General features: G+C 42.1%; 1 protein-coding gene across 1 annotated transcript; it reads left to right on the top strand.

The window, feature by feature from the left end:
* The first annotated feature begins 30,548 nt into the window (after positions 1–30,548).
* Positions 30,549–66,266, top strand: LOC147458254 (translocase of chloroplast 34, chloroplastic-like). Its single transcript, XM_086512936.1, has 7 exons — positions 30,549–30,709; positions 30,813–30,920; positions 31,285–31,409; positions 31,505–31,769; positions 65,569–65,628; positions 65,713–65,874; positions 65,961–66,266. Exons 1-7 carry the CDS (start codon positions 30,611–30,613, stop codon positions 66,078–66,080), a joined length of 939 nt encoding a protein of 312 aa, XP_086369062.1. The 5' UTR covers positions 30,549–30,610; the 3' UTR covers positions 66,081–66,266.
* Positions 66,267–72,089: the final 5,823 nt, after the last annotated feature.

Below are 72,089 nucleotides of genomic sequence, written 5' to 3'. Positions count from 1 at the left end.
GCATGATTCTATAAGACTGTAAACTGAAAATCACATTTAAATTTTTGGGGCACCAAGCACCCAAGAGCTTGTCTAGTTCAATCTAAGAGGGAGTGCTTCTGGGACCCTTAGTGCCCAGGAGTGGTCTCATGGAGCACCTAGTGCCTAAGAGCAAGAAATTACCCCTCCTAACGTGTGAGGTGAGTGGGAGCGTGCGTGGGAGCGTGCGTGAGTGCGAGTGCAGGAGTGGGAGTGATGTAGTGTGGGTGGACCTCAAAGTGGATAAAACATCCACGACTCCTTATTCTATTTTGTATTATGCAAAGAATAAGATAGTTAGTAATGGGCGACACCCAACGCCCGGTCAGTATAGCTTGCACCCTTACAATCTCCCTCTTGAAGGACATAGTGGACCAAGTGGCCTATGTTAGTACAAACCTGTAAAAATGTGAAGCACCATGAGGGTTCACCCTACGCCCATCATCTCAATGCAATGTGCGAACTTCTCCGAGGCTAAGCTCTTTGTAAGAGCATCTGCAAGGTTGTCAACCGTGTGAACTTTGGCTAGCTCAATGCGTTTGCTAGCCAAAATATCCCGTATCACATGATACCTGACGTGTTTTGACTTGGAATGAAACACGGGGTTCTTTGCTAACGTAATCGCACTCTGGCTATCAAAATGTAGCATTGGAAACTAGCGTATACCAAGGTCTCCCACCAGACGAGATAACCATACAACTTCCTTGTTGGCACTGAAAACTGTAACATACTCAACCTCAGTGGTGGAAGACAAAGTACAGTTTTGGAGATATGATCTCGAAGAGACTGTCTCTCTTGCAAACAAGAAAATGTAGCCAGATGTGGATCTCCTAGTGTTCACAAAACCCACATAATCCAAATCATTGTATCCGACTATGGATGCATCACTGTTTCCAAAGTGTAAGCCGTTGTTGGTTGAACCCTTCATGTATCTCAAGATATGCTTCACTGCTTCCCAATGCTTTCTGCCCAGATTTGCCATATACTTGCTGACCACTCCCACTGCAAATGCAATACCTGGTTGCATGCTAACCATGGTGAACATGAGACTACCAACTGCCAAAGAATATGCACCTTTTCCATCTCTGCCTTTTCAGCATCAGATTTGGGGCAACCATTCTTGCTAAGTTTTACATATGCATCCATTGGGGTACTCAATGTTTTCCCCCATTGCATGTTTAAAAATTGCAAGACCTTGTGAATATACTCTTCCTGTGATAGTTCAAGTATTCCATGTTTACGATCTCTCTCGATACATATCAAGAAAATGATGTGCATCACCCAAATCTTTCATGGAAAACTTCTTGCTTAAGGCAACCTTGAGAAGTGCAATCTCATCTTTGGACTTCCTGGCTATAAGTATATCATCCATGTACCATATGAGAATTATGAGGGAACCATCATTCAACCTCCTTGTGCATAATCAGTGATAATATTAGCTCCTTACATAACCTTGGGATTGAATGTACTTATCAAACTTGATGCACCACTACCTTGAACCTTGCTTTAGTCCATACAAAGCTTTCATGAGTCTACACACCAGTTCTACCCATGTTGGCTTCTCAGGCTTGATCTCAAAACCTTTTGGCTGCTTCATGTAGACATCTTCTTCAACATCCCTGTGAAGAAACACCGTTTTCACACCATTTGGACCAAATCCATGTCCTCAATGGCTACTAAACCATGCACAAGACGTAGTGTAGTCATCTTGACTATTGGAGAAAAAATATCGTCAAAATCTATGCCTTTCTTTTGCTTCAAGCCTTTAGTAACCAATCTAGCCTTATACTTAGGCTCGGGATCTTTTGCTATGTACTTCTTCCTGTACACCCATTTGCAAGGCAATGCTTGTTTACCCTCTCGTAACTCTGGCATTCTCTTGGCAGCAAAATCAGAGCAAGAGCCTCAGGCTGTTGTACTAAGTTCAAGCAATATAAAGAAATACCAAAAGGGGTACCAAGATTTGGTTCTCTTGGGGTGGAACTTCGCCACTTGTTGTCTCATGTTGTGTCATGCATCTCTTTCAGTTCAGTTGTTATTTGATCTGTCAATCCCCAAGTCTCATTGGCTAAAGTCGAATTAAACTCAGATTGCATAGCTTGCTCCCACTTCGTGCTATCTTCCATTTGACTAGCTTCTTTGTAACAAGTGGGTTCATCGCAGTCAGTGACTAACACATAGTTCAATCTTGGCTCAAAATGCTTAGGTGCACGAGATACATGCATAGATATCCTCACTTCCTACATGCTGGATTTCGTTCTCTTTGGAGCACTACTAGTGGTAGGAACTTCACCAGTAGATTGAGTTGGTTTTTCCAAATTTGTTGAGGCTACATCCTCAAATCTAACTTTCTGATATTCAGCCTCTTTAACAAGTTGTCTATGCATTTAAGACTCATTGAATATCATTTGTGACCTGCGAATAAGCTTTCTAGATTTCAAGTGCTAGAGACGATATCCCATCTCTCCATTTGCACCATAACCATTAAAGATGCGCTTGTGTGACTTGGGATCCAGCTTTTGCCTAACCTCTTTGGGCACATGTGAGCATGCCTCACACCCAAATACACGTAATCTATCATAATTGGGTTGTTTGACCGTCCACATCTCCTATGAATCTTTTAACTCAACAAAGTACTAGGCGATCTATTGATCATGTGTACAGCTATCATAATAGCCTCTCCCCAAAATTCAGTAGGTAAATTCGCCATAGATAACATGGTTGTGACTCTTTCTTGAATTGTGTGATTCATATGCTTAGATATGCCATTCTGAGTAGGTATGGTGTAGCAAACTGTCAGTGAATTCCCCACTTGGCTACAAAAAATTGTGAACTCTGTGGAGACATACTCTCCACCATTGTCAATTTGAAAAGCTTTTACCTTTCTACCACATTGTGGGTTCTCTCAATCATGGCTACGAATTTCTAGAATGTAGCAAACACTTCGTCTTTCCTCTTCTAGAGATAGACCCACACCTACTGAGTAGAGTCATCTATGAATGTCAGGAAATATAGTGCTCCACCTAGAGATTTGTGTGGCATAGGTTGACATAAATCACTATGAACCAAATCTATAGGGTTTCCCAACTCTCAATATAATGGCGAGGAAGTTTGTTTAGTTTTCTTGCCATAGATGCAATGATCACATAAATTGAAATTTAAAAAAATTAACACAAGTAAGTAGCCCAAATGTTAAAGGATTTTCATTCCTTTCCAGCTCATATGGCCTAGCCGGCTATGCCACAACTCAGTAGAAGGCTGCTCGGCTACATAGATAGAACTCTCTTTGACTAAAGAGACATATAAAGAGTACAATAAACCAAATTTTTGACCTTGTATGACCACCAAATTTTCCTTATGCACCACCCAGGAACCATTGCCAAAAGCAATAGCATAGCCTAGAGCATCAAGTTGACCAATTGACATAGAACTCTAAGTCCGTTTGGAAACATGTCTCACTCCACGAAGCATAAATTCAGTGCCATTTATCATGCATAACTTGACATCTCCCATATCGCATATATCAAGTTGATAGGAATCTCCAAGCTTGATTGAACCATGCATAGCAGTATATGTGGAGAATTATTTCCTATGGGGAGTAACATGGAAATTGGCACCTGAATCAATGATTCAAGTTTGCGCATAACACTCATCAAGGTCAAATAACGCATCTGGACTCAAATCGAAAGTGAAAACAAGCACATTTGATGGTTGTTGCACGTCAAGAACAACTTCTAGAGGTGGAGATTCAACCACATTGATCTCCTCTATCTTTACACTACTCTTTGGAGTGTCATACTTCATAATAGCTTTGCCTTTTTCATGTTATAAAATACAAAAATCTTTCTTTAAATGAACTTTCTTAGCCCAATGATAGCATTCTACATTTCTCAAGTCACGAACTCGAATCTTGCTACAATTCTGATGATCCTATGTTCACCTCTTTGCCTATGGTGATTATGGCCACTTGCCATCTATGCATCTCCATGTCCACCGCTATTGAGACATTGACGTCTAATCTCCTCAGTGGACAATGCACTAGTAACATCACTGAATTTCAATTTATCGCCTGGTGCAGAGTTACTAATTGCAGTATTGAATGCATCCCAAGAAGAAGGCAAAGAGCATAGGAAGAAAATGGCCTTCATTCCATCATCAAAATTCAGTCCTTTTGATGTCAACTGAGAAAATATACTATTGAACTCATTCAAGTGTGCATTGACACTTCTACCTTCTTTCATATTCAAGCACATAAGTTCCTTCATCAAGAAACTTTGTTAGAAGCACTTTTTCCATGCCAAGGTGCACAACAGAGACTCCCAAAGATCTTGTGTGGTAGTCTTGTCCATAATCGTGAAGAATATGCTCTTGTCAAAATGTAATCTAATCGTGACCATAACACGAGCATCCAACTCTTCTCACTAATCATCAGTGTAAGCATTCTCTCCACGCTCTTTCAATGGCACTGTCTGGACCTTGTTGACCAAGATTTTAAGCAAACATTGCTTTCAAATCGAAAAGTTTGTGCCATCAAACTCCTTTATGTAGTAGTCTTCCCTTTTTGAAGCACTACTAGTAGCCATAACTCAAGAGAATGTGACTAAAGATTTATGGAAAAATTTCTGAGAGAATTTCAACAAAGTTTTCCCTAAAACATGAGGCAAAACTCAAGACAAAATACAACAAAATCACTAGATGTAAGTTGTCAAGTGCACCAAGAACAAATATGGTCGACTCACAGGAGAAATCTGATAGAGTCTTCTCTGTACGGGGAGCAGCATCTCAAAACTGACAATACAAAAAAAAACGCATAAACTGACAAAAGAAACCATTGGGCATAAGACTGTTGTGTGACTGCCAACTCGGCGTCAAAAGCAAAAATGTTCGACCAAATACATAGCGTATGGCAAGGATATGAAAGAGGGGTACTCCAGCAACCTGTCTCACCAAAAGTGTCTCAACATTTGAGAACACCCCAACTCAAGAAAACCTCATGCAAATGACCCTGATGCATGTAGTAAAGAAGGTCCTTGTGGGGATACGCTCTCAAAAGAGCTCATAGTGGTACTCATGTGCTATCAAAAATGCATAAATTTGATATGCAAAACTCCCACTAAAACTGAGTAGTACTGCAACCTGCACTTGTAAACCTGTGAGACCTGTAAAAGACTCCACCTGTGATGTCATGTAGAAAGCTACGCCTTGATCGGAAAACAATCTACGGTTGGATCTCCAATGCTAACTCCACATGTAGTGTTCATGCCGAATTTATGCCTCCGAGCAGTGTGATCAAGAAATCGCATCTCTCGAGAGACCGCTAGCACAAAGAGTAGCTCCTCTCCATGTCCCACTAATCAAGCAAAAGTCTGTGTTGTAGTGGAAATCATGCCTCATGTTGTATCCATAGGTGTATGCATCAACAATCCACAAAGAACATACATCCCATCCCTTTCTATATATGAGAGTGACGTCGATGTTGAAAAGGCAATGTCAAAGATGTCCAAGATGTCCAAGCTGAAGAGGATAATGTCAGAGATGTTCAAGCTGATGTCAGACGTTGAAGCCAATGTCGATGAGAGTCGATGCCAAAATCGAGAGTACTCAAGATGGAGTCGATGTCAAGAAAAACCAAATGTGAACACACACATTGTATGTATCGATGTCAAAGTCAAAGAAGTTGGAGTCGAAATTGGAGAGCTCGATGTCGGAGAGTCTGGAGTTGGAGAGTGGGATGACGATGTCAAAGAAGTCCACACACATACAATCGCTCTCTCTCTCTCTCTCTCTCTCTCTCTCTCTCTCTCTCTCTCTCTCTCTCTCTCTCTCTCTCTCTCTCTCTCTCTCATAGCATTGTTCAACAACGCTGCCAGCGTTACCTTTTGATAAGTTTTAATGCTATGTCATTTTGCTCCATTATCGTTGTCTTCAGTAGCCTACAATGCCGACGTTCAAATTAATTCACCAATTCCATCTGAAGGGCTCAAATCCAAATTTCAAGTAGGCAAAAGCAAGTTTACAAGGAGAAAGGGGTTCAAAGCAAGGATCCCAAGACTCCTCCCAAGCAGAGGGAGCACACAAGGGTGTTTCTCAAATTTTGGCACGATTGAAGTATTGGCGCATGGGTTTGGATTTATTTTTTCCTATATGTATTTTCTATTATGTTTTTTCTTATAAACATTATGTTGCCTCTATAGATGAATAACCCGCTACTATACTCAACAAGATACATGCATCATGAATATACCAAATATTTAGACATACATGGTGATTCATGTTGAGGATAAGGGTTTGTGGACATCATAATAATTCAAGCTTCGGACAAAAGATTACAAGCTGATAATGCATGTGGGCAAGGATCATGCGGTTTTTGACTCCAAGTTTTTATATGAATGGAGGTTTCTGTATTTATGAAAAAGACAAGCATAGCTATAAAAGGTAGCAATAAAGAAAACACTTTTATGTTTCTAGAATAATGAAAGCAAGATACAAAGATTTCATGAATACAAGGGTAGAGATCTTTTCTATGACACTTGTTATCCATCACACAGGGGGATATTATGGTTTAGGATCTCATGGATTTTGGTCTATACACACAAACTCCTTTTTGCGAGGGAGATCAACGGATACTCGATGGATCGACATCAATATGTGAAACATATTCCACATGTGGAGAGTATGAGTTATCGTGGACTATGACATTGGGACCATTTTTTCATGTGTGTCACGATGGGTCCTAAGGTGATGATCATTCTTATCCTTTGAGGATCATTATAGCACTCTTGTTTTAGACAATTACCATTCCTTTTAATAGGTGCATCAAGAAATTTCACTTATAAAGTGCTATGAGCATATTCCTTGTTTCATCTCCTTCATCACCATGACTATTTATAAAGAATGTGCTTTTATGGTTTTATGAAATAAATTCCAAGAGAAAGGTTGGACTTGATGAAGGATTCACTTGCGAGAGCAGAAGTGTAATCAAGAAATGATATCTCACTTTTATTTTTTGCACGAATGCCACTATAAGATTGGATGGTTGGGAGGTTAGTGGCATGTTAGTCCCCTATATGGTCTTACATAATTCATATATAACGTTCTATTATGAAGAGTAAGCTATACATGACCGTTTTATAAAGAAGATTACCATCTTGCAATATAAATGGTTTCTCTTTCTATGTTAGAACTATGACAAACATATCATTTTTGAGACTAAAATATGCGGCATACTTATCTATCATAGTGGTAAGATCATTGAGGTATGCTACCAAGAAAACATTAAACCATGGCATGTGAGAGAGTGCAACAACTACAGAATAATGTTTGCCAACTATATAAAAATTAATTGGAGAAAAAAATTATCCTACCTCACTTGCTTATCAAGTAAGCTCAATTGAGTCATATGGTCCTTGGGACTCTTATGATCCATTTAAATTCTAAGAGTGTTCCAAGTGAATTCTTCTAGCTTTCATATTTGTAAGGCACAAACAACTAGTTAGAAGTGTTGGGTTTCAAGCCGTGTGGCCTGGTTGTGGTCGGGTGCTTGCCCACTTACTCTCTTCTTTGGTTATAATGGAAATAAGGAGAGAGAGAGAGAGAGAGAGTTTCCACACTCTAGAACTCCACCCACCTACTGTGTCATCTCCATCTCCTTCCCCTTCTCTCCATCCCTCTCTTGCTCTCTCCGCATCCTGCAACCTACAAGTGGTATCAGAGCCCAGGAGGCGGCCCCGGCTACACCCCACGTGTGCAGCAACCCCAAAAGCATGGAGTCTTGAGAGCTTGGCAAGCTCTGCAGGATCGAACAGAGTCGGGAACAAGATTGAAGGCAAGGAAAATCGAGCACCAAGCTAAAATCAAGCAGGAGAGTAGCGAGGCAAGTGAGTAGGCTCATGTGCAAGCTTGTGAAATTGGAGAAATTGCAGGACTCGTGAGCAGATCAAGCATCTGCAGGTCATGGGGCCGTGAATAGAGCACCGAGATTAGGCAAGCTTTGCAAATGAACTAGATTGAAGCAGGAAGCGGGCTAAGCAGCACTATCAAATTGGCCAAGCAACACTGAGCAAAGCATGCATGAAAGACGAGCAGAGGCAGCTGAAGCTAGTGAGCTTGGCATAGCAAGGGGGGCAATTGTGCAATCAACCATAGCTTGAGAAGGCATGGAGCACCATCGAATAGCAGATCTCAGAAGCGAGTGACTTGAGAGCTTGAGAGCGAGTTGGCAGTAGAACCGAGTAGCAGTTGCCTGGAAGCCAAGCTGTAGCAGCAAATTGAAGCCGAGCCACGTGCACACACACACACTCCCACTCGGTGTCGATTTCGACAGAGCCAGTTTTTTTTCTGCTTTTTTATAGTTTGTAGAGGATTGAATTGAATTTTTTTTAAGACTTTGACTTACACACTTAATGTGTGCAAGCCATTGATCCCACCAACCCCGACCCCGCTCTCATACACACCCAGGCAATAGTGAGAGAGCTGCGAGAGAGAGTAGGCTTCACCGACATTGGTGAGACTCCCATTCGGTGGTGGAGGCAGACTCAACATTGACGATTAGAGTTGTTTTGACACCGACGTAAGAGTTTTGCGTCGATTTGACTCGGTTCGGCATTAACAATCCTTTCTCGTGGATGACTCCCTCAGCAACCATGACACCGTTTCTTGCGCATTACACGATGGATTTCTGACATTCCACGCCGACACTAGCGTTCCCCCTAGCGACCATTTTCCGTGGACGGCTATGCTTGCCACATGCACAGATGAGGTGCCTCTAGCACAGAGGAGTGACACCCGGCATCGGCACTGAGTGCACCGATCACACTTTACCACACGATATTCAACTACGACTCTCTTAGTGGCTACTCGATAAGTGCATTTTTGCTCGACAACAAAAATTGGCACATATTGACACTAACATGCAAGTTATAGGGGGCTTCTAAACCCATTTAAACACAGATTCTCCAGGTTTTCAAACACTAACCGGCACAACGCTTTCACAAGCAATTTTGACAGTCATTTTGACAGCAGTTTCTCTACGAACAGATGCATGTTTTCTTTAGCATACCATAGTGCCATTGAGATCTTTTGAGAGCAGATATCCCCGTAGGGATTGCTTTTACTACATACATCAATTTTTGGTGGATGTTTGAGCGCGGTCACTCATGTGCGTTGAGTTGCGAACACTACCTATTGTACTACATGTGGAGCCATTTTTTGGCTATTTTGGTAGTTTTCTCGACAGTTTCTAAGACTTGGACCGAAAGAGCCCTTTTTTATATTGTGGCTAGTCCTTTTGTGTTTGCTTTAGCCTTTGGAGGGTCGTTGCATGAGGTTTTCTTTGAGTTGGGGTATTCTCAAATGTTGAGAGACCTTTGGTGATACAAGTAGTTGGAGTTTCCCACTTATGGTATCCTCGCCATAGGATATGTATTTGGACGGTTTTTTGTGCTTTTGACGCCAAGTTGACGGGCACACAGTAATGATTCTGAGCACTTTATGCCAAGTGGTTGTTTTGAGCAGTTTATGTGTTTACTTTTGGCCTGTCGGGTTTGAGAGTTTCTCCCCATACAGAGGAGACTTTGTCGGATTTTTCTTGCGGGTCTATTTTATGTGTTCTTGGCACATTCTAGCTGTTCTTACATAGTGGTTTACTACTTTTGGTTTGAGTTTTTTCTCTTGTTCTAGGGGAACTCTGCTAAAATTATCCCTAGCAATTCCTCATGAAGATTTTGGCTACATTTGAGTCATGGCTGTGAGTAGTGCTTCCAAAAGAGAAGAGTACTACATCAAAAAGTTTGATGGCACAAACTTTGCTATCTGGCAACAGCGTATGCAAGATGTTTTGATCAACAAAGGCTTGATAGCACCCTTGCGTGAAAGAAGAGAGAATGCGTACATTGATGAATAGTGGGAAGACTTGAATGAGTGTGCTATGGTGACCATTCACCTACACCTTGGCGAATCCATTTACTTTACCATAATGGATAAGACCAATGCCAAAGATTTGTGGGATGCTCTATGTGCAGCATGGGATGGCAACAATGCCTCGAACAAGGTTCTCTTGATGAAGAAGCTTATGCGCATGAACATGAAAGAGGGCACTAATGTTAGTTCTCACTTGAACGAGTTCAACAACATCTTTTTGTAGATTACTTCAAAAGGCCTCAATTTTGTTAATGAAATGAAAGCTATTTTCTTTCTATGTTCGCTACCATTGTCATGGGATACCTTCAACACAGTCATAAGCAATTTTGTGCCTTATGGCAAGTTAGTTTTTGGTGATGTTGCTAGTGTGTTGCTCACTGAGGATATTCGACATCAATCTCTTGATGCGAGTGGGCATGGTGATGTGTATGTGGCTAGTGGCAATCCTGACCAGCAAAGGCAGTGTGGTTGTAGCCACGGTTGTTCTCAGGATCGCAGACAAGGTCATAGCATGAGTCGCGGCAAAGACATGCAAAGTGTTGAGTGTTACTACTGCCATAAAAAGGGACACTTGAAGAAAGACTGCCGCACAATGCAGCATAATAAGGGCAAGGAAAAAGCGAAGTATGACAAACCTAAAAGCAACATAGAAATTTGAAGAAATTAATATGGTTGAGTCTCCAGTCATTAAGACAAATTGTGGCATACCAAATGATGTGTTGACTTTAACATCGGATTTGAGTCATGATGTAGTGTTAGCTCTTGACGAGTGTTATGCGCATAATTGGATTGTGGACTCGGGTGCTAGCTTTCATGTGACTCCTCACAAGGAGTCGTTTTCTACATACACTACCACACATGACACTGTGAAGCTTTGAAATTCTTATGAGCTTGATATATGCGGTGTGGGCAACATCAAGTTTTCTATGCGTAATGACACTGAGTTTATGTTGCATAATGTCAAACATGTACCCAAATTGACAAAGAGTTTGATGTCAATTGGGCAGCTGGGTGATTTGGGTTACACTACCATATTTGCTCATGGTTCTTGGATTATCAAGCTGAAGGAAAATCAGGTCATGCTTAAAGGCCAGAAGTCTGACTCATTGTACTCACTTTATGTCTCTTCCATGAAAGAGAATTCTATCTGTGAGCCGAGTTGCCGTCTACAGAGTTGTGGCATAGCCAACTAGGACATATGAGTCAAAAGGAAATGAAAGTCTTCTAGTGTTCTGGTTATATCCCCGTGTTATATTACTCTAACTTCTCTTTATGTGAGCATTGTATCTATGGAAAACATACTAGGTTGACATCAACGCCTTCGAACAAGGAATTAGGGACTCCTCTAGATCTTGTTCATAGCAACTTGTGCGGACCTATATCAGTCAAGTCTCTAGGGGGAGCGTTATATTTCCTGACATTTACAAATGACTATACTAGAAAGGTGTGGGTTTATCTCTTGAAGCAGAAGAGAGACGTCTTTAGTGTCTTTCAAAAGTCCTTAGCGTTGGTAGAGAACCAATCGGGTAGAAAACTTAAATCTTTGTGCAGTGACAATGGAGGCGAGTACATTTCCTCCGAGTTCAAGTACGTTTGCAGTAAACGAGGCATTAGAAGACAATTTACCACACCTTACACACCCTCCCAAAATGGTGTGGCTCAGAGAATGAATAGAACCATTCAAGAATGGGTCACTTCTATGTTGTGTACGACCAACTTACTTCAAGAATTTTGGGGAGAAGATGTTACGATGGCTGCTTACTTGATCAATTGGTCGCCTAGTACACCACTCAAGTCAAGTTTTCGCAAGAGATGTGGAGGGGCAAAGAGCCAAATTATGACAGATTATGTGTATTTGGGTGTGAGGCATTCTCACATGTGCCAAAAGAGCTTAGACAAAAGTTGGACCCCAAATCACACAAGTGCATCTTCATTGGATATGGTGTAGACGGAGAGATGGGATATTGTCTCTGGCACACGGAATCTAAGAAGGTTATATGCAGTCCACATGTGATATTCAATGAGTCTAAGATGCATAGAAATGTAGTGAAAGACATTTAGTATCACAGAGTACGGTTTGAGGATGTTTCCTCACCACCAGTTACACAGAATATTGGACATGCTAGTGATGCACCTTCTACTAGTACACATACACATGTTGCTCCAGAGAGAGCAAAGTCTAGTAGTCAGACACTTTGGAGATCTATTCGTACATCTCATGCACCTGAGCGTTTTGAGACGGGATTGGACTATATGCTAGTCAATGATTGCGGTGAACCCACTTGCTACAAAGCGGCCATTCAATTGGGAATTGACAGAGTTACCAACAAGTAAACAGGAATTTCCATGTAAATGGGTGTACAAGAAGAAGTATATCACAGATGATCTCGAGCCTAAGTATAAGGCAAGATTGGTTGCAAAAGGGTTCAAGAAAATGAAAGGCGTGGATTGCGACGAAATCTTTTCTCCATTGGTCAAGATGACTACATTGCGTCTTGTGTTTGGTCTAGTAGCCATCGAGGACATGGAATTGGTCCAAATGGATGTGAAGGCAACGTTTCTTCATGGGGATCTTGAAGAGGATGTCTACATGAAACAGCTAGAAGGTTTTGCGATAAAGCCTGAGAAGCCTACACAGACAGAACTGGTGTGTAGACTCAAGAAAGCATTGTATGGATTAAAACAAGGCTCACAGCAATGGTACATCAAGTTTGATAAGTACATTCAATCCCAGGGTTATGTATGGAGCCAAGAGGATCATTGCTTACACACAAGGAGGTTGAACGATGGTTCTCTCATCATTCTGATTTTGTATGTGGATAATATGCTCATAGCCGGGAAGTCCAAAGATGCAATTGCACTTCTCAGGGATGCCTTAAGCAAGCAGCTTGCTATGAAAGAATTGGGTGATTGATACACATCACTTTCTTAGTATGTGTATCAAGAGAGATCGCAAACGTGGTATACTTGAACTTTTGCAGGAAGAGTATATTCACAAGGTCTTGAAACGTTTCAATATGCAAGGGAGAAAAGCATTGAGTACCCCAATGGCTGCATACAAAAAACTTAGCAAGCATGATTGTCCCAAATCGGATGCTGAAACACACAAATGACAAAGGTGCCGTATTCTTTGGTAGTTGCCAGTCTTATGTTCACCATGGTTACCACACGGCCAAACATTGCATATACAGTGGGAGTGGTCAACAGGTTTATGGCAAATCCAACTAGAAAGCATTTGGAAGCATTGAAGCACATCTTGAGATACATCAAGGGCTCAGCTAGAGTGCTTATGCTTTGGGAATAGTGATGTATCCATAGTTGGATACACTGATTTGGATTATGCAGGTTGTGTGAACACTAGGCGATCCACATTTGGCTACGTTTTCTTGTTCGTTGGAGCGGTAATTTCTTGGAGATCATGTATCCAGAATTGCACTTCGTCTTCCACCATTGAGGCAGAGTATTTTGTAGCTTCTAGTTCCAGTAAGGAAGTTGTGTGCCCGCTGTGTGGTTATCTCATGTAGTGGGAGACCTTGGTATACATTAGACTACAATGCTACATTGTGATAGTCAAAGTGCGATTGCACTAGCAAAGAACCCCGTGTTTCACTCCAAGTCAAAACACATAGAGGTCAAGTATCGTGTGGTATGGGATATTTGGCTAGCAAACGCATTGAGTTAGTCAAAGTTCACATGGATAAAAACCCAATGGATGCTCTAACGAAGAGCTTAGCATCAGAGCGGTTTGCACATTGCATAGAGATGATGGGCGTAGCGTGAAGCTACACTCATGCTTCAAATTTGTACATTTGTACAATAGCCCCTACATTATTAAACCACTTGGGCCACGTTGGCCTTCAAGTGGAAGATTGTTAGGTTTCGAGCCCCATGGCCAGTTTGTGGCCAGGCGCCCACCCACTTACTCTATTCTTTGGTTATAATGGAAATGGGAGAGAGAGAGAGAGAGAGAGAGAGAGAGAGAGAGAGAGAGAGAGAGAGAGACCTTATCAAACTCAGGATGATGGAAGACATTGTGGCACTTAAAAGGCAGGACCTCAAACAGAGGTGTCTCATGATACTACACAAAATGTAAATATGTAACAAAAGGATTTCACCGAGAGAGAGAGAGAGAGTTTCCACCCTCTAGAGCTCCACCCACCTACTACGTAGTGTTTCCATCTCCTTCCCCTTCTCTCCATCCCTTTCTTGCTCTCTGCGCATCCTGCAACCTACAAGAAGGTATTTTTTTATAGATGCTTAAAATCATCTATTCTAGTATAGGCATTGACTTTCATATGCAACGGTATGCTGCTGGTGGAGTAAAATTGTAATGGTATTTAATTTTGATGCTTATTTGTTATGTACATGTGGCAAGCAGGCTGTCAAGTGGCAAGCACGTTTAATTTATGGCTTATGGAGTTGTAATTATTTTGAGCATTGATTGAAATCTATACATAAATACGTGCAAGAGGGAAAAACTCACTTGTACACACAGAGAGATTGTAACCAATGCTCCATGTTTCTCTCCTCTCTTCTCTTCTCTCCCATAGTATGTGTAGCACTCCAATCTAGGAGGTGTGCATGCACATGCTCCCTTTCTCTCTTCCCTCTCTATCTGTGTGCTATGACAATTACCATGTGTATATGGATTTTAGCATGTTTTACACATGATCACGGTTACTTGTATGCATGTGCAATTTTGCTCTTGTATGCTTGCTATTTTATGCATTTTGCAGCCCCATCACATCTTCGTCTGTTGTAATGGTATCAAAGCCATAGGCTACATCCAGCAACTAAAGATCTTGATAATCAAAAGCTAGGTATTTTGTTTCTTATGTTTGAAAATGGTCTTAGTTGATTATACTTGTAGAAATTAGTGTTGATTGTGCAAGATACAAGCCGCTTTTGGGAATCGATTAGAGTCCCCTTCTTCTCATAATGGTATGGAAATTAGTGTGATTATTCTCATAAAACATTACAAGTGTCCACTATTTATTATCAAAATTATGCCATGATTATTTGGGATTATACAATAGATTAAACTAATCATGTGGAGATACTCGAAGAAGAGAACAAAGTAGCATGTCAGACTTAGAGGGTGTATTAAGAGAATAGAGTTGCAACAAGTTATATCTCTTCCCAAGAAGGCGTAGAACGTGCATAATCAGAGAAATAAAGATACCAAGAAAAAGAAGAAGAGTTAAGAAAGTTATTATTATTTTTTTCTTTCCATCATAGAAACAATCCCGATATACCTCATGATCCATTCAACCACTCTTGAGTTCAAGACTAGTTACCCAAGGGGGAGAGAGATAACAAATCTACCAGTTTTAATGTTGTAGAAATAACCCCAAGAGGCCTCAATGGTTTCTCAATAAGTCTTGAGCTCAAGACTAGATTCTCCAGAGGGAATCAAGAGGATGATCGATTTTCCACACGGGGCAAATATCCCCAAGAGATTTTAAAGGTCTCATAATTTCAAAAGGTGAATTATCTATCAACCGACATAAGCGTGCCTGGCTTGCCAACAAAAGTGGCAAGGATGACAAGAATCAGCAACTTGTGGAACCTATGAACACTCACTACCGATAGCACTTGCTAGTGATGTAGGTCATTGGGTTGTCCCAACCAATTATGATTGGCAAGGGAGCAACACACACGATCAAATAGTAGCAAACAGTAGTTGTACAATGACCTGCATCAGTCTTCAATGGCGTTGGCCATTGAAGATTGATGGCAAGTAGTGATGTCAGGCTTTGCTTGCCAACACGGCCAGGAATGGTGCTTACTATTGCATGATTTTCGCAGCCATAAACTCTCTTTACCCACTTGGGTTGCCATCGCAAGCATGGCCTACTCCAAATTTCCTTGATATGCACAATCCTAGTTGGTAAATATAGGTTTTTCTTGGTAAATAATCTTTTTCTTTAAGGTACATTGTACCTGCCCCAACTCATAAAAAGGAGGCTGATTGCTTAACACATAAACCATTCAAAGTTGTGAAATTTTATAATCTTTTGGTCATTTTAAAGTATTTTTGAAAGGATAGCTCACATTTTTACCCATTACTAATGTGGCAAGTAGTGAGGTTCTCGCCAAGAATTATTTGAGGAATCAAAATTTCTTCATCATCCTCACTAAGGAGGGCATAGGGATAACCAAGTAGAATATCATATTCATCAAGGGATGGGTGTTTTGTATCTTTATTGTTGCATGGTCTGGTACAAGGGATTTACTAGCTCAATTACTACCAAAATGAAAGACATGATGACATTCAATTTGGTCGGTGTCCCCAATTCATTTTAATTGGAGATTTCTTTGAAAGTGAATGAAAAAGGTTAGAATCCTCAGTAGTAAATATGAGATCTCATATGAAAAAAGAATGGACTCAAGGATGTAGAAAGCAAAGTGTGAAATGTGAAAAGTTGTTCAAGGATATGAAAAGTCAAACTATGTAGAGGAAAAGAAATAAGGAGTTTCATTTGCCTATAAATGAGAAAACGTGCACATAATATCCGAGTCTCTCTCTCTTTTCTGTCTCCCCCCCCCCCCCCCCCCTCTCTCTCTCTCTCTCTCTCTCTCTCTCTCTCTCTCTCTCTCTCTCTCTCTCTCTCTCTCTCTCACACACACACACACACACACACACACACACACACACACACAAAAACACAAATAGTCACATTCTTTACGTCTTGAGTGTAATATCCTTAGCCACTGCCTAGAGGAATCATCGAGCAAATTAATTTATTTTCAAATACTAAATTCCTCCAAAAACACGTCATCAAAGGTGTATAAATTGGATACATAGTTGCCATTGTGTTATCTCTAGAAGTTTCTAGGTGACTTGTGAAATAAAAGAAAATTAAAAGTAGAGGAGGCCTTATAGTTTTTCCTTGCTTTACTTGCAAAGAGAATAACTCAACAACAAAATAGTTATGGTAAACATTACTCTATTAAATTCAAGGGAAAATAACCAAAATAGCCTGAAATATGTGGATGCCCTTGCATCATTTTCGGATGGATTTGCCTCAACTTTTGCACATGCTAATCTTTATGACAATGAAAACCTATCTTTTAGTGTCTAAAACACAAAAAGCATGGATATTTGTGATAGTGGGCCATTTGATGACAAAAGCATGGGCAAAAGGTCGGTCAATATATATTCCAAGTGTGGTGTTGTCGTGTTTCTCCACTTCCATGAGTGAAAATAGTGTTAAAAGATGCATATTAAACTTAATTGAAGTGTATATGTTAATTGTGCAGTGTAAAGATTTGATTCTTAAAAATAAAGGATTGATATGGGAAAGCCTCTTAGTACATGTAAGGCAAGTTGGGTAGATGAAGGCCATGTGGTCAGTGATAGAAAGGAAGGTGGGCAAGAGACTAGCTATACTGCATGAGGGAGGTTGAAAAGTTATACTCTATAATTTTTTTTACAAAAGTCTTTAATGGGTCACCTAGGACAAGAAAAACACCGTTTTGAACATTTTTGCGCCTCATGCACATAGGCCAATTCCACATTGATTGAGAGATATTTAAGTTTTCGTACTTTGTTGTTTGTGGGATTGCATGAATAGATGGGAGAAGAGGAATAAAGAAGGAAAAACAAACGAATCTTCATATGCCTAAGCTTCCATGGCTTTAATCTCTATCCCTCTCTAACCATATTTTCTTAAGCTTTCATAGCTCTCGAACTCCCATTATCCTAAGCTCTCTCTCTCTCTCTCTCTCTCTCTCTCTCTCTCTCTCTCTCTCTCTCTCTCTCTCTCTCTCTCTCGTAAAGCCTAAACGGTCATAGCCATGCTAATCGAGCCATATCTCTCTCATAATCAAGCTTCACGAGCTCTAACTATGATGTCTCCCTCAATTTCACATATTCAAGGGTATTGATTTCCTCATGATTGGAATTGAAAGCAAACAAGAGGTTTTAATTCATTAATAAGCTTTGAGGAAAGGAAAGACGAGCTCAACACTAGATGAACAACTGATGTTTGAAGTACGGGTGCCAATCTATGTTCATTGAGGGGCTCAAGTGCATGTGGCTATAAGAGCTTGGACACGCATCGAAATGACTCCAATATCATGATAAATTGGGAGCAATTGGGAGCCAAGCAATAGTTCTAATTATTTGTAAATACTCAATCTATTGATTAAAATTTACCCTTTTTTTAAAACCACCGTGGTAATTGTTAAAGGTCGATTAGACAATACCTTGTACAATTTATTCCAGTGTTAATGATATAGTGCTCATTTTGGGGTTCTCGGTAGCATCTATCTATTTGTGTCTACTCTTTTCTCTCTCTAACATATCTCATATATAGCTAGCAGCCTGATAATGTCCTGGCTCCCCTCTCAAATCCATATCCCCTGAGTATTTGCAAAAGGACATGTCATTTTGATGAGCTTCTCATGCAAGAACTTGTCACTTGGGATATGCTTATGGCATGTATAGGGCAAAGAACCAGTGTCTTCTATACAAGACAAACATGGAGAATAATATCATGATATGGACTTGAAAGTAGTAAGTCTTTTTTCTAGTGAGCTCACAAAAAACCTATGCTAATAGGAAGGATTTGTACCAAGATAGGAGGATAGAGGTTGCTAATTTTTTGTAGTGAGTTAGCTAAGGACACAAACTGAGGCAATGCATTGGTCGGCGGTGAATATGCCAAGTGTAGGGTAATACCATTCAAATTTGTTACATATCGGCTAGAATCCAAGCTTGCTATGAAGCAAAATTGGATAATACAAGTGGCACTTTCCAACTTGGAAAGCAGAAGTATTTTGTTCACTAATTAAGAAAAACATAAGAATTGTGATGTAAAAGCACAGTCTAATTGTATCATTTTTTACAACAAAGGATCTTGTATGATGCATAAGATTGAGAAAAAGTGAGAGCAGTAAAAGTCAAGGAGTGTTTCAAATGTTCAAAATTTTAACCTTAAAATCAAGAGTGTTTTACTGTGCCTCTTTTTCAGCATGGTTGTGACAAAGAGCCACTATTTTGGTTAAACACAAATACAAAAAATTGGTGCATGTTGTTACAAAGCAACATTATTTTGATCAATGGAGAATGATGATGTGCACGAGCTTGATAGTGATGTTCATTTCTTTTGTCCCAATGTTATGATAGGAATTGTTAACCACTATGAAGAGCTGTGGGACTTATTGTATTGGATTGTGTTGTTTTCTAGACGGAAGTTGTCACGGCTACCATTTGAGGATGATCTGTCGCCTGGCTCACCAGCTATCTATTGAGAATCCCTCGTTGGTGGACAACATGGATCTAATGAGAGAGAGAGAGAGAGAGAGAGAGAGAGAGAGAGAGAGATTTGTGGTCTCTTGGGTTTGTTTCTCACTAAGAAAACAAAAACTTCGATACACTGTGAAGGTCTCTTAAGTGTTATACGGCATTAAAGCCCATGGGATGAATCTTGAAGGTTCTTTTATTTTTTAGGGGGTGGTTCCCTATGACATTAGAATCCTCTTCTCCTCATCTTCTCTTACATGGTCTTTGGGGCCGCTTCCTATGTTGAGGGAAAAAAAATCACTTCTTCTTCTCCTTTATTTTTCCATATGCACATTTAAAAGCACTCGATGAACTTGATACCTAGATTATCATGCCTTGGTCATCTTGCACTCATGCACAGCCATATTCTCTTCGCACCAACAAGAAAATTATCATGATACTACATATTAAAGCATTGAATAAACACCATGCTTTGCTCTCAAACATGTAATTTTTCTTAATTCTTCTTCTTCTTCTTTTTCTCTTAGCCCTATTTAAGCACTCTAACAAAGAAATAAGAGAAGATAAATTCAAAACTATATGAAGAGAAATGATAACTTAGCTCTCTCTATATGTCTTCTAAATCACCTATCTTTGTGCCTTCAAGAGCTTTACCCATGCTCTAATACTACAATTGTTATGATTTTGTCCACCCTCTCAAGTGATTGACTTGGGATGCTTAGAAAGTCACTATGTTGGTGTGGTTTAACATAGTCATGTAAATTAAGGATAGGTGGACTTTTTATACTTGCTTGTTGTCCTTGTGGTTAGTGATTTAACTAACGTGTGGATGGATGAATTGTAGATTGGAGCTGGAGGAGGTTTGTGGAGTAGTCTTAATTATTTTTTTACAGTTGCCGTCATGGTTGCCACCCAATAAATTAGTTTGTACAACTTAACCTCAAATACGTTAGTTTAGAAATAATGCTCATGGGAGGCAAGTCTTGTAAACATGTAAATGACAATGACATACTTATAAAGAGAAGCTTAAACTTGGCACAAGTTACTTTAATAAAAATATCAATCCCAGAGACCCCTGTGCCTTGTGCCATGTACTTTGGGGGACTAAGATTAGGCAAATGTTGTGTAGATTCTCTCTTCTCATCTTTACTCTATGTCGTTTATGCTATTGCTTTTGTGTACATCATTCTTATTGTTCTTATCTTAGTATGTTGTCATAATTGGTTGATTGTGTGTGTAAGTTTGTGTCCAGTCCGTCTACATTTGAAAAGCATGAAAGGAATGCTTGGTTGTGTGTGTAGATTTTTCATTATCTAGTCTAGTAGTGTTTCCTCCCCTTCTATCTGTATGGTGCGCAGGGTGTTACGTGAGTTGAGGTTTTGAGCGAGCTTTTTGAGTGAGTGTTGGGGTGAGCTTTTTTCACATATTTTTCAACTAAGCAATTAAAAAAAAAAACCTCGGTTTGCTCCAAAAAGATTTTTTAAAGCGAGCTTTTCAGAGAGATTTTTTTAAATCCCTCGCTCTCTCTCTCTCTCTCTACCTACCTATCTCTCCCTCCCCCTCTCTCTCTCTATCTATCTCTTTCTCTCTTTTCCATTTCTCTCTCTCTATACACACATACACACACACACATGTTTCAAGCCAAGAGCGGCACAAGGGGTGTATTGGCGAGCTCTCTCTCTCTCTCTCTCTCTCTCTCTCTCTCTCTCTCTCTCAAGAGAGAGAGAGAGAGAGAGAGAGAGAGAGAGAGAGACATAATTAAAGGCTAGAAAAATATATTTTCCCTAAGAGGTGAAAATAAGGGCCCCAAATTTGAAGCTTTTGTCCGTAAGAACACAAACTTGTGTAAATTTTTTGGTTATAGCTATAGCCAGGGAATTGTATCGGTTAGTTATATGTCCTCCAGAGGTTGGAGCTCTTGAGATAACTGCTTGCTTGTCTCTTTGGATTTACAAAGCTGTAGAAGCCTTCTAGGGAGCAGGGTGCCTCTAAAGAATGGTTCTAGTTACTGCCATCACTCGACGGAAGTACATGCGTTTCTAAGTTCTCTGAAATCTTTCTGCCCTCCTTCCTCCCATCAGACGCTTTGATAGCAAAAAGTGTTCGGGTTAATTGTGTATCATCAATGGTCTAATTATCTGGTTTGAAATCACTATCTCCAATCTTTTTAAATTTGTGTGCACTTGAGAGTAGGGCTAACCCACAAAATGAATGTGGCTTCTCCTTTATTAGTGGTGTGTTTCTTATATCATTCAAATTGTTTCCCACATGCTTGATTCTATCGGTTGATTTCTCTACAGGCAGAGAAAAATTGCTCTCTAAACCTAGTGACGATGGAGCAACACCTTGCTCTGCAAATGTGCATAGTCGTGGGTTGTCATCATAGATGCCATCCTCACAACCATTTTTCTCATCCTTCTCATGGAGACTAATGTTGGACATTTCTTCTTCAGGTGTGGATGCTTCATAGTCGCAATCTCTTGGCTTGGTTGAAAATGGTGTTTTGCTTGCTGTTGTGTCCTCAAAACTAGCATCCATATTTAGTTTTTCTATAGAGCTATTTAATCTCTGTTGAACGTTGGTCATTGGCACTTCCCTTTGGATACTCAAAAAGTTGTGGAAAATTGTGTTTGTTCTAGTATCCAATTGTTTCAAGAACAAAGTTTTGAGGGAGAGCATTGGTGATGAAGCCACTTGAACATAGCCCGAGGCATCAATCTATACAATTTCTTGGCTACAACTATAGCTATAGCGCATGGTGTATGGAGCCGAGAGCGACAGAAGGGGGGTATTGGCGAGCAGAGAGTGGCCGCTCCCTAAGCTCTCTCTCTCTCTCTCTCTCTCTCTCTCTCTCTCTCTCTCTCTCTCTCTCTCTCTCTCTCTCTCTCTCAAGTGGGGCGAGAGAGAGAGAGAGGGAGCATTTTGTTTATATAAACATAGCGTCTAGCTGAGCTTGAGAGAGAGAGAGAGAGAGAGAGAGAGAGAGAGAGAGAGAGAGAGAGAGCAAGAGAGAATTAAAGGCTAGAAAATTATATTTTCTCTAAGCGGTGAAAATAAGGGGCCAATATTTGAAGCTTTTGCCCATAATTGCACAAACTTGTGTAAATTTTTCAGTGTCCATGAAGGCAAGCTCAAAATCTAACTAGGATTTTAAAATTTCAACCAGTTAAATACACTAGACCCCACTTTTTTCCTAATTGGGGATATATATATATATATATATATATATATATATATATATATATATATACATATATATATATATATATATATATATATATAACCCAAATAAGAGAGATAGATAGATAGATTTTATTATCGTCCTCGGAGGTCAAATATGACCTATGGGACCAAAGTTACATGTGATGTATTATGTGTATGGCTAACGAGTGACTCTTGATGCTCCAAAATTGTGGTGATGAGAGTCGCAATGGAGAGCCCACGCTGTGGCTAGGAGAGGAAATTGTGTAGGTCTAAGTCGTGGCTAAAAATGTGAGAGAAGCAAGTTCGAATGTGACCAAAAGCCGAGTACTCCAATAGTGTGTGGTACTCAGACTCTCAAACTTGTAGCAGTGAGCATAATGTGCACAATCAGTTTGACTCTTCTCCATTGCCCCAACGCCCTGTCTCGCATCGAAGGGAATGGAAGCTAAGTTGAATGGCTGTGATAGTGCATATAGCCGATAAGGGGATAGACTCAAGCATGTAGCTGTGAGTACGATTTCCTCTTTCAGCGAAGAACATGGTTTTGTAGTTGAGGGCAATATGGGTGGTGTAATGCATGAAGCGTGACCCACCGGATTTCTCCCGAGCCGTAAAACATTGGCGTCGTAGAAAATCTTCCTTCACTTGGGAGTCAATTGAAGCATCATGTAGCAAGTGTAATGCATCCCATCTCCCAAACCACTTCTTTATGTCTTGCATCCATCCCGTGCTCAAGATCTTGCCTTTATGCGTCTTTTGAACTTTTTAGAGAGAGAGAGAGAGAGAGAGAGAGAGAGAGAGAGAGAGAGAGAGAGAGAGAGAGAGAGAAAGAAGGCTAGAAACATATATTTCTCCTAAGCGGTGAAAATAAGGGGCCAAAAGTTGAAGCTTTTGTCGGTAATTACACAAACTTGTGTAAATTTTTTGGTTTTCTTAAAGGCAAGCTCAAAATCTAACCGAGATTTTACAATTTCAACTGATTGAATACACTAGACCCCTGTTTTTTTCTAACAGGGAAGAGACATATATATATTTATATTTATTTAATTATCTAGTTTTGTAGCACCCAACTGAGCTTGAGAGAGAAGAGAGAGAGAGAGAGAAGAGAGAGAGAGGGAGAGAGAGAGAGAGAGATAGATACATAGAGAGAGAGAGAGAGAGAGAGAGAGGGCTTTTAAAAAAAAGCTCGCTCTGAAAAGCTCTCTCCAAAAACTCTTGTTGGAGCAAAGAAAGCTTTTTTTTTTCAAATTGGTCAATTAAGCAATATCTGAAAACAGCTCACTCGAAAAGCTTGCTCCATTCCCATCCCCGTGGTACGCAAGTTTTACAAAATATTTTACATACTTGTAGCATTTGCCTCTCTTGGTTCTTCAACAAATTGAATGGGCCCTTTGCAATGCGATTGAAAACAATAACTTGCCTGCAAGGGCGATGTCCTTTATTACCAAATGAATGAGGATGAAGGGGATGGATATTGGGCGAGCTTTTGGAGAAAGCTACCAAGCAAGCCTTTTTTCCATATCCTCTTACCTTTCCATGACTCACACAAAAGCTCGCCCCCATAACAAGCATTCCCCGCTTTTTCAATGGTATATTTTACACAAGTTGTAGTGCAAGGATCATTGAGCGTATCTGATATATTAGACTTGTGCTTGAGACACGTATAGATAGTTCTATAGTCTATGACCATGTCTACTTAAAGAATATCCTTCTACAAGGATCTATTCCACTATTAGGGCCCTTATCTATATGTGCAAAAAATCATAAAATACAAGCATTGCCAAAGTTACAAATCACCTTTAATTTGTAATTAAGCTCCTTGTTGTTCGCAAACTTTGCGCTTCCAAAAGAGCTTTCAATATTGTCTTTTAATGCTTTGGCTTGTTATTCCGCTATTTCCTCTACGAAAACTCAAGCTTATGTAATATTTGTTCCTCATGATTGTTATAAACCACTTGGTAACTCATTATGGATAGAGAATTAACCCCCTTATTAATTTGAATTCGTCAAGTTGTTGATAACTCACATAAACACAAAACCAATGATAACTTGAGAGTCTTTGGTACTTTCAATGCACACTTCCATAATGACTTTAACTTTGGATTTTTTATCCCTTGGTTGGTTTCTGTCAAATTCACACTTCACATGGTTCTCCAAAATGCAAGTTCAAGTACTTTTAGTATTTTTTGACTATGTTTTAGACTCAATTTTGATCAATTAGCTGAGTTTTAGATCTTTTGTCACTATAAATCCTATGGTGAGGTTTAATACTTGATTGCAAGCCTCACAAAAATATTCCTACCAAGTTTGGCACACGTTTGAGATGAAACGCTGAAAATTAAAGATTTACTTCTTTTTTAAGACTCTTTGATGGACACTTTTTGCCCTCAATTTTGAGTTTTAAGCATCTAAATGACTTGAAATGAAGCATGAGTGCTCAAATTAACATGGACATACACCTATGAATTTGGTTTTTCAGAGAATGTCCTTGATCCTCTCCAATGAGAAAATAGGCTTACTTCTTTGAAATGAACCGCGTTTTCTCTATTCGGCCTAATTTTTAAGTCTTGGCAATCCAAACGGTTTGAGATTGTGTGTGCCTAAGGCTACGTGCCATTGATATAAGGGGTCAAGATTAGTTTGATCCGAAAATATGTTTGCTCTTTTGCAATAATTTCCATCTTTCTCCCTAAAATAAATTGCATTTTTTGCTTTTTACTCTAAATTTGGAGATTGTATGTTCAAATGTTTCAAGATTTTTCCAACATGATGTGTGTATTAAATTTATAACAGATATCTAGGAGGATGTGCCAAAATTGAGTCAACACATTTATTAATATTTTCACATACTTTTGGCCGATACACATCATTGTTCAAGTAACAAATCTTGTTGACATTTGAAAACCTATTTTCAATTCAAACTTTAGCAATGACTTCAATTCTGGATTTCCTATGCCTTGGTTGGTTTCCGTGAAGTTTTTCACTTCACATGGCTCTCAAAAATGCAAGTTCAAGCACTCTTAACGCTTTTTGACTATATTTCAAAACCAATTTCGATCAAATCTTGGAGTTCTTAGTTTCTTGTCATGGTAAATTCTAATGTGAAGTTTAATACTTGTTTGTAAGCCTCACCAAGACTCTTTCTACCAAGTTTGACACACTTTCAAAGTCAAATGCTCAAAATTGACAAGTATTTTGTTTTTTGCAAACTCATCGATAGACACTTTTTGCTCTCGATGTTGAGTTTTAAGTGTTTGAATGACTTGAAATCAAGCATGAGTTATCAAAATACTGTGTATATGCAACTTGTACAATTGGTTTAATGTTCTTGATCCTCTCCAATGAGAAAATGGGTTAGTTCCTTTGAAATGAACTAAATTTTCTCTTGTTGCTCTATTTCGTGGTTTTAGCAATCCAAACGGTTAGAGATTTTGTGTGTGTGTTCTAAGCACCATGGATATACAAAATCCAAGGTTAGTTTGGTCCAAAAATGTGTTTGGAAAATACACTGCGTTTTTTAGGTCCAAATTTTTCTTTTGTATCAAACCATGCGTCTTCGTCTAGTTTTGAAACCATTGAGGAGGAGGATGGTTGTTTTTCTTCCATAAAGTGAGAAGAAGTGCTATGATGTTCATATTGGAATTTTCACATATTAGTATCTTACAAACAATCACTATGGTGTGAGCGTCTTCCTATCCTACCGTACCTACAATGTCCAACACCATTCAATGCATGATTGATGTGCAAATAACAATCAAATGTTCTTGTCATCTATTGTTGCCAACCTAAGATGGGCTACTTTGCCAAATTGGTATAGATCCATGGAATTCCATTCGAGTGGTGACATTGATGGTAGTCCGTAGATTGGATAGTTTGCATGCAAAAAATAGATGGAAGAAGAGACTAATATAGCCATCCACTCTCCCCCAACTCTCCCTCACAAACACTCACACGATTGTCACATTTCACACGTGATTTGATACTCAAAAATAGAATCATATATCTTGATCTTTTAACCCCATATCAAAATACGTTATGGTCACATTTTCCCCATCAAAGCCTAAAACCAAGCATGTAGTTAATTTCTATTGACCAAAATGCAGTCTTCATTGGGTAAACAAATTGCATTAGGAATCAACCTTGCTCAGTGTTTGTCATCAATGGGAAGAATCTCTCTAGGTCAAGCATATGCTCCAAGGATTAGAAGAATTCTTTGAGCTCCTTCTCTGTCGGCTCAAGTGCATCATGCTCTACCATACAAAATATCAACATTGTTGCCTCGTAACATCACAACATAAAATCCAATTTTTAGATTATATAATGGAAAAGCCACAAACCTTCACATTAACTACTACGAAAGGTTGGTTTTGAGTGTCCATGTTCTAGTTTGCAATGAAAATTGTTACGAGGCTTTCTTTGAAGTTGATGAGACTTTGTACAAAATCACCACATACCCTTGTTGAAGGTGTGTATGGTTTCGTTGGCATTCGAGGAGTCTCAATGTGAATGGCCTTTTGCACACACTCCTCTCTCTCTTTCACAACATTATTATGCTGAAATTCTTCGTTGGCAAGAAATCTACTCTCCTCGTATTCTAAAAAACATGGATACAAATAGTAAATTGTCTTGTTGAAATTTCGTGCCAATAGTGCAAAGATGAAGATAGTGTCCTTGATAGATATGTCCAACGAGGCAAATATGGTATGAGCATTTCAAGTGTTCAATTGATGTTTATTCGACTATCTAGAAGGATAAAAGTAATGAGACTACCTGCAAGTATTGGATAATAAGTTGACTTAAGATTAGAAGTACTTAGCCAACAATGCTAACTTGCAACAACATCACTGGCCAAAAATCCGAGAGAGTCTTTTTAATATTTGTACCACCTCTTCTTGATGACTTTATCTTCCCAAGGCCCAATCCTTTGGGCAATATGCCTCAAAGTATTGTAGAGATTGTGGGCTTCACATTCTATGATGCTCCATAGTACCTTGACATGAAGACAATCCCAAAAGTAAACATGGTCTGCTGTAATTGATAGAAACAAATTTTGTACCAATTCTCAAGAGAGAAACATATCAATCCATTTTTCAGCACGAATATCAATAAATTACTCATTGTGGAATCTCTAGACTCTTCACATTTACAAGATTCGTGGATGCCTTTGTGTGAACAATGAATGATTTCTTTCATTGAGGAAGATAAACACACACAAGGGCATATAATCTATTCTCAATAATCTACTCTGAATGATTCATTTATTCAGTGATACGCAAGGTTTCGAAAAACAAGCTTATCAAGAACAATTCATAGAATGTACAAATTTCATGGAATTATTATTTGCATACATATCTTCACCAATCATCTCCAAGGTTTGGATCTACAATAGCAAGGTAATATTTTTTCATTCGTCTATTAGGTCTCCCCAATCTTGGAAAAATAAAAAGTCTTTCGAAACATAGCAAGTGTGTAAGGAAAGGGTGAGTTTAGGAAATGAAAAGACAGATGAAGGTGGAAAGTCAAAAGACCTTTTGTGTCCGTATAAAGAGGTGGTAGACTTCACATTGTATATTTGTGTTTCACTTCTCTTTTATTTCCCCTTTAGCGTTTTCTTCTCTTTAAGGTGTCGTCTCTCTCTCTCTCTCTCTCTCTCTCTCTCTCTCTCTCTCTTGCGCATGCACACATGCAAAGTTGTATCCGTCCTTTTCATGTCCAGCCGATACTATTGCAAATCTACATGCTTTGTCAATGCCTCTTGCTGTGTGCTATAGACCAATGCATCGTCTTTGTTGTTATTGAGAGAATATTTGAGTTAGGAATACCTTTTATTTATTTTTGAAGCCATTAGGAATACCTTTTAATTTCATTCGTCTATTAGGACCATATGTATCAAAAAAGTCTTCTTGTGTTGTTTCTAAAACTCTAACAGCAACATCAAATCTTTTTCAGCTTGAATTTTCTTGAATGCTAGCACATATATGTCCCGCCTCACCGTAGAAGATTTCACGATACCAAAATTGATAAAAAGGGTGAAAAGCTAGTAGGCCATACTCATAGGTTATAAGCAGTTGTGACATGATAGCCACAGAAACATTGTACTGAGCATTCCTCCCAACTTTCTTTTTATATCTATCTACAACCATTTCAAAGCTTGTCCCATTGCATGCACCATCCAAAGCATGTCAGTGTATGAAGTGATAACATAGACAATATCATTCAATCTATATAGCAGATCAACAAAATGGACACAAAAGATATTATCTAATGAAGAATACTTGATAGTAAAAATCTATTTATATTAATGACAATGCTTAACATGTCTATCTCATTGAACTTGTCCACCTTCACAAGTTGCACTCGTACTCTTGAGTGCAATGAAACATCATTTTGGTTTGCCAATGATACATGCAATTAATTTTAGACAATCCACTTAAACACAAGCAAGAAAAATGTTCACAATTGAAACAAGTACTCTCATGTTTGCAAAACTCCTATCCAGGTGGTTAGCCGATGGTTGCCATCCCAAGTGCATAACATCTTCTTAGACAAATCTTTCCAGTAGTTGTTAGCAATTTCATGCCTAAATTCATCATTAGCTTGTTGCCATAGTGGATCCTAGTGCTCCGTAATCTCACTTTCTTATCAAAGAAAGGATGCATTAGGTGATTAGCAATATTAAACTTTAAAAAAAATGATAATACCTCTTTTCAACCTAGGAAGTGTACAAAAATTGTACATTATAGACAACTTGAGGCCATGAAACAAGAAAAAGGAATGAATTACATGACCAATCCATACAAGAATTTACTACCAAGTGGAGAAAACAATCATTTCAAAGATAGACTAACAACCCCTACAAAAGTGCGTTTCTAGAATGAAATAACTTGAAAAGGAGAAAGGTTCTGAAATAAACAAACATGCTGACAAACATAAAAGCCTAGGCATTGTGAGGGTCATCTGTTGTCAACCTTGCATGATACATATCATTGCAACAACCTTAAAATCGAGGGATCAATAGAATGCATACACAACTGGCACATACAAAACCAATCCAAATATTCCTCAATAGTATTCTTTCTTTTACTCCATCACCCCTCATTCTTGTCTTTAAAATTAAGACTTGACCTCTATATTATAGATGCATGAGATAATAAAAATCAATCTTTACACTTTTTAGCTCTAAAATAGTGATTCTCATTTCATAAGTAGAGGTGACAATTTTATCCAAAAAATTATTTACAACATCTGTAAGATGGATGCAAGTTGTGAACAACTATCAATGAATTATATATTTTGGCTCATCCATGAAAAAATTATCACAGAAAGTCCTTGGTTTGGTATTCCATGCTTGATAAGAGTAAAAAAGAAAAGAAAAGAAAAATAACATGCTCTCATACATTATAATAGGTTCAAAGTTCTGAAGGTTGCTTAAATATCCCACAAAGCTAGGGATTCATGTGAACATTTCACTATCTGAGTGTAGTGCAAGAAAATCACACCCAAAAACCCCCTTCACCACAACTCAGGGTGCTAGGCACCCCAACAACTCTCCTTTTTGAGTAGTGATTGCCTACTATTGGCTGAGCTGCCCTTCTGGGTGGTGGGTGTCTCCTACTGGCCTGGATCGCCCTTCTGAGTGTTGATTACCTACTCCTAGGCATTAGGCACCCCGAAAATCTAAATAGATTTTCAAATTGCAGTCTTGAGAATTGTGCATCCCCCAATAACCGTTCCTTTTAATGAGGTGTGCTCTTAGCTGCTTGGCACCCTTAAAGTCTCCCTTTTGAGTGGCAATTGTTTTCTCTTAGCCTAGACCTTTCTTATGTAAGGGTGCAGGCCATACTGGCTGGGCGTCGCCCATTACTAACCATCTTATTCTTTGCATAATACAAAATAGATAAGGGGCTGTGGATGCTTTATCCACTTTGAGCTCCACCCACACTGTTGCACTCTCACTCCTGCTCTCACACTCGCACATGCTCTCGCTCGCCTCACAAGTGGTATCAGAGCATCGGGTGTCGGCATTTCCTTTGCATGCCCTCGAACACCCACGTCGTGAGTTCAATTCCTTCATGTAGAATCTCAGATTGTCCCGCTTTCACGTTGTCAATATGTGTTTAGTCCACAACTCGCCAGTAAACATATCCGGCGGAGAGACGGTGTGAAATGGCCCGCTGATAAAGGATTAGAGTTTCTTTCTGCTTCGTCTTCCTTCGGACCATGGCGTCGAGCCAGCCCAGAGAGTGGACGGGATTGCAGCAGTTCCCCGTCGCTACGCAGAACGCACTTCACACTTTACTAGGAAAGCTTAGAAATGAGGTAATCTCTCTCTCTCTCTCTGTGTCTGTGTGTATGTGTCTCTCTTACATTCACTATCCTTTTCTTAGGCTGTGCTCTTCCGTTGAACCTGTGTTATGGGCAGGATGTCAAATCCCTTACCGTCTTGGTTCTCGGCAAAGGTGGAGTCGGCAAGAGCTCCACGGTCAATTCTCTTGTTGGAGAAAGAGTTGCAGTTGTCAGCGCTTTCCAGGTACATTAATGGGCAATCCCCAGTCCAGAGGATTCTTTACTGCGTTCTAGGGTTGGATGAAGGCTATGCTTTTTTGCTTCAACTTGAATGATGCAAGGATAGGATAGGCCAATTCTCTAGCGGGATCCAATAGTTAGCTGATAAATCCCAAGGCTCTAAAATTTTATGATAGTTACAGCTAACACCCTTGAATACAAGAGTTAAGAATTTACCATAGAATCTTGTAAAGAGTGACTTATAAAGAAGAATGATCTTTGTGGAAACCATCAGACCAGCACAACTATGTGGTTACTTCTTTGAGGGCTCGATGATCAACATTGGTTGAAATGTAGTTTCCTTATTATTGTTTTTGTTTAAATGGCAGTCTGAGACAATGCGTACGGTTTTGTGCTCTAGAGTACGAGCTGGCTTCACTTTGAATATAATTGACACGCCTGGGCTTGTAGAAGGCCTATTTGTCAATGATCATGCTCTGGACACAATAAGAAGGTGAAGGCACTGCATTCATTTGTGACAAAACAGGCACATTAGTCAATCGCATTCTGTATAGCTTTTTCAAGGCCTTTATGGTTTGCTTTGATCAGGTCTTTACTGAACAAGACAATCGATGTGATGATTTATGTTGATAGACTTGATGGCTATCGAGTAGATAATCTGGATAGACAAGTAGTCAGGGCAATAGCCAGAAGCTTTGGGCCTCAAATTTGGAAAGTCGGTATGGTTGCTCTAACACATGCTCAGCTTTCCCCCCCAGATGGTATCAGTTATGCAGATTTTGTTGCAAGAAGATCAGCAGCTTTGTTAGAGACAATACAGAAGGAGGTTGGGTTCAAAAAGGGAGATCCAGAGGTATGCTTTCAAGGCTTTGCATTGGTTTTTTTGAGATACCTTTAAAGTTCAGTCTTCATTGTTTGGCTCCATTTATGTTGAAGAGAGTTACTTAATCTTGAGTGAGAGTACGTCAATAATATTGTAGCATCTCATGAAGGTTCTTTCTTTTTGCTTGTGGAGACTCTTGTAGGGTCTCCTTGCTCTTTTATATTCATTAAAAGTAAATGTTTTCATAGGGCTTTTATATTGTCTCTTGTTTCTGTTAGGTGCCAGCGGGCTGTAAACTTAATGCTTCCCTATGGAGGCCTTCCAATGATGAACTATCACAAAAATTACAAGTCAATCTTTCTACTTTAGCGGCATGTTGTTGAGGAATATAAGGCCAATTACACACTTAACTTGCGCCTGCTATTCTTAATACTTTAAGCCATTAATTGCTTCACATGTCGAATTGGGCGCATTTGCTTATTATACAATGCCATTCTGAGAGAGACACCATATCTTAGCTGGAAGCTAGTGCACATCCAAAACCGAGAGGGATTTGGACGGCACCATGAGCCTTCCCAAATATGTCAGAGCCTTTTCAGCCAATGGTCTCCAATTCCTCTGATTTGCTTCACAATGATTGACGCTCTAGCTTCCAATATGGTAGAGCCTCTTGTTTTGAGTTTTGGCAGTGTGCAACTCTGTGCAGGTGAAAACAAGCCCGCCGTCTGCAACTTGACTCCATGTCCTGGGCAGCCCGCTGTTGGGATTAGGCAATGTGTAATTTGTCTAAGTCGATGATGTGGAAGCGGAGAGAGAGAGAGAGAGAGAGAGAGAGAGAGAGAGAGAGAGAGAGAGAGAGAGAGAGAGAGAGAGAGAGAGAGTAACAGACTTGGACACTCCAAGTCAAGAATCAATCACAACATCACCAAATAACCACTTCAAAACAGTTCACAGTTCACAATAGATTTGCAATGGCCCGGCGGAGTTCCGTGCCTAGAGATATTGGCCCCAAAGACTGGCGCCCCTTTCGGTATTTCTTTATGTATTGATGTCACAAAACGGGAGCGTACACGAGCACTTAGAAATCTGAACAAATAAAATACTTTGCAAATGTGAGAGAAGGGAGAAGATCGACACAGTATTGGGGACCAGAAGATGGGCTGGTCCCCCCCTGTCAAGAGTATTCTTTATTCAGGGAGAATTCGTATACAAGCACGAGAACCCAAGGAAACCCCTCCGTTCTGCAATCTTAGACCCGAAGGTCGTTCTTTCCCGTAAAGGGCTTAGGCACAAGGCCGTTCTTTCCCGTAAAGGGCTTAGGCGTAAAGCCGTACTTCCCGTAAGAAGGGAGATTCCTGCAAAACAAACCACACAAAGCAACAACTCTCAATGCGTATCAACACATTATACCTGTCGCTCCTTGCTCGGAAAAGCGACCTCCGTACTCAGTCGTCATACGAAACACTTTCAGATTTTCGTCGCCGGCACTTGCTCCAGAATCCTCAGCGCTAACTCCTTCTACTGCTCCTGGCATGTACAAAACTGGAACGCTTGCTGCCTTTTATAGGCCCACGCACCCGGCGGAAATAGGGCACAAAAAGCAGAAGCTCTGGCGCTTCTAGAGAGAGGAGAGAGAGAGCTCGCTGTTTTTCAGCCCTGCGTAGCTTATTAGCGCTGGGTTTTTAACGTAGGCTTTTTTAGAAGAGCCTTGCTTTATTTTATTATAAGAGGAGTGACCGGCCACTTTATAAAATAAAGTGTGAACCTGTTCAAACTTTGAAAACCACTCAGTGAGTTAGAAACAATGCGACACAAACACATTCCAGGCGTCCCCGGGTGCAGAACACGGCACAGATGCAATGCCGACACAGACTCCTCGTGGGAAAGCACCGCCCTCCTGCGAATGTTCCTGCTTTTCGTAAAAGCTTCATTGAACCCATCTTTATTCTTGTGCTTGCGTTCTTACTTACTCAGTTCGGATTTCCTCCTTAGCCTGCGGAATGCCCCCTTTCTGATGCACCCGTCACCCATCATGTGACGCATCAAGGACACTCGTAACCCGACCCTTTCCACCGAACTTACGAAAACTCCTTCGCGATGTTTACCGTCACCCATCAAGTGACACATCAAAGTTATCCGTTCTTGATGGCACTTCTTATAGCTACAATCTTTTAACAGTTCTTAGTGTACACAATAAAATATCCTAGAAAAAGAAATTAATCATTAAAAGAAAAAGAATAGTCTAGTTAGCAACATCCCTCTGGCTTCTAAACAGTTGACCTCAACTGTAGTGCTTGGACATATACCTCCAGTATCTCGGGATAAGCTGCTAATTCCTCCTGCGTCATCCACTGAGCATCTAGATTCGAATAGTTCTTAAACTTAACCAAATACTTCCGTGTTATTTTTTCGGACTTGAGAGGCCGCTCCTGATGACTTACTATCTGCTCCGGTTGGAGTGTTTCTTTTGTTTCCTCAACCTCAAGAGGTTCCTCAGCACTAGGCTGGCTCGGAGGCGGTCCCATATGCGGCCGGAGTAAACTGACATGGAAAGCATTATGGATCCTCCAATTAGGCGGTAGCTCTAATCGGAAGGTGACATCATTCACTCGCTCAGTGATCTTAAACGGCCCATAATAACGGTTAGAAAGTTTTACCACCTTCCCCTTATGAGACGCTTGTTTCTTAAGTCTTGCCTTCTCAAACTTGAGTAAGACTAACTGTCCGACTGTTAAGTCTAGATTCCTCCTGTGCTTGTCTGTAGCTTTCTTATGCTTTTCGTGGGAGCGTAGAATAGCTCTCCTAACTTGCCCGTAGGCTGTGTCCAAATCCCGGACAAATTCATCTGCTGCAAAGATCTTATCCTTAGTTAAAAGGATTGGTGGAAGCGAAGGCTTACCATAGAGAATCTCAAAAGGTGCTTTCCCCGTCAATGAGTGTATGGTATTGTTATACGCATACTCGACAAGAGGCAAATATTTCTCCCAGTCAGATTGTCGGTCTGACACATAAGCTTTGAACATATCCAATATTGTGGAATTGGCTATCTCACTTTGCCCGTCCGTTTGAGGACGGTAGGCAGATGAAAAATTCAGCTTCGTACCAAGATTATCTATCAAGGCACGCCAAAAATTTCCTATCATGCGAGGATCTCGATCACTCACAATAGACTTAGGCATTCCATGATGCTTAGAGATCTGTGGTAGAAAGACCCTAGCCATATTATCTGCTTTGATTGTTTTCTTGACTGGTATAAAGTGTGCTTGCTTGCTAAACCTGTCCACAATGGTCCAGATCGCGTCATTTCCAGTCTGAGTTCTAGAGAGGTCCATGATGAAGTCCATGGCAATACTTTCCCAAGGTTCATTAGGCACAGGCAATGGTTGTAGCAACCCAGGCGCCTTATGTCGATCATACTTCACTTTTTGGCAAACCAAGCATTCCCTGACATATTTATCAATGTCTGCTTTAAGGCTAGGCCAAAAGAAATATCTTTCCATTGCTAATACCCCGATGACCCGCATAAGGCGAAGCGTGTGCTTCATCCATGATCTTCTTTCTTAACGGTTCCGCCACACATACGGCCTGATGGTGGTAGAGATAACCGTCCCGAATGGAATAGGGAAACTCATTCTCTCCACAATGTAGCTTTCCCCAAATGGTGGAGAAGTTTGGATCATTCGGATACAAATCCGGTAGTGCTTCTAATTCTTGGTGATACACCGAAGTGATAGCGTTCACCCTTGGCCGCCTAGACAATGCATCCGCGACCACATTCTTACTCCCAGCCGTGTGAAGGATCTGGAAGTGAAACATAGACAAAAAATTTGCCCATCTCATTTGCTTCTCAGATGGTTTCCTTTGTGTAAGAAAATACCGCAAACTCTGGTGATCAGTCTTGATCACAAAATCCGCTCCTTGAAGATAGTGCTTCCAGTTGGATAAGGCGTGAATCACAGCCGTGAGTTCCTTTTCGTAGATTGATGCATGCAACTCTGCATCCTTAAGCCGTCTGCTTTCGTAGGCCACTGCATGACCTTCTTGGTTTAACACTGCTCCGATGCAATCGCCTGAAGCATCGCAGTGTACCTCAAATGGTTTCCTTAAGTCAGGCACTATCAGAATAGGTCCATGGCTTAGCAAGTACTTGAGCCGATCAAAAGTTCCTTGGTGTCTCGATCCCCATCTGAAAGGAATCTTCTTCTTTGTCAAGTCATGAAGTGGTCCTGCTACATGAGCAAATCCTCGGACAAACCTTCGATAATACGAACATAATCCCAGGAAGCTACGTACATCATGTACCGTAGTGGGAATAGGCCAATCTTCTACCACTCGGATCTTGGCAGGATCCATACTCACTTGATTGTGAGAGACTATATGGCCGAGATAGTGTATCTTTGAGAGAAAGAACTCGCTCTTCTTTGCATTCATATGCAACTCATGCTTTCGCAATTCTTGAAACACTAGGTCCAAGTGCTTCCGATGTTCCTCTTCTGACTCAGAGAAGATGAGTATGTCGTCAAAGAATACTCCCGTAAAAGCTCGATACAGGCTGAAAATGCGGTCCATCATGCGATTGAGTGTCGCGGGAGCATTGGTCAAGCCAAAAGGCATTACCAAAAATTCATATAGTCCAAAGGTTGTGCGGAAAGCAGTCTTATGGACATCCTCAGGGGCGATCCGTATCTGATGATACCCACTCTTTAAGTCTATGCGACTAAAGACACTTGCACCCTGCAACTTATCAAGTATATCATCAATCCGAGGGATCGGAAAGCGATTCTTGATCGTAATCTTGTATAAAGACCTATAGTCTATGCACATTCGAAACGTGTCATCTTTCTTCTGCACCAGTAGAACTGGAGAGCAGTAGGGTGAAGCACTTGGCCGTACTAACCCTTTCTCTAGAAGCTCGTTGACTTGCTTCAAAATTTCCTCTTGCTGAGCAAGACTCACCCGATAAGGGGGTTGATTGGGAGGCGAGCTACCCGGTATGAGATCTATGCGGTGATCTTCCGGCCGTACCGGAGGGAGTTCATCAGGAGGTGTTTCCGTGAAACAATCTTTGTACTTTTCAATAAATTGAAAACGCTTAATTTCCAGACTAGAGAGAGAGTCCCCACTAGTTTTATCCTTCTCACGTGCAAAAATCAAGTAAGCAGAAACACACTTCTTCATTTCTTTCTTAATGGAGATATGGCTTACAATTGGGAACTGCCAATCTCCTACATCAGCATGAATCTTTATTTTCTTACCCCCATGATCAAAAGTGAGGGTCTTTTCCACATAATCGAGAATAGGTGTCATGTGGAAGTGCCATGGCATACCCAAGATGATATCACATCCCTCAATGGGTGCCATCAAAAATGATTCGCGGTCCTTGTACTCGCCAATCCGAAGATTGAGCTGTCCTTGCACTGGAGTTGCATTGGTTGTCAACCCCTCGAATGCCGATCCGGATGTTACCAGTGTGCCAAGCTGAGCCGGTGTGAGGCACAAACTTTTCGCAGTATCCAGGGAGATGAAGTTATGCGTGGATCCTGGATCATAAAGAATCAGTACTTGCTGGTTGTTTAGAGACCCCCAGCCCTTCAGAAGTTGACGCTTCCCTTTCTCCGTTTCTGTGCTTCCTTGAACATCTGGAATTGAGTTCGAGCTTGGTGTAGCGGGTTCCTTCCTTGCTTTATCTTGCCTCGTAGAGGCTTGTTCTTGCCGTTGCTGCTTTAGAGGGCAGTCCGGCTTCATATGTCCTTTCTCTCCACAGTAGAAGCATCTTCCTTCCTCTCTGAAGGTTTGGAGTTGAGTAGGAGAGAGATACTTAGTTCGCTTGCCATTGCCCTCTGGCTTCCTAGAATGATCATGGTCCCTAGATGGAGGACGTTTTCTTCCTTGGCCCCCTTGGTCATCGTAGACCCCTCTTTGTCTCACACGGTAGGTGCTATGCTCCATTTCTCTGGGCGTCCCAGTTGAGTGCAAATCCTCAGCAATGATTGCTGACTTTATCATCCTCTGAAGAGTGTCATGCGGATACACTTTCATACTCTTTCGTAGCTGCTGTTGGAGACCCGCTTCGAACTTTCGTTTCTTTTCCTCGTCGGCAATCTTCATGAAGGGAGTGACCTTCAGAAGAACCGACCAATACTTGTCCACATAGGTCGTTACTCTCTCATGTTCCTTCTGTGCGAGCCAGTCCCATTCCTTCCGTATGTCCTGCTCGAAGTCAGGCGGAAGAAACTGTTCATAAAATTCAGATTTGAATCTCTCCCAAGTTCTGGCTTGAGAACCTTCTAGAATCTTAGCTAACCACCAATTACTGGCCGTTTCCTTGAGGTGCATCCCCACATGGCGCAATTTGGATCTTTCTGTGAAGTGCCCATTGGTAAAGGCGACTTCAAACTGTCTGATGAAGGACAATGCTTTGGAGATATCTCTCCGTCCGTTGTAGGTTTCGAACTTGATGTCCTTGTCGCCCGATTTGAAGACTCATGCGATGTTGAGACTTGCGACCCGTACACGAGTACTTAGAAATCTGAAAAATAAAATACTTTGCAAAGGTGAGAGAAGGGAGAAGATCGACACAGTATTGGGGACCAGAAGATGGGCTGGTCCCCCCCCCGTCAAGAGTATTCTTTATTCAGGGAGAATTCTTATACAAGCACGAGAACCCGAGTACGGCTTCACGCCTAAGTCCCTTACGGGAAGGCACGGCTTAGCGCCTAAGTCCCTTACAAGAAGGAACAGCCTTGTGCCCAAGCCCCTTTACGGGAAAGCACGATCTTCGGGTCTAAGATTATAGAACGGAGGGGTTTCATCGGGTTCTCGTGCTTGTATAAGAATTCTCCCTGAATAAAGAATACTCTTGACGGGGGGGGGGGGGGACCAACCCATCTTCTAGTCCCCAATATTGTGTTGATCTTCTCCCTTCTCTCACCTTTGCAAAGTATTTTATTTTTCAGATTTCTAAGTGCTGGTGTACGCTCCCGTTTTGTGACAATCGATCAGTGTTCAAAGTACAAGAGTGGGTCGGGTTCTCACTCTCAGACTTTGCGTCCAGATGCTCTGCAAAGTGGGAGCCCAAACCACATATTTAAATTACAAGGGATGCCAAAAGCAGAGCCCAAAAAGCTTAAAATCAAAAGCCTAAATAAAAGCAAAGGCTCTTTCTTCTCTTAAGCTCTCTTGAGTTGTCAAATAAAGCAGAGGACTTCTCTCTCTCTCTCTCTCTCTCTCTCTCTCTCTCTCTCTCTCTCTTTCTCATACTTGCATAGAGAAAAGCAAGTTTCGCAATTTTCGGAAATTCCTTGTTTGGCGCCGCAAAAAGCGGGATCCTGCCACGTCATAATGTCTGTGCTTTTTCCGAGAGTTCAGCCTGTTGCCCTAGGGTTAGGGTTAGGGTTTCTGGCAGATTTTAGGATTTGCAGGTTTTAGGGTTAGGGTTTCCAGAATTAGGGTTTTCAGCAGCAGTCTCTTGAAAGCATTGTAATCGCCCTCGATTACGCCTGTAAAACAGACAGAAGCCATAAACCGTCTTAGCAGACACTGACTGTTAGTACCTACGTACTAGGAACACACATCTAGCATATGTACCAATCGACAGTCACATCACACGACATCACAGGACATCACTAGACATCACAAGACATTCAACATTCATTCGGATCTTAGACCATGATTTATCAGCAATCTAGCTAGCAATCACATCTAGATCCAATCGGGACCTCATCGATGTCCGATTGATCAACCCCTATTGCAACCATGTCTATTCGAGATCAATCAGACCAAAATGCTGTAGTCATTTCGTCCATCAGTTCCTGCACTTAAAAGAAGTCAAGAACAAATCAGTATCATAATCAGGAATTCCATTTCATAAAGTCATCCAGCAGAATACTGTCAGCTCTCAGTATCCCTGAAGCTCAAAGAGACATCAATGACTTTAGTATCAAAATCAAGGCATCTGTTGACAAAGGAGCGGAGTGACTCCCCTCTTGTGCATCCCACTGCACCAGATCTCCGGCCAAGCTGAATTCTGGGTTCTATTTGGAGTAGACTATGCTAAACCAAAAGCATTGAAGTAAAGTTTCACAATCTGAGGAGTATCTGGTAGGTCCTCTGTTGCTAATTGGACTATTTTCTTATTTTTAATGATTAAATCTCTTTTTTAGGATATTTTATTATGTGCACTAAGAACTGTTAAAAAGATTGTAGCTACAGGAACTGCCATCAAGAACGGACAACTCTGATGTGTCATTTGATGGGTGACGGTAAACATCGTGAAGGAGTTTCCGTAAGTTCGGTGGAAAGGGCCGGGTTACGAGTGCCTCTAATGCGTCACATGATGGGTGACGGGTGCATCAGTAAGGGGGCATCCAGTAGGCTAAGGAGGAAATCCGAACCGAGTAAGAAAATACGCGTAAGAACGCAAGCATAAGAATAAAGATGGGTTCAATGAAGCTTTTTACGAAAAGCAGGAACAGTCGCGGGAGGACAGATGTTTTCCCGCGAGGAGTCTGTGTCTGCATTGCATCTGTGTCGTGTCCTGCACCCGGGGACGCCTGGAATGTGTCCGTGTAGCATTGTTTTCACTAACTGAGTGAGTTTTTAAAGTTTGAGCAGGTCACACTTTATTTTATAAAGTGACCGGTCGCTTTTAAGTGACCGTCCCCTTTATTAATAAAATAAAGCAGGCAAGGCTCTTATAGAAAAAGCCAGCGCTATAACCAACGCAGGGGGGGCTGAATTGCGATCTCTCTCTCTCTCTCTCTCCTCTCTCTAGAAAACGCGATTTTCTCTCTCCTCTCTCTAGGAGCGCCAAGCTCTGCTTTTGGACCCCTATTCCTGCCGGGTGTCAGACCCTATAAAAGGGTAGCCAGCGTTTCAGTTTGGAGGAGTCGGAAGCAGCAGGAAGTGCAAGCGCTGGGATTCTGGAGCAGAGACTGGTGACGGAATTTGCAAGTGCTCGCGTGACGACTGAGTACGGAGGTTGATTCTCCGAGCAAGGAGTGACAGGTATAAGGTGTTGATACGCATTGAGAATTGCTGCTTTGTGTGGTTTGTTTTGCAGGAATCTCCCGTCTCACGGGAAGGCCCTTCACGGGAAGTACGGCTTCACGCCTAAGTCCCTTACGGAATCTTCTCCCTTCTCTCATGTTTTCAAAGAATTATAATTTTCAGATTTTCTAAGTGCTCGTGTACGCTCCCGTTTTGTGACAGTGGTATCAGAGCTCGGACTCCTCTCTTTTTCTGCAAAGAAGGACGATTCCGGGAAGAACGGGAAGAACCATGTCGAGCCAAGGGAGAAGCGTTGAAGAGGAACTTCAACAAGTGCAAGCTCAGCTTGCGGAGTTGCAACAAATTTTACTGTTGCCGGACGTCCAAAAGCTTTTGGGCGGAATGAAGAAAACGAATGGAATTGATGCAGCCAAGCATCCAGACAACACTGTTGGCGTGAGACCACAGGAGGCAAGAGAAGAAGCACGTGCCGAGGTGCACAAAGGATCTTCGGATCGGAATGAACGGCCTACTTCAAGGAAAGGCCAGGAAAAAGCGCTCTCTCTGCTAGACGAGAGCAAAGACATCTCTATCTCATCTCCATCTTACTCTCCTGATTATACTTCTACTTCTCGATCATCTCGTCAGAAGAAGGAAGCAGCTACTACCGCCACTACCATACATCAACCTAAAGATAAGCCTCGATTCAAGAAGCAAGGTCGCAAGTCTCAACATCGCATGAGAGTCTTCAAATCAGGCGACAAGGACATCAAGTTCGAAACCTACAACGGACGGAGAGACATCTCCAAAGCACTGTCCTTCATCAGACAGTTTGAAGTCGCCTTTACCAATGGGCACTTCACAGAAAAATCCAAATTACGCCATGTGGGGATGCACCTCAAGGAAACAGCAAGTAATTGGTGGTAAGCCAAGATTCTGGAAGGTTCTCAGGCCAGAACTTGGGAGAGCTTCAAATCTGAATTTTATGAACAATTTCTTCCGCCTCACTTCGAGCAGGACATAAGGAAGGAATGGGACTGGCTTGCCCAGAAGGAACATGAAAGAGTAACGACTTATGTGGACAAGTATTGGTCGGTTCTTCCGAAGGTCACTCCCTTCATGAAGATTGCCGACGAGGAAAAGAAAAGAAAGTTCGAAGCGGGTCTCCAACCGTAGCTTCGAAAGAGTATGAAGGTGTATCCGCATGATACTCTTCAGAGGATGATGGAGTCAGCTATCATTGCTGAGGATTTGCACTCAACTGGGACGCCCAGAAAGATGGAGCATAGCACTTACCGTGCAAGACAAAGAGGGGTCTACGATGACCAAGGGGGCCAAGGAAGAAAACGTCCTCCATCGAGGGACGATGATCATTCTAAGAAGCCAGAGGGCACTGGCAAGCGAACTAAGTATCTTTCTCCTACTCAACTTCAAACTTTCAGAGAGGAAGGAAGATGCTTCTACAGTGGCGAGAAAGGACATATGAAACCGGACTGCCCGCTAAAGCAGCAACGGCAAGAACAAGCCTCTACGAGGCAAGAGAAAGCAAGGAAGGAACCTGCACCACCAAGCTCGAACTCAATTCCAGATGTTCAAGGAAACACAGAAACAGAGAAAGGGAAGCGTCAACTTCTGAAGGGTTGGGGGTCTTTGAACAACCAGCGAGTACTGATTCTTTATGATCCAGGATCCACGGATAACTTCATCTCCCTGGATACTGCAGAACGTTTGTGCCTTACACCGGCTCAGCTTGGCACACCGGTTACATCCGGATCGGCATTCGAGGGGTTGACAACCAATGCAACTCCCGTGCAAGGACACCTCAATCTTCGGATTGGCGAGTACAAGGACCGCGAATCATTTTTGCTGGCACCCATCGAGGGATGTGATATCATCTTGGGTATGCCATGGCACTTTCACATGACACCTATTCCCGATTATGTGGAAAAGACCCTCACTTTTGATCATGGGGGTAAGAAAATAAAGATTCAAGCTGATGCAGGAGATTGGCAGTTCCCAATTGTAAGCCATATCTCCATTAAGAAAGAAATGAAGAAGTGTGTTTCTGCTTACTTGATTTTTGCAAAGGATAAAACTAGTAGGGACTCTCTCTCTAGTCTGGAAATTAAGCATCTTCAATTTATTGAAAAGTACAAGGATTGTTTCACGGAAACACTTCCTGATGAACTCCCTCCGGTACGCCCGGAAGATCACCGCATAGATCTCATACCGGGTAGCTCGCCTCCCAATCAACCCCCTTATCGGGTGAGTCTTGCTCAGCAAGAGGAAATTTTGAAGCAAGTCAACGAGCTTCTAGAGAAAGGGTTAGTACGGCCAAGTGCTTCACCCTACTGCTCTCCAGTTCTACTCGTGCAGAAGAAAGATGGCACGTTTCGAATGTTCATAGACTATCGGTCTTTAAACAAGATCACAATCAAGAATCGCTTTCCGATCCCTCGGATTGATGATATACTTGATAAGTTGCAGGGTGTAAGTGTCTTTAGTCGCATAGACTTAAAGAGTGGGTATCATCAGATACGGATCGCCCCTAAGGATGTCCATAAGACTGCTTTCCGCACAACCTTTGGACTATATGAATTCTTGGTAATGCCTTTTGGCTTGACCAATGCTCCCGCGACATTGAATCGCATGATGGACCGCATTTTCAGCCTGTATCGAGCTTTTACGGGAGTATTCTTTGACGACATACTCATCTTCTCTGAGTCAGAAGAGGAACATCGGAAGCACTTGGACCTAGTGTTTCAAGAATTGCGAAAGCATGAGTTGCATGTGAAAGCAAAGAAGAGCGAGTTCTTTCTCTCAAAGATACACTATCTCGGCCATATAGTCTCTCACAATCAAGTGAGTATGGATCCTGCCAAGATCCGAGTGGTAGAAGATTGGCCTATTCCCCTTACGGTACATGATGTACGTAGCTTCCTGGGATTATGTTCGTATTATCGAAGGTTTGTTCGAGGATTTGCTCATGTAGCAGGACCACTTCATGACTTGACAAAGAAGAAGATTCCTTTCAGATGGAGATCGAGACACCAAGGAACTTTTGATCGGCTCAAGTACTTGCTAAGCCATGGACCTATTCTGATAGTGCCTGACTTAAGGAAACCATTTGAGGTACACTGCGATGCTTCAGGCAATTGCATCGGAGCAGTGTTAAACCAAGAAGGTCATGCAGTGGCCTACGAAAGTTGACGGCTTAAGGATGCAGAGTTGCATGCATCAATCTACGAAAAGGAACTCACGGCTGTGATTCATGCCTTATCCAACTGGAAGCACTATCTTCTAGGAGCGGATTTTGTGATCAAGACTGATCACCAGAGTTTGCGGTATTTTCTTACGCAAAGGAAACTATCTGAGAAGCAGATGAGATGGGCAAACTTTTTGTCTATGTTTCACTTCCAGATCCTTCACACGGCTGGGAGTAAGAATGTGGTCGCAGACGCATTTTTTAGGCGGCCAAGGGTGAGCGCTATCACTTCGGTGTATCACCAAGAATTAGAAGCACTACCGGATTTGTATCCGAATGATCCAGACTTCTCCACCATTTGGGGAAAGCTACATCGTGGAGAGAATGAGTTTCCCTATTCCATTCGGGACGGTTATCTCTACCACCATCAGGCTATATGTGTGGCGGAACCATTAAGAAAGAAGATCATGGATGAAGCACACGCTTCGCCTTATGCGGGTCATCGGGGTATTCTCCCTACGACCTTAGCAATGGAAAGATATTTCTTTTGGCCTAGCCTTAAAGCAGACATTGATAAGTATGTCAGGGAATGCTTGGTTTGCCAAAAAGTGAAGTATGATCGACATAAGGCGCCTGGGTTGCTACAACCATTGCCTGTGCCTAATGAACCTTGGGAAAGTATTGCCATGGACTTCATCATGGACCTCCCTAGAACTCAGACCGGAAATGACGCGATCTGGACCATTGTGGACAGGTTTAGCAAGCAAGCACACTTTATACCAGTCAAGAAAACAATCAAAGCAGATCATATGGCTAGTGTCTTCCTGGCACAGATCTTTAAGCGTCATGGAATGCCTAAGTCTATCGTGAGTGATCGAGATCCTCGCATGACAGGAAATTTTTGGCGTGCCTTGATGGATAATCTTGGTACAAAGCTGAATTTTTCATCTGCCTACCGTCCTCAAACGGACGGGCAAAGTGAGATAGCCAATTCCACAGTATTGGATATGTTAAAAGCTTATGTGTTAGACCGGCAATCTGATTGGGAGAAATATTTGCCTCTTGTCGAGTATGCGTATAACAATACCATACACTCATCGACGGGGAAAGCACCTTTTGAGATTCTCTATGGTAAGCCTTTGCTTCCACCCATCCTTTTAACTAAGGATAAGATCTTTGCAGCAGATGAATTTGTTCGGGATTTGGACACCGCCTATGGGCAAGTTAGGAGAGCTATTCTACGCTCTCAGGAAAAGCATAAGAAAGCTGCAGACAAGCACAAAAGGAATCTAGAGTTAACAGTCAGACAGTTAGTCTTACTCAAGTTTGAGAAGGCAAGACTTAAGAAACAAGCATCTCATAAGGGGAAGGTGGTAAAACTTTCTACCCGTTATTATGGGCCGTTTAAGATTACTGAGCGAGTGAATGATGTCGCTTTCCGATCAGAGCTACCGCCTAATTGGAAGATCCATAATGCTTTCCATGTGAGTTTACTCCGCCGGCCGTATGTGGGACCGCCTCCGAGCCACCCTAGGGCTGAGGAACCTCCTGAGGTTGAGGACACAGAAGAAATACTCCAACCGGAGCAGATAGTAAGTCATCCGGAGCGGTCTCTCAAATCCGGAAAGATAACACAGAAGTATTTGGTTAAGTTTAAGAACTATTCGAATCTAGATGCTCAGTGGATGACGCAGGAGGAATTAGTAGCTTATCCCCAGATACTGGAGGTATATGTCCAAGCAGTACAGTTGAGGTCAACTGTTTAGAAGCCAGAGGGATGTTGCTAATTGGACTATTTTCTTATTTTTAATGATTAAATCTCTTTTTTAGGATATTTTATTATGTGCACTAAGAACTGTTAAAAAGATTGTAGCTACAGAAATTGCCATCAGGAACGGACAACTCTGATGTGTCATTTGATGGGTGACGGTAAACATCGCGAAGGAGTTTCCGTAAGTTCGGTGGAAAGGGCCGGGTTAAGAGTGCCTCTGATGCGTCACATGATGGGTGACGAGTGCATCAGTAAGGGGGCATCCCGTAGGCTAAGGAGGAAATCTGAACCGAGTAAGAAAATACGCGTAAGAACGCAAGCACAAGAATAAAGATGGGTTCAATGAAGCTTTTTACGAAAAGCAGGAACAGTCGCGGGAGGACAGATGTTTTCTCGCGAGGAGTCTGTGTCTGCATTGCATCTGTGTCGTGTCCTGCACCCGGGGACGCCTGGAATGTGTCCGTGTAGCATTGTTTTCATTAACTGAGTGAGTTTTTAAAGTTTGAGCGGGTTCACACTTTATTTTATAAAGTGACCGGTCGCTTTTAAGTGACCGTCCCCTTTATTAATAAAATAAAGCAGGCAAGGCTCTTATAGAAAAAGCCAGCGCTATAACCAACGTAGGGGAGGCTGAATTGCGATCTCTCTCTCCTCTCTCTAGAAAATGCGATTTTTTCTCTCCTCTCTCTAGGAGCACCAAGCTCTGCTTTTGGACCTCTATTCCTGCCGGGTGTCAGACCCTATAAAAGGGTAGCCAGCGTTTCAGTTTGGAGGAGCTGGAAGCAGCAGGTAGTGCAAGCGCTGGGATTCTGGAGCAGAGACTGGCGACGGAATTTGCAAGTGCTCGCGTGACGACTGAGTACGGAGGTTTATTCTCCGAGCAAGGAGCGACAGGTATAAGGTGTTGATACCCATTGAGAATTGCTGCTTTGTGTGGTTTGTTTTGCAGGAATCTCCCGTCTCACGGGAAGGCCCTTCACGGGAAGTACGGCTTCACGCCTAAGTCCCTTACGGGAAAGTACGGCTTCGCGCCTAAGTCCCTCACGGGAAGGAACGGCCTTGTGCCCAAGCCCTTTACGGGAAAGCACGACCTTCGGGTCTAAGACTACAGAACGGAGGGGTTTCCTCGGGTATTCGTGCTTGTATAAGAATTCTCCCTAAATAAAAGAATACTCTTAACGGGGGGGGGGGGGGGACCAACCCATCTTCTGGTCCCCAATACTGTGTCGATCTTCTCCCTTCTCTCATGTTTTCAAAGAATTATAATTTTCAGATTTTTTAAGTGCTCGTGTACACTCCCGTTTTGTTACATCCTCCTCCTCCATCCACTTCGCATCAAATGCAGGATAGTTCTTGAACTTAACCAAGAACCTTTACCTTTCTTCGTATCCTTATGTGCCAAAATCTGTTCAGGAACAAGGATCTCCTCGTTTTCTTCCACTTCGGGTTGCTCATCAGGCTCCCCATCATCAGGCACATCACCTTTAGAAGGTTTCAAGAGACTCACATGAAATGCATTGTGAATCCTCCAAGTATCAGGCAGTTTCAGTCGGAAGGAGACATCATTTATCTTTTCAGTGATCTGGAAAGGTCCGTAGTATCGCATACTAAGCTTTGGAAAAAGCCTCTCCTTTCCCTTTTTCTTTCTCAAGCGTGCCTTCTCAAAACGTAAGAGCACGTGAAACCGGCCTGTACTTTCAAGAAGGGCGGTAGACCTTAGACTTCAACCTTATTTGCTTTCACCCATTTAATTTGTCGCCCACTTTACCTGTACTTTCAAGACACAACAAAGGGGAAAGGGATACATGCCGCTAGATTGCACCTGTATGAAAAGACTGACACCAGATTGGCCCCTAAATAGGCGCCCCTTTCGGTATTTCTTTATTCTTTAAAAGAGCGAATAAACGGTGTGGTTCCCTACAAGCTGCCCCGCACAATTTTGGCTGAATTTCAACTGTTCTGGCCGGATTTAGGCAGCATAACTGTACTAGGACCCTTCACAGTTAGTATTCCCACGCATTGGATGACTTTCCCGACGCATATGGACACTTTGCAAAACCTGGCGAGAATGTGCAGCACGCTGAATTTTCTGTTTTCTGCCCGAAAATGCGCCAGATCACTTGTACAGTGGTCCCCTCGCGTCGCCGAACCTCTTGGGGGTATTAGGGTCCGTTTAGGGCCAAAACCCTAAACCTGCAAAAATATGCAGCAGGCTGTAATTCACTGTTTCGGGCTCCATTTTGCGTGCCGGTCGCATTCGTAGCAAGTCCTCGAGCTCCCGCACTTGTAGGGAGACTTGCCCTTTGAATCGGACGAGATTTCGCACGTGAAACCTCTCCGAATTCACCTGTACCTGCGGGGGATTAGCCGCTAGCTAATCCAGCGCCTGTGCAAGAGGCTCTTGCCTCGACAATCGCGCATGAACCCACACAACTGTACATTGGTCAATTGAAAAGCCCACTAGAGGGGCATAACATACTGCCATAGGGGGGAGAGAGGGCAGTGCGTAGCGTGCAGGGCATCACTCCTGGCACCGTACTGTACATAAGAGGGAAAGGAAGCACTCCATAGCTCTCAACCTGTGGTGACAGAAACTGCAAAATGAGCCTCTCTTCTCTAAAATCAGCGTCACTTCTTCATGCATGAGGAAAGTGCACAGAAATGTGCCACTTGGCACATTTACAGGCTATTTTTCGTTTCGGGGTTGCCGCCTAAAAATCTCCCGACCGGTTGCCCAGTTGACTTCACGGCAGAGTAATAAAATGTTCCCCTTGTCATTCCGGAGGTAATGACGCGAACACATTTTCAAGTCCCAAAATAGCAGTTTCCTAAATTTTAGGAGATGCTGCCATTGTATCTTTCTAGGTCATGATTCATCTGACCCTCTTTGTACATTGCAGCCACACCAAGAACTGGAATGTAGCCTCTGTAGCAAAGGATTCCACTTTGGCTAGTCAATGACCCCACTTTGGCTAACCATAGTCCTTGTCCAACCTTAGTGCTCTCTTGCCCTCGGGCGTGGACTCCCTCTGAACAGTTCCACACTAGCTATGCAATGCAGGGCAGTTAGATTTCTCGAGGGGTGTTTCCAAAAAGTGAAAATGAATAAATAATAAGAAAGAAATCAACAAAAAGGATAGATAGTAGTCACACGCTGGTGACAGCACCCAATCATCCTCCTTCAATTTCAAGTCGCGACGATGGCGATCCGCTGCCTTTTTCGGTCGTTCGTGAGACTTCTGCAAAGTCTCACGAACCTTGGCAAAAGCTGTCACGTGACACATCCAACCCTATGTGTTCGTGGACAAGCTACACCATAACAAGGTTCCCGTCAGTCTAGATTAGAAGTGATCTGGCACTTTTGTGAGTCTATTCGTAGACTGTGCATGCCTAGTCACTCAGTGTAGATGCATATCCTCTGGTTGCACACAACATGATCATCAGTATTCCCATCAGAATCCATTAGAATCAGCTAGGGAATTTTTCAAGTGCATTTAGCCTATTTTCCCTATTTTTGACATTTTTCACTTATTATTTTTTAAGTGACTTTCCAACAAAAGTAGGTAGGGCAATTTTGCTAAGTTTGTATATAAGCAAACCAAAGCTAGCATTCTTTGGCAGATGAGCAAGGAGCACAACAGGCCCCCAGGCAACAGGTACTCCAAACCTCCCTCAGCAAGACCTCTCCAAGCTTCCCTTGGCGAGCCCCTCTCCCATTTCAGCCCAACGTTTTTGTCATCGCCCTCCCCTCACACAAGCTGGCGTTTTCAGCATTGCAGTCATCGCCAACTTTCCCAGAAGCCTAGCGTTTTTACTAACGCTACCCAAAGATGCCAGCGTTTTCATTTTCAGCCTTCGGTGGAGAAAGTGCAGCAGTGTTTTCAGCATTCAAAACAGTAGCAAATTCAGCCCTAGACATTGCAGAAGATCGTCATTTTCAGCCTCCAAAAACGTAGCCAAAACAGCGTTTTCAGCAGCCCCGAATCAGTCCCAAATTTTCAGCCATAGCGTTTTTATGGACAGCAGATAGACGACCGCAGATTTCAGCCCTTAGGTTGTCGTCGCCATCCCCGTCGTCGTCACTGGCATAGTCCCAAGTTGCATTAGTTTTCATGCATCGTCATTGTACCACTTTGTGCAATCAATAAGTAGACCACTCTCGCCGACGAGAGTGGGGCCTTTGGAGGAGTGTTTTACAACGTCTCTGGTGTTGTATCTCTCTTCTCTCTCTATCTCTCAGTTTCATACACTTGCATGCACAATGTCCATTCACTTTGTTTGTGATCATAGCATTCTCTCATTAGAAGGCTCTCTCTTCTATAAGAACAAAAAGGAACCTTGAGCACAGTTCAGAGCACTCATCTTGAGCAAAGCGCAACAATCATTCCGCTGCACCTAGCATTGGTATCAGAGCTTTGGTAGTGTTCTGTATCACTCAAGGAAAGAACCACAAGAATCACAAGATTTTTTTTTGCTTGTTGCGGTCATGCGAACCCAAGTTCACTTGGGCGTGTCGATTCCTAATCGTGTTTTTGAAGAGTGACAGGAATCCTAGGAAAGAAGGGCTTGTCCAGCCTCCCCTTGTGTCTCTTTTCACTCATTGAGAGCGGACCGTGCACTTAGCGGCCGGCCAATCGAAGTGAGGTGGGAAAAAGCAACCTTGGTGTGAGCGCAAGGCCGCCAAGGGAAGCGCCCGCAGAAAGGAGTCGAACTCGGGTGAAGAGAAGATCCTTCGCAAACACGGTTTGCAAGCGAAAGAAACCCTCAAGAACTTCAAGAACCTCAAGATCCTCAAGAACCCAAGAACCCAAGACCCTCAAGAACCCAAGTTCCTCTTGAACTTAAGAACCAAAGATCCTAGTGCATGGTCGTCACCCGCAGTGGAATGGATACTTCGCATACAGGTGATGAGCATGAGAGAGGCGACAAAGCATTCTCCTCACCAGGAGATTTTTCCGACCCTCCCCCTTCGCCATCTACGCCACGAGTTGTACTGACTCCTATAGAGATGATGGTGAAGTCAATGATAGACATGATGTTGGCACAACAAGAGGCGGCTCGCATTACTTTGGAACGCAATGAAAGAAATGCAATACAACAACAAGAAGCGACTCGCATTACTTTGAAACGCACTGAAAGGAATGCAATACGACAACAAGAAGCAAATCGAGTTGCGTTGGCACAACAAGAAACAAATCGCCTTGCTTTCGAACGCGAGCGCGATGAACGAAATGAACGAAAAGCAGAAAGGGAGACCGAGCGTGAAGCTCAAAGAGAGCTACGCACTCAAGAAGTGCTTCGACAAGTGCTAGCCTCGAAGACCGAACCACCCAAAGATCATGGGAGTTCCTCGAGTGGCGCAAGCCACGATGCGGATTCCAACCATCCCGTCACAGAGAAGTTGACTTTCAGTAAGTATGATGGTAAGATGGATGCTACGGTTATTCATTCTTGGTTGCATCAATTTAATGCTTATTTTGCGACAACTAAGAAGACAAGAAATAGCAAAGTTTTGACGGCAACTATGCCATCAATTGGTACCACGCATGGCAAGAGGCACAGCTAGCCGCGCACCTAGAGGAAGCCGACGAATTCACGCTCCTTTCCTTCAATTGGGATGATTTCCAAGACAAGCTCAAGGTGCGGTTTATGCCACCTCAATACCTCGCACGATTGAAGGACGATTGGCGCGCTCTCAAGCAAAATGGTATGCCGGTTATGTCTTTTTCTAATCGTGTTTTGCAGCTAGGTACCCAATTACGCAAGTCGGATGATGAATGCAAAGAGGCATTCCTTCATGGATTGAACGAGTATATCAAGTACGATGTCGAAGTGCTCGATCCAATCGATCTCAACAAGGCGGTAGCGATTGCTCTCGCACAAGAGATGAAGCACAACAAGGGAAAGCTTAAGGAGAACAAGACTTCCACAAGTACCTCGCAGACTTCTCAGAACCCTCAGAACGGTAAGAATGGTAAGAATGGTAACTTTTCTAACCAATCTTCCAAGTCTCTCAGAAAAGAATTCTTCCAATGAATCTAAGGGTAAGGCTAAGACAATTGCTAAACCTAAGCTTACTCCAGATGAAAAGGTAGCACAAGGAATTGTAGGTGGATACATCACTTGGGAAGAGCAAAGCATTTATTATAAGGAAGGTCGTTGTTTTCATTGTCACATTAAGGGTCACATGAAAAGGACATGTCCTAAGCTTGAATCGAATGAATCTAAAGACTCCACAGAATCCACTTCCTCTGTCAATGAAATTAATGATAACACGAGTGTGCCCCAAGTTTCTCATGACCCTCCCATTGATGATTCTCTCATTAAATGTTATGGTCGTACGTCGGGGCAGCGTTTTGTCATATTGTTTGACCCAGGTAGTATACATGATGTGATCAGTCCCTCTCTTGTTGAGAGAGCCCGCCTCGAAGTTAGTCCGAGATCTCCTATCGAGGACTTTGGCTTTCTTCTCGGTATGGACGCTCTCATCACGGAGGAGTGCCTTGATGTGTTGTTTGCAATTCAACAAGTTGCCTTCACTAGAAGATTCGTTGTCTCTCCTCTTTCAGGATGTGATATGATTTTGGGCATTCGATGGTCTCATGATGCTAACCCTCTCATTGATTGGGAGGCTAACACTTTCACTCTCAATGTCAAAATTGATTCTCCCATTATCATTCATGGAGAGGACATTGTTCATTCTCCATCTCTCATTGCTAATATGCAGGACAAGATTGAAAGGATTCAGGAAACGGAGACTCTCTCAGTCTCTTTTTCTCCAAAGCATGACACACAGGATTTACATGATAGTGAGCAGCATGATGATTTGAATGACAATGATTTGCATGATGATGATTTGATTGACAATGATCAACATGACCATTTGGATGATAAAGACAAGCATGATGATTTGCATGATCAAGATGTGATTTCTCACGGGCATGATGATTTGCATGCTCAAGATGTGATTTCTCACAAGCATGATGAGTTGCATGAAGAAGATGTGCTTGTTCACAAGGATGATGTGTTAGGTGATGCTTTTTCTAGCAAAGCTAACCTCGTTGCAGATTCGATCAATCACGAAGGATCGATCTTGGCTCTCGAGCCTAGGTCCAAAGAACTCTCGGAGGAAGTATTATGTGTTCGCATGATTGATACGCACGCATTGTTCGAATATTTTATTCGTGATCGTTTCCTGTATTTAAGTCACCATCTTTATGTGATCCCTTTTCCTAGGCATGACATATTGTACGTTGAGCACGTTTCTCTCATGGATGAGCACGAATGTATGCGGATTTTTCATGAAAAGCTGAAAAGTATGTATGTAAGGAAGTTACATTCCATGTCTCTTCCTTGGCATGACACAGTCGAAAGAGCACATGAAAGTATGAGCACCGAGCATGGGCATCTCCGTTGCAAATTGCCACAGTTGATTACTTTAGATCAAAAGAGAAAGATTCGATCTCATTGTTTGCATGTGTTTGATGAACGGGTTGTCACTCCATTTCTATGTTCATCTACATTGCATACACAGTCTTTAGTGAAGACAAGATTTTTTCCACTCACTTTACATGGAATGGATATGTTCATGGTTTTGTGTTGGAAATGGTTTCAGGAATTTTCAGCCATGGAGATTCTTGAAGAAGAAAGAAGCATGACTCTCGACGAAGTTGAAGCATCGAAGGAGCCACAAAAGTCTTTGTGTGGCTTTCGGCTCGGCCCAAAGAAGCAAGCATTGCAGACCTTTATGAAGTTCAAGTACCGCATGACCCACACATCAGAGTGGGCCATCAAAGAGCCCCTTTCAGGGTTCCGGATGCTATTGGCGATCTCCCTCGACGCCATACAGTTCGGTACGAGTACCTCACTTTGAAAAGGAGGGGATGTCACGTGACACATCCAACCCTATGTGTTCGTGGACAAGCTACACCATAACAAGGTTCCCGTCAGTCTAGATTAGAAGTGATCTGGCACTTTTGTGAGTCTATTCGTAGACTGTGCATGCCTAGTCACTCAGTGTAGATGCATATCCTCTGGTTGCACACAACATGATCATCAGTATTCCCATCAGAATCCATTAGAATCAGCTAGGGAATTTTTCAAGTGCATTTAGCCTATTTTCCCTATTTTTGACATTTTTCACTTATTATTTTTTAAGTGACTTTCCAACAAAAGTAGGTAGGGCAATTTTGCTAAGTTTGTATATAAGCAAACCAAAGCTAGCATTCTTTGGCAGATGAGCAAGGAGCACAACAGGCCCCCAGGCAACAGGTACTCCAAACCTCCCTCAGCAAGACCTCTCCAAGCTTCCCTTGGCGAGCCCCTCTCCCATTTCAGCCCAACGTTTTTGTCATCGCCCTCCCCTCACACAAGCTGGCGTTTTCAGCATTGCAGTCATCGCCAACTTTCCCAGAAGCCTAGCGTTTTTACTAACGCTACCCAAAGATGCCAGCGTTTTCATTTTCAGCCTTCGGTGGAGAAAGTGCAGCAGTGTTTTCAGCATTCAAAACAGTAGCAAATTCAGCCCTAGACATTGCAGAAGATCGTCATTTTCAGCCTCCAAAAACGTAGCCAAAACAGCGTTTTCAGCAGCCCCGAATCAGTCCCAAATTTTCAGCCATAGCGTTTTTATGGACAGCAGATAGACGACCGCAGATTTCAGCCCTTAGGTTGTCGTCGCCATCCCCGTCGTCGTCACTGGCATAGTCCCAAGTTGCATTAGTTTTCATGCATCGTCATTGTACCACTTTGTGCAATCAATAAGTAGACCACTCTCGCCGATGAGAGTGGGGCCTTTGGAGGAGGGTTTTACAACGTCTCTGGTGTCGTATCTCTCTTCTCTCTCTATCTCTCAGTCTCATACACTTGCACGCACAGTGTCCATTCACTTTGTTTGTGATCATAGCATTCTCTCATTAGAAGGCTCTCTCTTCTATAAGAACAAAAAGGAACCTTGAGCACAGTTCGGAGCACTCATCTTGAGCAAAGCGCAACAATCATTCCGCTGCATCTAGCAAAAGCCGTATCTAAGTCTCGCGTATATTCATCCGCTTCAAAAATCTTATCTTTCGTGCTTAGGAAGGGTGGAACCTTCACAGCACCTTCAACAATCTCAAATGGCGCCTTTCTCGTCGAAGAGTGTATCGTGTTATTGTAGGCAAATTCCACCAAAGGTAGATACTTTTCCCATTGAGTCTTCTGATCTGAGATATAAGACTTTAATAAATTTAGAACCACTGAATTTGCAATCTCAGATTGCCCATCAGTTTGCGGGTGGAACGATGACGAGAACTGCAACCGCGTGTCAATGTTCTCCCAAATTGCCTTCCAAAACAAACTCGTAAATCTGGGGTCTTTGTTGGAGACAATCGTCTCAGGCATGCCATGTAATCTGAAGATCCGGGCCACAAACAGTCTCGCTAAGTGATCCGGCTTGACTGTTTTCTTCACTGGAATGAAATGAGCCTGCTTGCTAAATCTGTCAATAACAGTCCAGATACCATCGTGACCACTCTGTGTTCTCGGGAGATCAAAAATGAAATCCATTGCAATACTTTCCTAGAGGCGGGTGGGTATGGGTAAAGGCTGTAACAATCCATGTGCTTTATGCCTGTCAAACTTGACCTTCTAGCATACTAAGCAACTGTGCACAAACTCTTCCACATCCTTCTTGAGTCTCGGCCAAAAGAAGTATCTCTCTACTCCTTTCATGGTGGTAGCAATGCCGCGGTGACCCGTAAAAGGTGGACAGTGGCATTTAGTCATAACCTTTTCCCTCAACGGCTGTGTAACGCATAACATGTTTTTCTCATCAAGTAGCCATCTCGAATGGAATATCCCGCTACTGTCTCCCCATCCCGTATCCGTGTGAAAATGTATGCAAAACCTGTATCTGTGGCATACTGGTCGACCATATGCTCAAAGCTCCTATGATGTATCGCGGAAATAGCCAGAACCAACGGCTTCCGAGACAAAGCATCTATGCCTTTTCCGAAAGCTGTTTCTGTGACAAGAAGTAGCGCAAACTCTGATGGTTTGTAAAGTCAGTAAAATCCGCTCCGAGTAGGTAATGCCGCCACTGAGTAAGAGCATGGATAACTGCCAAAAGCTCTTTCTCATAAATCTGTGCTGCCATCTCCGGCCTTGAGAACAATCGGCTCTCATAAGCAATGACATGGCCTTCTTGCATTAAGACCGCACCCAGACTACGTCCACAAGCATCACAATATACTTCAAAATGACTTCTGCAAGTCCGGCAAAGTCAAAACTGGTCCCGTAGTCAATTTCTCTTTCAATGTCTGAAAGGCAGTCACCTCTGTGGATCCCCATTAGAAAGGGACTCCTTTCTGTGTCAAGATATGCAAAGGGGAAGCAACCTTTGCAAACTTTCGAATGAACCGCCTGTAGTACGAACACAGTCCCAAGAAGCTTCTAACTTCATGGACATCTTCAAATCGGGCCAATCATGGATAGTCTCTATCTTGGCCGGATCCATTTGCACATGCTGCTGAGACCATGTGTTCCAAAAAGTGTATCTCTGGTAGGAAAAATTCACTTTTCTTTGCATTAATCACTAACTTGTGATCTCGTAATGCCTGAAAGACCTGAAGCAGCTGATCTCTGTGTTCTGCCTCATTCTTGGAGAAAAACAATGATATCGTCAAAGAAAAATGCCAACAAATAGCTTGTACTCTCGAAAAATCCTGTCCATCATCCGGTTAAATGTCGCAGGAGCATTGGTTAAGCCAAAAGGCATCACCAAAAACTCAAATAACCCAAAAGTCGTCCGAAAAGCTGTCTTGTAGACGTCTCCTGGCGCGATTCTGATTTGATGATATCCACTCTTCAAATCAATCTTGCTAAATTTCGAGGATTCCTGTAATCTGTCGAGTATATCATCGATCCTAGGATTTGGAAATTTGTTCTTGATGGTGATTTTGTTGAGAGCACTATAATCGATGCACATTCTCCAGGTTCCGTGTTTCTTCAAAACCAACAACACTTGAGAGCAATACGGTGAAGTACTAGGCTGGACAAGACCCTTTTCCTAGAGGTCTTTCACTTGGTTCATAATCTCTTCATTCTGTGCTCGGCTCACACGGTACAGTGGCCGGTTCGGTGGTGTGCTTCTAGGTATCAGATCAATGGTATGATCTTCAGGCCCTCTAAAAAGCAATCGGCATGAGTGTGGAGAAAAATCTTGGCGTTCTTTTGTTCAGGTCAAAACATATTCAACCTTTATCCATCGTTCAATTCTCTCCCAAAAGAATGAGTAAAGAAACTGAAGTTCATCAAGTACAATCTCTGAGCCCTTCATTTGTCAAAGTCGCTTTCTCGGCCCGATAGTCAACCACGGTGTAGTTCTTGTGGAACAAAGGGATTTCGAGTAGAACGTCACTCGCGTGCCCTGACCACCCCTGTCATTGCAAATGAAGTTTTCCAATGCTCGGTGTAATGGCAACATCCCGTCCCGGTGCCACTCGAACTACCTCCGCCTATGGCCTTAGCCTGTCGAGCGTAGTTCCAAATTGAGCCGCCAATTCCAAGTGAAAAGAAGTTGGCCTTGGCTCCTTCAAAAGAGCTTCCTGATCCTTTACTTTGTCCCTAAAGCGACAAAGTTTGTACTTTCATTCATTTAATTCGGTTCAGGTGCCACACCATGTGGTACCAGTTCTACTTTTTATTTGCCTTTTCTGCCACGTCTCTCAGCTGCTTTAGAACTTTCTGGCCTTTCTTCGTCTTGTGTCTTGTTAGGGCACTTCGCGGAGATATGTCCATGTTCCCCGCATCCAAAGCACTTCCCCTCTCTGATGAAGCGCGCTCTCTCCTCAGGAGTAAGCTTGGGTAGTGCATCCTTCTTTTCTGGGTTGCTCTTTCTCTTTCTACTTTCATTCGCTGAAGTCTGTTCGGCTCGTTGTGTCATGACCTCATCGGTGGGGTAGGTCAGACTGCTAGAGTGAATGGCAAAGCCCCGTTTCGCATGACTGATCAACTCCTAAATAGAAGCTGACTTTTGTTCCAAGCAGTGATCTCGGATCTCTGTAGGTAGACCCAAGGTAAACTGCTCAATCTGTTCTCTGAACGAGATCTTCTTGAATGAAGAGGCGGGTAGAAAAGAGCTCCAAAATCTCTCGCAATAAGCATCCACTGTATCTCTCTTGGTCATCCGAAGATGGTTCCAAGCAGCTCGTATATCGCGTTCATACTCTTGCGTCAGCCAAGAAGAAATAAAAAGCTTCTTAAATTTCAGCCAATTAACTGGCGCAGTCTTGTTTAAAAGAAGGGTGGACCACCAAGTTCGAGCATTCCCCTTAAAATAAGAGGTAGCTCTCCGAATCTTGGAGTGTCTGAGTAGCGTCCTCCCGCGAAAGCGATGTCAAACTGCTGTATAAAAGACAAAGCCTTCGAAGCATCTTTGTATCCTGAAAAAGTGTCAAATTTGATTGACTGTCCACCTTCCTTAAACTCTCGGACTTTCTTGCTTTTATCTTCCAGAAAGTCATACTGGTTGGCTTTATAAAAATTCTTCTTGTTCGCATAAAAGTTGCCGTCATCAGAGTCTGAACTGTCTGTAGACGAGTCCTCTGTAGAACTGTCACTCACTGGGCGAGATTTAGACTTCTTTGCCTTTTTCTTGCCCTTTCCGTATTGTTGTTTCTTGCTTCGCTTTTTGCCTTTTCTGTCTTCTTCGCTCGAATCTGAAGAGCTAGAAGAACTGTTACAAGAAGAAGAAAAAGAATTGGGTACTCCTTCAAATTGAACACGCTTCTTCTGTTTCTTTGCTTTGTCAAATGTCAACTGACGATCCAAATATCCCGGGAAGTCAGTGCCTTTCTTCTGCTTTTTGCTGTGCTTTTTGTCTTTGTTCTGCGCGTCAAAAAGCTGAGCAATCCGTGCATCAACCACCTCTTCTAATTCCTTCTCTGAATATGTCTTGTGAGCAGTACTTCCTGAAAAAAAGTCTCGCTCATATATTTTGCCAATTTCGAATCCTTCGCAAAACTGAGCATCATCTTTGTTGCATTGCCGGTCAATTGACGACGCTTCATCTCTCTTTGCTCCGCCTGAGTAGGCCGAGGCGGGCCATACTCTCTGCCGAAATCTTCGTTGTGATCCCTGCCCGCATCTCCAGATGTAGAGGGAGTCGATTGATCCTTGCGTGAAGCCATAGGTGCCATAGAAAAAAAATTGGGGATCGAATTTCCCGTAGAAGAGAAATCGGCCGTGCTCTGATACCACTGTAACAAACTTGGACACTCCAAGTCAAGAATCAATCACAACAACACCAAATAACCACTTCAAAACAGTTCACAGTTTACAATAGATTTGCACTAGCTTGGCGGAGTTCCGTGCCTAGAGATATTGGCCCCAAAGACTGGTGCCCCTTTCGGTATTTCTTTATTATTAATCAGTGTTCAAAGTACAAGAGTGGGTCGGATTCTCACTCTCAGACTGTGCGTCCAGATGCTTTGCAAAGTGGGAGCCCAAACCACATATTTAAATTACAAGGGATGCCAAAAGCAGAGCCCCAAAAGCTTAAAATCAAAAGCCTAAATAAAAGCAAAGGCTCTTTCTTCTCTCAAGCTCTCTTGAGTTGTCAAATAAAGCAGAGGACCTCTCTCTCTCTCTCTCTCTCTCTCTCTCTCTCTCTCTCTCTCTCTTTCATACTTGCGTAGAGAAAAGCAAGTTGCGCAATTTTCGGAAATTCCCTGTTTGGCGCCACAAAAAGCGGGATCTTGCCACGTCATCATGTCTGTGCTTTTTCCGGGAGTTCAGCCTGTTGCCCTAGGGTTAGGGTTAGGGTTTTTGGCAGCTTTTAAGGTTTGCAGGTTTTAGGGTTAGGGTTAGGGTTTTTGTGAGGATTCTAGGTACTAATCCTTTATTAAGTACTTAAACTCATGTTTAAGACTTAAGAAACTTGAACTGCACTCGAGACAAGACTTAGAAGACTCGGTGTTGTTTGATTGAATGTGTGATACAAGGGCTCCTTATATAGGAGACGAAGAGACATAAATGAAAAGACACGTCTCCTGGTGAAGAGACATGACTTTAGATGTAAAGACACATCCTTTTGGCGAAGAGCTGCAACCATTGGGCAAAGAGTCGCACCCGTAGAGCGAACGGGTGTGACTAGTCGTCGAAGGAGTGTGGCTTTTGGCGAAGAGGCACGTCTCTTGGGCGAAGGGGTGTGACCATCCAAGCGCAGGGGTCCTCCTTGGCATGGCACTTCGCGTATCTGCAACTAGGAGTAGATGTATTGCTGTTAACATAGTCACAATCGTGACATTCCCTCCCATTTAAAATGAGAGCCCGTGTCAAAGAAATGACTTCTGATGTTGATAGAACACTGGAAAAGCATTGAATCTTCGAAAATCTTCAATCTTTGAGTTATCAGAAACCTTTCTTGAACCTTTGCTTCGTGCCAAACCTTTTTGCTTTGACTGCCAAGTATTGCATTATTCAAAGACTTTTTAGAGGAATCTGGCTTAATCAGGTTGACTGCAACAAGAGGTTGATGTTCAAAATCCTTCGTGTGATGTAAGCCTTCTGGTTCAAAATCTTCCAATAACTGTGAAATATTTGGCAAAGAGGAAATCTTCTTAAGACATTCTTCAGATGGGATAACTTCAACTTTAGTAATCTCTGGAGAGGATTTTGGCTTGAGACTGTAATCATCTTCCAATAACGAGTCCCAAAATTCTTCAGAATCATCTTTTGAAACTGTAACTTCATGACTTGTAATTGGCATATCATCATCCAGTAAAGAATCAAAGAAAGCATAGTCGTCTTCAGACTCGGAATCTACAACTATATCTTTATCTTTGTCTTCATCAATTGATTCAGGAGAAGTTAATGAATTCAAAAATTCATCAATAATAATATCTGCATCTGCATCGGGGATCATATTCGTTTCATAATCCACTGTATCATGCTATTTGACTTGTACACGTGAGGCTTGAATCACTCTTTCCGCATGAGAAAGCCCGTGTAAAGTCAATTCAAGTCCCTCTTTGAACAAATTGATAGTATGTCCTCGAAAGCTAATTGCTGGATCATATTGGAATAACCAATGCTGACCAAGAATCATGTCGTAATAAGATAAAGGCATGACTTCAAAATCCAATTGATCTGCATAAGTTTGAATCTCGAACTGCAACTGTCGAACTTGTTTGATCACAAGTCAAAATTGATCCATTTGCTAATTCCACATCATATAAGTGAGATGTCTTCTGAGTTGGTAAGCCAAACTGTAGAACTATCTGAGTGTTGACGAAATTATTCGAGCATCGGTTGTCCACCAAAATATTGATGGAGCGACCATTGAGTGTTCCAAAAAGGCTCAAGACGTGCTTTGAGAGAGGCTCCAAAACTGAAGAATTGCACTGAGCATGCTTCATAAGAATAGTCGTATCTTTTGAAATACAAATCGTATTGATCACATATTTTCCTTTATCCTTAGCATAATCTGGTTGTTCAAAATTCGATGATGTTTTCGCGTTGGAATTTCTTTTCAAATTAGACGAATTTGGTCTCTTTGGACATTGACACCATCTATGGTCACCACTGCAAATTGTACATAATCCTTTCTTCTTTGAAGTCGAAGATCCATTTTACGAAGAGCCTTGCTGAGTATTGGAATGCCGATCTTGAGAAAAATCACGTCCTTTACCACGATCAAGTGGAGGAACATGTGGAGAAGATCTGCTTTCAGATTATCGATCTTGAGAATAGAACCTTGAAGTTGAATAAGGTTGCGTTGCTTGTTGTTTGAGTTGAGATTGATGTTGCTGACTTTGGCTATAGCTGTCTCTGCGATCGTGCTGTGAAAAGCGACCGCTGTTTGAAGATCTGTCACCAGGGAGAAAATTTGATGTAGGGCGCCGATTATCGCCAAGACGCTCCACATAGGCAATTGCAATATCCAAGGTGGTAGGTTTGTATTTGTGCACATTATCCTTTCAGGTTGGGTTCGAGTCCGTTGATAAAGCTGTGAAGTTTATCAGAGGGACTAAGGGTCTCTATCTCCAGAGTTAGCCTTTGGAACTCTGTGATGTACACGGCCAAGGAACCAGTCTGGCTCAGGTGGCGAAGAGAGGACCGGGCATGAAAATCCGCATTGGCAGGTTCGAACGCCTTGCGAATAGTACGCCGGAATTTATCCCAAGAAGTTTACCATCAGTAACCCGTCGTTGCCACCAAAGAAATGCTGTGTCTTTGAGCAGAGAACTAGTAAGTGCAACTTTTTTACTTTCGACCAAGTCTGTGTTTGATAAGTAAACCTCCATTTTGAACAGCCAATGGTCCAACGCTTGTCACGGCGACCATTGTACGGTTCCGGCAGTTTAACATCAAGCTGCTTCTTCTGTGCAACATTAAAAATTTTATAAAGTAATTGAAGTTCGCGATCGTCTACCTCTTCAGTTGGATCTGGTTCGTTTGGTTCATCCATTGAAGCTTCGGAAGAAGGTGGCGAATCAGCACGTGTAGTCCGAGAAGCAACAGGTCGACTTCGAGAAGTGTTTTCCGTGTGCATCTCATCCAAAGGAGTGTGAAGTGATGCGACGCTTATGGAAAGTGTCGCCATCTGCTCTTTAATAAGAGTAAGGGCATCGTCAGATTGATCACCTCCATCCTGAGAACACGGCATGGTTACGCCTTAAATGAACTCGAACAGGTGCAAGTTCTAGGTCAGGAACAGGTTCTTCGGGAGGAAAAAGCTCGCGCTCTGGAGTCAAGGAATCAGAAATAATTATCATGTCCGGTTATGACAAATCGGGAATCTCAATAACTTCTGGTTTTGGAGTATCCAGAATAATTATGACTTCGGTGTAGTAGGAATTTCCGCGAGAACGCTGTCCGGAATCTCCTCTTTGTATGAAACTTAGGGGATGTCCACTTTGAATTCAACGTTTGCCATGGATACGGTGCCGATGGCGCACGGAGGAGAGGACGAGCGTGAGAGGAGGAACCAGTGGGGGGCAAGGTGGCAAATCTGGAAACTCTCGCTAACTATCTTGCTGGGTTCTTCACTTTTTTTAAGTAAGTTTTAATTGAAGGGTTCAAGTGAAAAGGGGCTTTCACATGGTTTTTAAACAATATGGGGTTGGGCGGCCACTTATAAAATTAAGGGCCTTGTGCTTAGCGTTAAAAAAATGTATACGCTGCTGGTGTTTTAGTCTTTACGTAAGAAAGCAAGAGAGCGTCAAAAACAGCCAGCGCATGAAGGGGCAGCCAGCGTTTGAATTCAGCCAGCGTTTCAACTATTTCAGCCCATCGGTGACATTTTCAGCAGCCAGTGATTTCAGCAAGGGCAGCCCCAGCGTTTGCAGAAAACTCAGCCCATCTGCGAGTCTCATGGCGCCAAGGGGTACCGCCAAGGTGAAGGGGTGCTGCTGGATAGCGATCCTTGGGAAGGGGTGCGAACTCTTCAAACTGAAGGGGCACTTCCAAGGGGTGCGAGCATTGGGAAGAGGTGGCAGCCTGCCGGCGTGGTACCCTTTCGCATGAAGGGGTGCGACCAAGGGTTTGAAGGGGTACTACCCGAGGAAAGGGCGCTCGAAGAGGCTCCAACAGAAGTTGTCCCGAAAGTCACCGAGTACGCCACACACAAACTCTGGGTACGCCACACACTCGCACACACTGCTGTCCCGTTCTGTTTATGCTGCTTTTATATGCGTAGAATTGCTTTGATACCACTGTGAGAATTCTACGTACTAATCCTTTATTAAGTACTTAAACTGTCACAAAACGGGAGCGTACACGAGCACTTAGAAATCTGATAAAATAAAATACTTTGCAAAAGGTGAGAGAAGGGAGAAGATCGACACAGTATTGGGGACCAGATGATGGGCTGGTCCCCCCCCGTTAAGAGTATTCTTTTATTCAGGGAGAATTCTTATACAAGCACGAGAACCCGAGGAAACCCCTCCGTTCTGTAATCTTAGACCCGAAGGTCGTGCTTTCCCATAAAGGGCTTGGGCACAAGGCCGTTCCTTCCCGTAAGGGATTTAGGCGCGAAGCCGTACTTTCCCGTAAGGGACTTAGGCGTGAAGCCGTACTTCTTGTAAGACGGGAGATTCTTGCAAAACAAACCACACAAAGCAACAATTCTCAATGCATATCAACACTTTATACCTGTCGCTCCTTGCTCGGAGAATCGACCTCCGTACTCAGTCGTCACGCGAACACTTGCAATTTCCGTCGCCAACCTCTACTCCAGAATCCCAGCGCTAGCACTTACTGCAGCTTTCGGCATGTGAAAACTGGAATGCTAGCTACCCTTTTATAGGGTCTGGCACCCGGCGGGAATAGGGGTCCAAAAAGCAGAGCCTGGCGCTCCTAGAGAGAGGACAGAGAGAGATCGCAAATTCAGCCCCCCCCCCTGCGTAGCTTTTTAGCGCTGCCTTTTTTTGAGGGACTTGCTTTATTTTATTAATAAAGGCCTGGTCACTTAAAAGTGACCGGCCACTTTAATAAAATAAAGTGTGAACCTGTTCAAACTTTAAAAACTCACTTAGTTAATGAAAACAATGCTACACGGACACATTCCAGGCGTCCCCGGGTGCAGGACACGACACAGATGCAATGCAGACACAGACTCCTCGCGGGAAAACATCTGTCCTCCCGCGACTGTTCCTGCTTTTCGTAAAAAGCTTCATTGAACCCATCTTTATTCTTGTGCTTGCGTTCTTACGCGTATTTTCTTACTCAGTTCGGATTTCCTCCTTAGCCTACGGGATGCTCCCTTACTGATGCACCCGTCACCCATCATGTGACGCATCAGGGGCACTTGTAACCCGGCCCTTTCCACCGAACTTACGGTAACTCCTTCGCGATGTTTACCGTCACCCATCAAATGACACATCAGAGTTGTCCGTTCTTGATGGTAGTTCCTGTAGCTACAATCTTTTAACAGTTCTTAGTGTTGTTTGATTGAAGGTGTGATACAAGGGCTCCTTATATAGGAGACGCAGAGACATAAATGAAAAGACACATGACTTTAGACGTAAAGACACATCCTTTCGGTGAAGAGCTGCAACCATTGGGCGAAGAGTCGCACCCGTAGAGCGAAGGGGTGTGACCAGTCGTCGAAAGAGTGTGGCTTTTGGCGAAGAGGCACGTCTCTTGGGTGAAGGGGTGTGACCATCCAAGCGCATGGGTCCTCCTTAGCATGGCACTTCGCGTATCTGCAACTAGGAGTAGATGTATTGCTGTTAACATAGTCACAATCGTGACAATTTCTGGTAGATTTTAGGGTTTGCAGGTTTTAGGGTTAGGGTTTCCAGAATTAGGGTTTTCAGTAACAATCAAGGTTAGGGTTTCCCGCATGCTCTCGGGCCCAGACTTATTAGCCACTCCCACCCTGATGATGACATGGTACTGTACAGATATCTGTAAATTATGCTAGGTTGCTTTTGGGACTAGATGCTTTTGAGTTTGAAGCTTTTCATGTAACTGCTTTTCATAGGCCAAGGGCCTTTAAATATGTGCCATGGGCTCATTCTCTAGCATGTTTTCTGGAGGAGGTGCAAAGTCTGGAGTACCGGCGTCGTACCGAGTTCAAGCAATATAAAGAAATACCGAAAGGGGCCCCAAGGTTTGGGACCAATGCTCTCTCGGGGTGGAACTCCGCCACTCCCCATCTCGTGTGTCGTGCATCTCTTTCCGTTCAGTTGTTATTTGAAGTGTTAAAAATCTGTTCAGTCTGTTCTTTTCCGTTGGCACGTGGTGCCCGTCTACAGCTGGACACTTTCTGAAGTTTGTGAGATATTGCTTTGCATTTGTCGTTGTTGAGTTCCTTGTGGGTGTCATTGTCTCATGAGTAACTTAATCAACAAGTCTAAGGATTGTCAGTTTGTGTATAGATTCCTGTTGCGCTCATAGAGAACAGCGGGCGTTGCAGCACCAACAGCGGTGGAGAGAAGGTATGACTCTGGAAGCGGACCTGAATATGTGAGCCCTAACTTCATTGTTCGTTAAAGCTTATTGTCTGTACAATCACGTGGCAGGTTTTACCCGATGGAACTGTTTGGCTACCAAAGCTGGTGGAGCACATAGTCGATATAGCCACTAGCAGCGTTCCAGCAGTTCCTATTGATAAGAAGTTAATTGATGGTCCAAATGCAAATAAACGGGGGAAGATGTTTGTCCCAATTATATTCCTGCTTCAGGTAGGTCTAAATTTATTTGCCATTTTGAAGCATGCTGTTTAAAGTGCTCCCTGATGGATAACGTTCTGATTGGATCTGTGAAACAGTATCTTCTTGTTATAAAGCCTATGCAAATGCTTATCAAGTATGATATGCATAATGAGAGCGAGAATGGGCCACCATGGGAGAAACTTTCAAAGAGAGAGACAGAAGTTGCAGAGAAGTAGGGTTGTGGGGATGCATTCTTTTGTAGTACGATTCTGTACTTCTTTGAGAGCTTGTATGTGCAGTCACACTTCATTTTGGTAGAGCTGGCGAGAGCGTCAATCCCCTAATCTGCTCATTCTCTGGGCTGCAATTTTGTGGGGTTAAGGGCGTGCATGTTAGGGTATTCAATTGTTAACATTTTCCAATGCTGCTGGCGCCTGATATGGTATGCCTGAATTTGTGACAAGCAGCAAGTGCTTGCACTATTTCGAAGTTGCTTCAAGTGTAACAGAGGCTTAGTTTTTTGTCCTATTTTTTAAAACTACAGAAGAACCCATTTGTGCTCTTACCCATTTACTTCTCTGTGAAGTCGGTGGGGATTTTTGGAGCACATGATGGCTTATATAGTCAGTAGCGTTGACGGTGAGCTGTCTTTTGAAGAGCTATCATGTGAATGGTTATCTTAGACCTTAAATCTATGGTATTGTCAGTTCCATGGGTCCCTTGTGAGTATACACTCATGTATTGCGTACTGTCATGTGGGTGATGATGTTTTGCGATGGACAATGCTATCAATGTGGGTTGTGATTATGTGTGCATGGAAGCTTCATACGAGTTAGCTCGGCATCAAGTGTGGAGCTCGGGGACAAACAGGCTCAAGCGAAGTCTGTATTCAAGAGCACTGCATTCATGGGGGTATCGAGAGGCACATAACTTATGGGTTTCCTTCTTTGCTCATTGTTATTTATCTGTTCTTGTGAAGGTCAGGCTAACCGTCGAACTTAGCTTTACTTATTTTTGCAATCGAGTATTTGCAATGTGTTTGTGGCTTACAAGGTCAGTGTAGCTAAGAGCACTGCAGTGCATCAGGGTACTGACAAGCATAGAACTTCATGAGCATCCTTTTCTGCTCATTGTTATTCTTTTGCTTGTGTAGGCTCACAGGCTAAAGTGTCGAATCTAGGGGATTGTTTGTTCGATGGTGAAGTAGATCACAAATCTTCTCTTGATCAAATACACTAAAGAGCTGCCATAGCTATCACATGTCATGTTGTATGTGTGTGCAACGTGGCTCCTCCATCAAAGAAGATCAGGGCTTCTTGGTCTTTCGCTTTGCCTTGGCTTAATTATTACAATTGGAATGTGTTTGTGGCTTACAATGTCGGTGCAATAGTAGCTATTGCAGTTTCTTATGGCGGTAGGCCCTTGATGTGATCTGTCATTGATCCTATGAGCTCCTCTGAGTTCAGTTTTGGATGCATTGGTTTGTTCATGCAGTGTTGCTCTTAGGGTGGTCTTCATGGTAATTGAGGATTCTTCATTGATATAGGAACTAGGTTTTTAGGTACAATCACCTTTGGTGAGGAGCTAAGGTAGATATGTCTGGTGTGGCTGATGAAAGTGGGACCATGTTTTAGGGTATCAGTGCGTTAATGTCATCATAGTACAAGCTCTGAAAGGTGAAAAATTTAACACACTATCTCTATGCATTCAAAAGTTTGAAGCTTGGAACCATGCATTTGTGTGGAGCTTAGTCACTAATTGGGTTGGTCTATTGCTACTTTCATTTCCTTGAGTTGCCTTGTTGGCTTGGTGTGTTTTTTTCTCAATGCTCTGGGTGCTCTTGATGTTGGGAATTTGCAATCTCCTCCTGCTTGATGTCGGGGATTCACAAGTGGTTTCTCTTCACTTGGGAATCGTCAGATTTGCTTCATTAAAGATTGAACCAAGGGTCCTAATCTCTAGATTCTTGAAATTTTTGAAAAGTCCTAGCTATAAAATTGGACAATTAAGTGGCTTGGGCCAGTTGATTGTCGTCTTTTTCAGTATGAAGTCTTGAAACGAACAAAAAGCTTCAAGATCCAAACTGATTACTTTGTCGATTGATAAAGATAATGACAAGTTCTTAAGTTGAATTACACCAGAACTTATTTTGCAAAAAAATCTAGGAAATACCTATCAGTAGGAGAATCCCCCCCCCCCCCCCCCCCCCCCCCCCTCCCCCCCCCTCAACAACCAAAATGTCCATTTTCTGTGAGTGGAATTGCATATTTAAATATGTAGGCAAGGTTAGAATGTATGAAAGCTCTTCAATTGTTTGTGCGCAGTCAAAGATCGTGCTTCAACGTCTGTATAGATGGGGTAGTGCAAGCCATGATCATGGGCTTATGCAGCCCAAAATATGTGAAAAGTCTGTGTGCATGGGGAAGGGTTTAATAAAGACCAGATTTTAGAGCGCATAAAATCCTCATCCTCAAAGAGCTACCTACAGAAAACAATTCGAATTCCAGAGGCCAACTCAAAGCTACTACTTTGACTCCTATCGCAAATTTTGTACTACAAAGGTTGGCAACCCCACCTCCAAGTGCATCAACTAAGGGTTGGGAATACAAGACCGTAGCCATTGACATTTTTAATAAATCTTCTTTGTGTCATAGATTACGGTACACCAAAAAAAATAAAATTCTATGGGTTAGCATTATCTTTTGGGATATACATATCCATATTGTGCAAGCTCTCACTTATCTATGTGCTCTACAAATGGAAATTGTTGGCTATCTTGTTTCTTGGACCAACAAGAAGGAACGATGTGTAGCAGCCTCTACCATAGAGGCTGCAACTTCTACCACATCTTTAGTAGCTTGAGAGTTGGTATGGCTACCATGAATGCTTGCAAATATCGGTCATCCTCCATTGTTGAGTATATCACTTTGATATCATAATCAAAGTGCCATCAATCTTGCTAAAGACTTATGTCTAGTGCAAGTCGAAACATATTGCAATTCATTACTATTAATAACTTGAAAGTTAGTATAATGTTGTTTAATAAAGATGTATATTTTAAAGCCTTACGACATTACTCTATAGGTATGTTCCACCCATCTCAATGGTAATGTTGCTTACACATTCTACCATATATTGAAGGTTGTAAAAGTGTTTCTTAAACATGAAGTGTCATTTGCAAAGTGGATGGTATTCTCTGCCAAACAAAAGGAATCTTTGAAATCTTCTCACTGAATTTCAAAAAAGCGTGCACACATATACACACACATAGAGGGGGAGAGAGAGAGAGAGAGAGAGAGAGAGAGAATGTGACATGTGCACCACTACAATTAGAGTGCTCTACAAACACGCAAGCGAGAGGAGAAGTAAGGGAGAGAGGACAACAGGGGCACCGAGCACTGGGTACAATCTCTTCTTGTGGAGAAGTGAGATTCTTCTTTCTATGTATATATCTTTTATAGATGAAGAATCAAGCTCAATTGCTACAATCCACTTTGGATAAAAAATGAAAATTGACCAAATACTATATTTACAACAAACATATACTGACCTCTAATAACAATAAATGCTTTATGCTATTTGCATAGATATTTCAAGTGATCACCAATGCGTTCTACTCTAAGCTACTCATTGATATGCTAAAAAACACCATACCATGTGATTGCATTGCATTGTCAATAAAATCGATTCCATAATAATAATAAACAAATAAGCCACTCACTCACTAATATGCTAGAAAACAACACCATACCATGTGATTACACTGCATCATCCTCAATAAAATGAATTCTGAATAAAAATAAACAGATATTCAAATATTCATTCCATTATATATCCCAAGGCAAAAATAAAATTGTTCTCAATTGTTACCAAAACCAAACCAAGGACAGTGGTGGGTGACCAACCTTTCACAAAATGTTTTTGTGATTGGTCTTGCTTAAACCTAAGAATCTACACCACTCGGTATGTTTCTTAAATGAAAATTTTTGCACTTGTGCCGCATGAACCGGCTAATCTTCATTGTGTTGTGCTAACTAGACTAGCAAATTTTCACTATGGTCGTGCTACCTAAACAGGCAAAACTGCACCATTGCTGCTAAATTGGCAAATTTGCATTGAAGGGGAATCAGTACCTAAACCAACAAATCTTTGTCCCTAGGTGTGTTATATGCAAGTATCAAGTGGCGTTAGTGCAAACTTAGCAATGTTTCTAATATCCATTTAACATTCTTCCTAAGAGTGATTTTTGTATAGCTATAATCTCAAAAAAGAAGTTGCATGTTTCCCAAAGTGAGAGGTACCCAAGAGGAATAACAGGTTCATTGATGGATATGTCTCTAGTTGTGCAACTCTATTGCTGTGCCAGAGAATTACCAAGCTCAAACAATTACTATAAACTACAAACTAATATGGACATTTGATTTGGGCAATGGCAAAGAATCTTATCATAAAACCTATATTGTGTCTAAAATTTTGCAAAAATAAAAGAAATTGAAAATAGAAGAAGACTTGCATTTTTTTCTTAGCTTTATTTGTGCAAAGAGTATAACTCTAACAACAAAATATTTGGGGTACAGACTATCCCCTTAAGTTTACACAGAAGCCAAAGACAAGTCAATAGAAAAAAAATTGTCATTTGAAGTTAAGATAGATATAGTAATTAAAATGCTAAGGTCATATGATTTTTGAGAAATTTCAATACTTATATACCTTACTTGAAAGTATATCATGAAATCATTACCAATATAAACATGATGAATGATCTACCATTATCTGGCTAGGGATACATGGAGTTTTTATTTATTTATTTGCTTATTCATTTTTTACAAATTAATTTCTCAGTTGAAGTCATCATGAAAATAATATTTGGGACATATGGAGTTGTTATAAAAAGATCAACGGATTACTTTCTTGTTGGAAACAAAGGGAGACTCTTCAATTAAAACAGGTGTGAGCAGATCTAGTTATAGGGATTAGACTATGTTTATACACCTAAATTATGCAAGGTCCTTCATCAAGAGATCATACTGATACAACTGTAATATGTGGAAAAGACCTAATCCTCCACCAAATTCATTGTGAGAGACATCAACTACTCGAACCTAAGCACCTCAAGTCCTATGGGATTCCTTCCAAGGTAAACATAATAATAACCAAGCACCCAATAAACTTCAAGTTACCCACATTCACATTTCCCAAAGTTTTTCTTATTGATAATCACCACCAACATTTTCCATCTTTTAAAAAGAGTGCAAGAATTCACGTCTTTGATCGCTATTTACTTTTACTAATGGCATTCCGGTTTTTTTTCCTTGGTGGTGCATATCTCCATCGTTGGTGGTGTATTGATGATTGCACAAGCAATGGTTAGTTTTTCACGTGTTAAAATGATTGAAAGGGTGGACCTTTTTTGTGATCTACTTGTTTTTTTTTGGGGATCGGGGGAGTATTATTAGTCAGAAGAGAGAAAACCCTTTGAATATCGCCTATAGGTGATGTTATGAGAAGTATCCCCCACATGCTTATGTTTGAATGAGGAGACAATGCCTCTATTGTTATTGAGCCTAACCCAATTCTCTGAGATGAGAGCGGTGGTCATTCTTTGTGTGTGTCCTTGTTATTCAAATTATTATTTAATTTTTCCTATTTTTATGGGCATGAGTGGATGTAGTTTTAAAGCGAGATGGTAGGATGAGGCATGGGATAATAAGTGTTATTAGGTAGGCTATCTAGATAATACCAAAAGTCTCTTGTGACACAGTGTGCTGGCGATCTACCCTTCTTTTCAGGGACTCTGTGTGAGCTTTTCTTACCTGGCATTTGTTGTGAGGGGGGGAGAGCCTACCATCTACCGACAAGCATCATGTAGGCTAAGAAAACTATGTTCTTGGACTTAGGCCAGATTTCCAAGTCTTGGCAATTTGGACAAGACGTCCATGCAATGAAGGACATTGTCAGAGGTGAGATGAAGAGAGAAGAGAATTAGTCGATATGAAGGTCTCAATTGTGTGTATGCATTGGATCCATTACATATGTAAACACAAAATGTGGCTAAGGAACAAGGGCAAGGGGCATCCAAGAATCTCACAAGTCTCTAGACCATGGTGGCCCACCTACCCACATACCTTGGCTAATCCAATAAATTGGTGGATGTTATTTGCCTCATTGCATACCTCTTTCCTCTTGGCCTTCATGACATATCGCCTCTCGGCTTTGCCAGCATGACGATGAGTGCCTTTTGTGGT

The sequence above is a fragment of the Adiantum capillus-veneris genome, chromosome 5 (assembly GCF_014529385.1).
Source record: "Adiantum capillus-veneris isolate H3 chromosome 5, ASM1452938v2, whole genome shotgun sequence".
Classification (NCBI taxonomy): Eukaryota; Viridiplantae; Streptophyta; class Polypodiopsida; order Polypodiales; family Pteridaceae; genus Adiantum; species Adiantum capillus-veneris.
The sequence above is the reverse complement of the archived record's forward strand: the minus strand, read 5'-3'. Positions and strand labels throughout refer to the sequence as shown.

Bases quoted from the DNA above. Each gene is read 5' to 3' on its own strand.
- LOC147458254 (XM_086512936.1), top strand. From the start codon at position 30,611: ATGGCGTCGAGCCAGCCCAGAGAGTGGACGGGATTGCAGCAGTTCCCC. The intron at 31,770-65,568 runs GTATGCTTTCAA...GTTTGTGTATAG, and splicing joins TCAAAAAGGGAGATCCAGAG to ATTCCTGTTGCGCTCATAGA. The intron at 65,875-65,960 runs GTAGGTCTAAAT...TCTGTGAAACAG, and splicing joins CAATTATATTCCTGCTTCAG to TATCTTCTTGTTATAAAGCC.